General features: G+C 46.2%; 1 protein-coding gene and 3 long non-coding RNA genes across 7 annotated transcripts in view; 2 read left to right on the top strand and 2 right to left on the bottom strand.

Moving 5' to 3' along the window:
* The window catches only part of INPP5A (inositol polyphosphate-5-phosphatase A), a 911370-nt gene extending 899880 nt beyond the window's left edge, over positions 1–11490 (top strand). For 2 of the 4 annotated variants that reach the window (XM_063962166.1, XM_063962168.1), the window contains exons 14-16: positions 8071–8139; positions 9303–9339; positions 9523–11490. In XM_063962166.1, the coding sequence (XP_063818236.1) occupies positions 8071–8139; positions 9303–9339; positions 9523–9572 (156 nt within the window). In that variant the 3' untranslated portion in view covers positions 9573–11490. Of the gene's footprint in view, positions 1–8070; positions 8140–9302; positions 9391–9522 lie in introns of all 4 variants that reach the window. The other 2 variants (XM_063962167.1, XM_063962170.1) reach the window with 1 other exon arrangement.
* A 30796-nt stretch (positions 11491–42286) lies between these two features.
* LOC135058198 (uncharacterized) lies at positions 42287–42810 on the bottom strand. The gene is made up of 3 exons (XR_010244670.1): positions 42748–42810; positions 42601–42660; positions 42287–42389 (listed from the first exon to the last, which is right to left on the bottom strand). It is a non-coding gene; the product is annotated as an uncharacterized LOC135058198 (long non-coding RNA).
* A 5030-nt stretch (positions 42811–47840) lies between these two features.
* Positions 47841–48364, bottom strand: LOC135058197 (uncharacterized). Its single transcript, XR_010244669.1, has 3 exons — positions 48302–48364; positions 48155–48214; positions 47841–47943 (listed from the first exon to the last, which is right to left on the bottom strand). It is a non-coding gene; the product is annotated as an uncharacterized LOC135058197 (long non-coding RNA).
* A 2516-nt stretch (positions 48365–50880) lies between these two features.
* On the top strand, positions 50881–51404 carry LOC135058196 (uncharacterized). The gene is made up of 3 exons (XR_010244668.1): positions 50881–50943; positions 51031–51090; positions 51302–51404. It is a non-coding gene; the product is annotated as an uncharacterized LOC135058196 (long non-coding RNA).
* The last annotated feature ends 20685 nt before the right edge of the window (positions 51405–72089 follow it).

The following is a 72089-nucleotide window of genomic DNA, read 5'->3' as shown; positions in this document are numbered from 1 at the left end:
TACATAGTTATTGTTACAAAAATCGGGTTATTATTGTTGTGAGCCATCTTTTCAGAGGCTCCGCTGTTATCATGCTGTTAACTGGGTTCAGATCACAGGTTGTACAGTGTGATTGGTGTGGCTGGTATGAGTCTTACCCGGGATTCAAAATCCTTACTTATTGTGTACGCTCGTCCGGGCACAGTATCCTAACTGAGGCTTGGAGGAGGGTCATAGGGGGAGGAGCCAGTGCACACCACCTGATCCTAAAGCTTTTACTTTTGTGCCCTGTCTCCTGCGGAGCCGCTATTCCCCATGGTCCTGACGGAGTCCCCAGCATCCACTACGGACTACGAGAAATAGAATTATCGGTAAGTAAATTCTTATTATTTGTTTTGCATGCGTAATACACATTCCCACATTAGCTTCAATTTAACTTTTTTATTTTATTCTGTACGTAAAATAAACTATACGGCTTTCTGTGGTGAGATCCAGTCAGAATATTGACAGGTTCTGAGTGTCCACATGGACATAAGGCTGACAAGAAACATGTTGACATTCATGGTTAGTATGTTGACATAGAGTGTTGACGCTTAGTATGAAGACACCAGAATGTTGACAGTACTTTATTGTGTTATTTCTCTTACGTCCTAGAGGATGCTGGGGACTCCGTAAGGACCATGGGGTATAGACTGGCTCTGCAGGAGACATGGGCACTCTAAGACTTTAGATGGGTGTGAACTGGCTCCTCCCTCTGCCCCTCCTCCAGACCCCAGTTAGATCCTGTTCCCAGAGGAGACTGGATGCACTGCAGGGGAGCTCTAGTTTCTCTGAAAAGACTTTTGTTAGGTTTTTTATTTTCAGGGAGCACTGCTGGCAACAGGCTCCCTGCTTCGTGGGACTGAGGGGAGTGAAGCAGACCCATTTTCCTGGACTGATGGGCTCTGCTTCTTAGGCTACTGGACACCATTAGCTCCAGAGGGTCGGAACACAGGTGTCGTCCTTGCTGTTCGTCCCAGAGCCGCGCCGCCGTCCTCCTCACAGAGCCGGAAGATAGAAGCCGGGTAAGTATAGGAAGCAAGACTTCAAAGGCGGCAGAAGACTTCAGTTCTTCATGAGGTTCCGCGCAGCGGTCGCGTTGCACGCCATTGCTCCCACAACACACACAGGCACAGCAAGGGTGCAGGGGGGGCGCCCTGTGCAGCAATTTTTACCTCACATAAGCCTGGCACCAGTATATAGCTGCTGTGGAGGCAGTATATAATAAATCCCCGGCCAGTATAAAGAAAAATAGCGGGACCGAAGCCCGCCGTTGAGGGGGCGGAGCTTGATCCTCCAGCACTAACCAGCGCCATTTTCTCCACAGCAAGCTGCAGAGAAGCTGCTACTGGACTCTCCCCTGCTGAACAAGTAACAGGGGGCAAAAACGAGGGGGGGGGGGGGGGGGCACATTTATTTGGTGCTAATTGTGTATACAAAGCGCTGTACAGGCTGGGACTTTGTTTCAGTATCTAGTGGCGCTGAGTGTGTGCTGGCATACTCTCTCTCTGTCTCTCCAAAGGGCCTTATTGTGGGTCTGTCCCCATATTCTTATATCCCAGTGTGTGTGGGGGTGTCAGTACGTGTGTGTCGACATGTCTGAAGCGGAAGGCTCGTCTAGGGAGGATGCAGAGCAGATGGTGGTGGTGTCTCCGTCGGCACAGCAGACACCTGATTGGTTGGACATGTGGAATGTTTTAAATGCTAATGTAACTTTATTACATAAGAGATTGGACAAAGCAGAGTCCAAGGACAAAGCAGGGAGTCAATCCATGGCATTGACTGTGTCACAAGACCCTTCAGGGTCCCATAAACGTCCCTTTTCCCAGATAGCAGACACCGATACCGACACGGATTCCGACTCCAGTGTCGACTATGATGATGCAAGGTTGCACCCAAGAGTGGCCAAGAGTATTCAATTTATGATTATTGCAATAAAAGATGTTTTACATATCACGGAGGACCCTTCTGTCCATGACACGAGGGTCTGCATGTTTAAGGAAAAGAAACCTGAGGTAACGTTTCCCCCATCTCATGAGCTGAACGCTTTATTTGAAAAGGCTTGTGAAACTCCAGACAAGAGGCTGCAGGTTCCCAAGAGAATTATTATGCCGTATCCTTTCCCCTCAAAGGACAGGTTACGGTGGGAATCCTCGCCCACGGTGGACAAGGCCTTGACGCGCTTGTCCAAAAAGGTGGCACTACCGTCCCCGGACACGGCGGCCCTAAAGGATCCTGCGGATCGCAGGCAGGAAACTACCTTAAAATCAATTTATGCGACTACGGGAGCCCTGCTCAGACCTGCAGTAGCGTCGGCATGGGTGGGTAGCGCAATTGCAGCGTGGGCAGATAATTTGTCATCTGACATTGACACCCTAGATAAAGATAGTATTTTGTTGACCTTAGGTCACATCAAGGACACAGCGTTATATATGAGAGAAGCTGCGAGAGATATTGGGCTTTTGGGTTCAAGAGCCAATGCCATGGCAGTTTCTGCTAGAAGGTCAATGGACAGGTGATGCTGATTCAAAGAGACATATGGAGGCTTTGCCTTACAAAGGTGAAGTTTTATTTGGGGAGGGCCTCGCGGACCTGGTTTCCACAGCTACCGCGGGTAAGTCTTCTTTTTTGCCTTACGTTCCCCCACAGCAAAAGAAAACACCTCAATACCAGATGCAGTCCTTTCGGTCGCATAAGTTCAGAAAGGGTCGTGGCTCCTCCTTCCTCGCCAGAGGTAGAGGGAAAAGAACACCAGCTACGGCTAGTTCCCAGGAATAAAAATCCTCCCCGGCCTCTACAAAATCCACCGCATGACGCTGGGGCTCCGCTACGGGAGTCCGCACCGGTGGGGGCACGTCTTCGACTCTTCAGCCAAGTCTGGGTTCAGTCGGATTTGGATCCTTGGGTGGTCGAAATTGTATCCCAAGGCTACAAACTGGAATTCGAAGATGTGCCTCCACACCGATTTTTCAAATCGGCCTTTGCCAGCTTCTCCCCCAGAGAGGGAAATAGTTTCAGCTGCCATACAAAAGCTGTGTCAACAGCAGGTGATTTTCAAGGTTCCCCAACAGGGTAAAGGGTTTTATTCAACCCTGTTTGTGGTCCCGAAGCCGGATGGCTCGGTCAGACCAATTCTGAATCTAAAATCCCTAAACCTATACCTGTATTTGAAAAGGTTCAAATTCAAGATGGAATCTCTCCGGGCAGTGATCTCCAGCCTGGAAGGGGGGGATTTTATGGTGTCACTAGACATAAAGGATGCATACCTTCATGTCCCCATATATCCGCCTCATCAGGCGTACCTGAGATTCGCTGTATAGGATTGTCATTACCAGTTTCAGACGTTGCCGTTTGGGCTTTCCACGGCCCCGAGAATTTTCACCAAGGTAATGGCGGAAATGATGGTGCTCCCGCGCAAGCAGGGGGTCACAATTATCCCATACTTGGACGATCTTCTGATAAAGGCAAGATCAAGAGATCAGTTACTAAAAAGCGTGTCTCTCTCCCTGAGAGTACTACAACAACACGGCTGGATTCTAAATCTACCAAAGTCGCAGTTGGTTCCGACAACTCGGCTGTCATTTTTGGGCATGGTTCTGGACACGGAAAAAAGAGGGTTTTTCTCCCAATGGAAAAAGCCCAGGAACTCCAGAACATGGTCAAGGACCTGCTGAAACCAAAAAGAGTGTCAGTTCATCAATGCACTCGAGTATTGGAAAAGATGGTGGCGGCCTACGAGGCCATTCCGTTCGGCAGGTTCCAGAACTTTTCAGTGGGACCTTCTGGACAAGTGGTCAGGGTCTCATCTACAAATGCATCGGAAGATAAGCCTTTCCTCCAGGGCCAAGATCTCTCTCCTGGCGTGGCTCCAGAGTGCTCACCTTCTAGAGGGTCGCAGGTTTGGCATTCAAGATTGGGTTCTTGTGACCACGGACGCGAGCCTCCGAGGATGGGGAGCAGTCACACAAGGAAAAAAATTTCAGGGAATATGGTCAAGCCAGGAGGCTTGTCTACACATCAATGTGCTGGAATTAAGGGCCATATACAACGGCCTACAACAGGCGGAGAAGCTTCTTCTCCAGTCAGACAACGTCACAGCCGTGGCGCATGTAAACCGCCAGGGCGGGACAAACAGCAGAGCAGCAATGGCGGAAGCCACCAGGATTCTTCGCTGGGCGGAAAATCATGTAAGCGCTCTGTCAGCGGTCTTCATTCCGGGAGTAGACAACTGGGAAGCAGACTTCCTCAGCAGACACGATCTCCATCCAGGAGAGTGGGGACTTCATCAAGAGGTCTTTGCAGAGGTAACAAGTCGTTGGGGACTTCCTCAAATAGACATGAGGGTGTCACGCCTCAACAGAAAGCTTCGGACGTATTGTTCCAGGTCGAGGGACCCTCAGGCAGTGGCGGTGGACGCCCTGGTGACACCGTGGGTGTTTCAGTCGGTCTATGTGTCCCCTCCACTTCCACTTATCTCAAAAATATTGAGAATCATAAGACGAACAAGAGTGCAGACAGTACTCATTGTTCCAGATTGGCCTCGAAGGGCCTGGTATTCAGATCTTCAGGAAATGATCACAGAAGATCCGTGGCCTCTTCCTCCCAGGGAGGATCTGTTGCAACAGGGGCCCTGTGTGTTCCAAGACTTACCGCGGTTACGTTTGACGGCATGGCGGTTGAACACCAAATCCTAGCAAGGAAAGGTATTCCAGGGGAAGTCATCCCTACTCTAATCAAAGCTAGGAAGGAGGTAACGGCGAAGCATTATCGCCGTATCTGGAGGAAATATGTGTCTTGGTGTGAAGCCAAGAATGCTCCTACGGAAGATTTTCAGCTGGGTTGTTTTCTCCATTTTCTACAGACAGGAGTGGATATGGGCCTAAAGTTAGGCTCCATGAAGGTCTCTATATTCTTTCAGAAGGAATTGGATTCTCTCCCAGAAGTCCAGACTTTTGTAAAGGGAGTGCTGCACATCCAACCTCCTTTTGTGCCCCCAGTGGCGCCGTGGGACCTTAACGTGGTGTTACAGTTCCTTAAATCACACTGGTTTGAACCTCTTCAAACAGTTGAATTAAAATTTCTCACTTGGAAAGTGGTCATGTTGTTGGCCTTGGCATCTGCGAGGCTCGTGTCCGAATTGGCGGCTTTGTCTCACAAGAGCCCCTATCTGATTTTCCATGTGGATCGAGCAGAGTTGAGGACTCAATTTCTGCCTAAAGTGGTTTCGTCGTTTCATATGAACCAACCTATTGTGGTGCCTGTGGCTACGGGTGAATTGGAGGATTCCAAGTCCCTTGATGTAGTCAGGGCCTTAAAAATGTATGTAGCCAGGACGGCTCGGGTTAGGAAAACAGAGGCACTGTTTGTCCTGTATGCAGCCAACAAGGTTGGCGCTCCTGCTTCTAGCAGACTATTGCTCGCTGGATCTGTAACACGATTCAGCTGGCTCATTTTCTACGGCTGGATTGCCGTTACCAAATTCGGTAAAGGCCCATTCCACTAGGAAGGTGGGCTCTTCTTGGGCGGCTGCCCGAGGCGTCTCAGCATTACAGCTTTGCCGAGCAGCTACTTGGTTGGGTTCAAACACTTTTGCAAAATTCTACAAGTTTGATACCCTGGCTGATGAGGACCTCATGTTTGCTCAATCGGTGCTGCAGAGTCATCCGCACTCTCCTGCCCGGAATGGAGCTTTGGTATAATCCCCATGGTCCTTACGGAGTCCCCAGCATCCTCTAGGACGTAAGAGAAAATAAGATTTTAAACCTACCGGTAAATCTTTTTCTCCTAGTCCATAGAGGATGCTGGGCGCCCGTCCCAGTGCGGACAAATTCTGCAAGGCTTGTATATAGTTGTTGCTTACATAAGGGTTATGTTACAGTTGAGATCAGTCTCTGGCTGATGCTGTTTTGTTCATGCTGTTAACTGGTTTAGTATATACCATGTTGTACGGTGTGTATGGTGTGGGCTGGTATGTATCTCGCCCTTAGATTAACAAAAATCCTTTCCTCGTACTGTCCGTCTCCTCTGGGCACAGTTCTATAACTGAGGTCTGGAGGAGGGGCATAGAGGAAGGAGCCAGTTCACACCCATCTAAAGTCTTAGAGTGCCCATGTCTCCTGCGGAACCCGTCTATACCCCATGGTCCTTACGGAGTCCCCAGCATCCTCTACGGACTAGGAGAAAAAGATTTACCGGTAGGTTTAAAATCTTATTTTTGGGGTTAGGTTTAATGTTAGACTACAAGGTATCCGGATTTTAGGTCGACACTACCTAGGTCAACTGTCAATAGGTCCACCACTATTGGTCAACATTGACATGGTCGACATAGGAAAAATGTCAACACATTAAAATGGTCGACATGGCTTTTTAAAAATAAATATTTTTTACTTTTTCATACTTTACCATCCACGTGGACTACAACTGAGAATAGTAACCTTGCCTGCCGCATGGTGAGTGAAGTGAACCATGTAAGGGGATGCGGTGCACTAATTTTTGGCCCCAAAAAAATCCATGTCGACCATTTTCATGTGTCGACTATTTTCCCATGTTAAACACCAAACAAAAAAATTAGGATGGGACTTAACTGGCGCTTAAATAGATCACAATCGTCTCCCCTGTAGAAAAAACCTTTTCAGGATCGTGGAGTTGTGGTCCGCAAGTTTCACATGGGGACAAAATAATCACATATAGTGAAGTTCCATTTAATGAAATACAACTTAAAACATGAGCTGTGCAAGAGAATCTAAAACAATCTGTGCTCCACAAATAAAAGGCAGTGGTTCCTTCAGGTTTAAGCAAAGCAATTACCAGCTAGTCCAGAACTGCAAATACATTTCTAAAGGCGCAGTGTATCATAGAGTCCCGGACACTCCGACCACTCCTCCTGTAGCTGGTCCTGCCTAACGCCACCAATGGACTGTCCACCTGCCGCACCAACGCGTTTCAGTCTCGAGCTGAGATCTTTTTCAAGGTAGTGTCCACTGTATTTGCAGTTCTGGACCAGCTGGTAATTGCTTTGCTTAAACCTGAAGGAACCACTGCCTTTGATGTGTGGAGCACAGATTGTTTTAGATTCTCTTGCACAGCTCATGTTTTAAGTTGTATTTCATTAAATGGAACTTCACTATATGTGATTATTTTGTCCCCATTTATGTAAAACTGACGGAGCACAACTCCACGATCCTGAAAAGGATTCTTCTACAGGGGAGACGATTGTGATCTATATAAGCGCCAGTTAAGTCCCATCCTAATTTTTTTGTTTGGTGTTTCACATTGGTGAAGGGTTTGGGAAACCTTCTCAAAGGGAAGGGATTTACAGGCTGCTTAGTGCCCCCGATCGGGATTCACTTACTTCAAACGGTTTACTATTTTCCCATGTTGACCATATTAATGTCGCCCAATAGTGGTCAACCTAATGACTGTCAACCTTAACTAGCTCAATCCTTTGAACCATAACCGACTACAATATGCAAAAAACAAACCTGTATATCGACACTGATGTCGACATTATGAACATGTCCTTATTGACTTTATTGACTGCCGACATTCTGAATATCGTCTTTTCATATCACACGCTTCTCAGGCAGGTGTGTCTGTGTGCCAGTCTGTCTTCTCACAATTGCGCAAACACACACACCTTAATGTACCTAGGTTAGAATGCGCTGTCCCGCCTCTCCAGACGCATCATGTAAAGCTCCGTAAGTGCGTATGTGTGCACCCACGCTTCTGGTAATGTGCAGAGTCATCTTACATAGGCCATGTGGGTTGGCGTAGGTCTGACTCGCACCCTGTTCTGACATACTTCTCCGTAAAGCTTCTAAGCAATGATTCCAGGCACACAACTGCAGACGTTACCATGTCCACCCCCAGTAAGTGTTGGGCTGGTTCCATAATCGTTAGATCCATGAATAATAAATATTCTAGTTCACAGATTGATGAACGTGGGAAATCCATATTTTATTTCAAAATGTTGGCACAATTATCGCAGAGTAGATGAATATACACATCTATACGGTATTGTCTAGACTGAATTTATCTTCTTTTCTTCTCCAGTCAGAGAACGATGAAAGAATAGTGGTGTATGACAGCATTGGGCCAAATATCTGCATGGGGGACCACAAGGTAAGGCGGCCGCTTCTCCTATTGTGTTGTGCTCAGTCCCAAAGCTGTGTCATGCTTCCAACATACCTCCCTGATGTCCCAATTACGTTGGGACTGTCCCTTTTTGCCATCTCGTCAGCCAGGACCTTCTCCCGACTGCTGTGAATGTTAGACGGTGCACTCGGCAATACATGGGTCTTCGTACGCAATGGTGGGTGAGCGTTACCCTGAAATGCAGACGTTCCAGATACAAACCCACATGACATGGCCACGCCCACTGTTTTGCTCAAAGAGATTGTTGGGAGATATGTTGAAACATGCTTGATATATATGAACCCCCAAACCAGCCCGCTCACTTAAATAGCTTCCCAGAATGCACCTGGATGTGTTCCGCAAGTTATGCCTCCATAATTTTAGTTTTTAACATTCAGTACTTGTTTCATTCTTTTTGTGGTTTTCAGAATAATGGAAGCTTATGTTCTCATACCATACTGCAATATTTCCTTCTTATGTACTAAATATGTATTATGTAATAATATGTACATGTGTTTTAAGGGTAATTATCACCAGATGTCATAGGCCTAGAAATGAGCCCTCACTATTAGTAAATTGATCTGCTGCATTTTGATAACTATCGTTTAGGCTCACTGATTTATCAAGCAGTGAAAAGAGTGGAGAAGTGGACCTGTGGTTGAGTTGCTCATAGCAACCAAATCGCCTTCCACGTAACATTTATTAAGTACATTCTATTAAATGATAGGTGGTAACTTATTGGTCAGTGGTGGCTCCAGAGTTGGGGCTGCAGCACAGTCCAGAATTCAATAAAGGAGCCACACCAACTGCCAGTGAGCCCGGCCGGCGATGTTTGGCAGTGGTTGGGGTGGCAGTTGGTGTGGCTCCTCTATTTGAATTTTGGCACTGCAGCCGCACCTCTGGAGCCACCACTGGTTGCTATGGGCAAAATCACTCTTTTCACTGCATGACATATCAACCCCTCATTCTCGCAATGTTTGACTCTGCATCCTGTGAACTAGATATTTGTACAAAGTATATATTCAGCTGTGACTCAGGGGGGCTACTGATGGGCCAGCTGTGTAGTGTTCCTGGGACTTACCTGACCTGTAATTCTTTGTGCTGCATTCTTGGCAACATTGTTATCTGACCACGTTTTGTCCTTTCCACAGCCTGTCTTCCTGTCCTTCCGAATAGCCGCCGGGGCAGGTAAAGCTAATGCACATGTGCACAAGTGTTGTATCGTGCAGTGATGTGGTGGTAAATATCCTTTTCTCTCTTTATTTTCTTCAATTATTATGATTTACTGCTATTGTTTGTTGGATGTGCTTGCTTAGTAGACTGTTGGTTGTTGCTCTTGCAGTTTAATAAACACACTTGCCCGTTCCACAGGGAAAAGATGCCAACACAACGAAAAGATCTATCAAGAGACCACGCTGTGAGGACGGGCACCGGCAGTATACCAGACTGCTCCTTGTTAGAGCCGCAACGGTAACACCAGGTCCTCACAGCCACCTTTGTAAATTACGAATCATCTACTAGGCTTCATCTTCCCAACAAGTCTCACATACCTCACTTTCTTGTACGGTTCTAGAACATCCAGTAGGAACATGGATACATGTATATATATTTTTTTTTACATCACTGTTGTGTTGCCAAAATGATAGCAGACCATACATATCTGGTGAAGGTCCTACGTCGTTACTCTGCAAAGTCACGACCCAGTCCAGAAGCCAAGCACGCAGAGCTTTTCTTCACAGTCATCGTATGGAGATGTAATCAGCCCGTCTGGTCGGCAGCGACACCGGACAGTGCTGTGCTGGTGCCTCCACTATGGCAAAGGGAAGGACCTCTATGGCTGGACGGAACGGCGTCACATATGAGTCACTCCATTCACATGCTGACGGAATCCTGCCAGAGGGGCCTGTTATCACTAATCACCAATTTACCGCTTTCTTTTTATTAAAGACTGAAACGCTAATGAAGTCATTAAAGGTTTGAAGTTTGCCAGCAAATGACTGGAGCAACTTAGGGGAGATTTTCCTAATAGTAGCGAAGATATTAATGGTTTTAAAAATGTGTTTTCATTGTCGACTGAGGCCTCTATCTCTAATGTTAGGCCAGCTAGGGGTGTAGCCACTAAAGTGCAATAATCATTGACCTCTTGCAGTGACCATTCAGATCAATAGTCATTACTAAATATCAGCAACTAACGCACTCCAGGCCGGAAAACCCCACCCTCCGGCCCGCCCCTTATTTTAGTGTTTTAAGGATAAATGTGATTTCCATGTTATTTACTACACTGCCATATAACATGGCTTGTTTGTTTCTGAAGTCACATAGCAGCTGCTTTTCATTTTTTTATATATATATATATATAATATATAAATATGAAAAATATATATACTTTTTAAAATAATTTATAAATCCTACCAAATCCTATGCTAAGTATTCTTTCCAGTACTGGCGTGTGTGCCATATCAGTAAATAGCGTTCAGGAGTAGCAGTTTCAGATATATGTACATCAGCAACCAAAATTTATATATGTAACCTCTTTGTGTCGTCCTCCTTGATGCAGAAGCACCGTAGATTCTAATATATATATATATATATATATATATATATAATATTTTCACATTATATACAGTAGCAGTTTTCACTTTATTACTCTTGTAATAAATTATTTCTATGTACTATTAAGGACTGAACGTTACGTTTCTAGTTAGGCTTTGGGTGTCTCTTTTAAGGGTTTTGTAAACCTGTCTGTCTTTTTATTACTGTTCTATGGTGCCAATTACTCTCTATACACAGTGATGACACGGGAGACATGACCTATATAGATTCTATAGAATAGCCTATTTCAGGTAGAACCTAGTTTTAGAACTTTTGTGTTCAGAGTTTTTATTATTTTTTAGGAAAGCAAAAATGTTGTCGCTGTTGGCAGGTGACACCCCCCCTCCCCCCTAGAGTACCACCTGCAGAAAGGTAATTGGAGAGAGCCTGTTTATGAAACACAAATGTTTGTACTATTGATTTTATTTGGAACACTACAGAGCTCACGGACTGCGATTACATTAGATTGAGGCTTTGTGTTTTTGTTTTTTGGTATAAATCACTACATTTTGGAAATGGAGCTAGGTCCACTTACAGGATCTGTCTTTCTCAGCTACACCGCTGTCAGTGTGTACAAGGCGGATGCTGTGTTATGTTAGTGTGCCATATCTGTTGTAATCTTCTCACAAGACTGTGTTCATGCAAACGGAGATTCCACTTGATGGTTATATGTATGAATCGCCTTTAAACAACATGGGCTATCTAGTTCTCAACTTCAAGCAATAAACTGTTCATTGTGACAATCTAGTGGTGGTTTATGTGTCGTCTGTTTTTCTTTTCCCTTTTCTAGTTTCATTGGCTTTATTAACATTCACGGGCAGATGTATTAACCTGGAGAAGGCATAAGGAAGTGATAAAAACCAGTGATAAGTGCAAGGTGATAAGTGCACCAGCCAATCTGCTCCAATATGTAAATTAACAGGAGCTGATTGGCTGGTGCGTTTATCACCTTGCACATATCACTGCTTTATCACTTCCTTATGCCGTCTCCAGGTTAATACATCTGCCCCACAGTCCGATACACCCCCTAGGCTACATGTGGCATTCCAGTTGCTGTGGAACCACAAATCTCAGCATGCCCTTTCTACTGTGGCAGGACATGACGGGATGTGTGGATCCACAGCAGCTGCAGTGCCTGCTGGTCAACGGTGTAATTTATGGACAACCTCTTGTGATTTACCAAAAGTAATTCATTTTAGGTATATAATATGACTGGTTCAGTATGATTTACCAACAGACACAATACCGACGGTCATAATCCCGACAGCCATTGACCGACATTCATTACGGCGACATGTTCAAAATGCCGACATGTTTTGTTTTTTCAATGTCGATATGGACACCACTGAGAAGGTAAAGTATGAACAAGTCTGTTATTGGGCAAAAATTCATTAAAAATGCATGTCGGCATTTTTGACATGTCAGCATTTGAAATGACTGTATTCTGACTATGTCGGCATTTTGAACATGTCAGCATAATAAATGTCTGTACTGTATTTTGACCATGTCTGTATTTTGGCTGCCGGGATTATGACCGTCTGTAAATCAACTGCCCAATATGACTTGTCCCAGCAACATGTTGATGTGGTATTGATCAGGCAGGGCACAGGCAGTGTAAATACATGATGAATAACAGTACATATATACAGCTTGAAAACAAAAAAGGAAATAATTGCTCCTGTTGTGTATACACACACACAAACTTCCTACTACAGTCACTGGGGCAGATGTATCAAGCCTGGAGAAGTGATAAAGCAGTGATAAGTGTCAGGTGATAACGCACCAGCCAATCATTACAGTTTGAAAAATTACAGTTAGGTGCTGATTGGCTGGTGCGTTATCAGCTTCCACTTATCACTGCTTTATCACTTCTCCAGGCTTGATACATCTGCCCCAGTGTGAGGAGTGTTGCTACACAAATCGGTGAGGATGGGAGTGTCATCTATACAGAAATGATCATGTACTGGCTCTTACAGGCACTAATTAAGTTAATAATGAGTGAAATCCTAGACACAGGAGCCAAGGGTCCTTTTTAAATGTCCTTTACTGTAAGCCGTAGCATTCTGCATAAAATGGTCCCTACTGTACTTGTAGTTTGTTCATCTCTAAGGGGTCTGTTCATGAAGCAGTGAAAAGAGTGGAGAAGTGAGCCTGTGGAGAAGTTGCCCATGGCAACCAATCAGCTGCTCCGTACAATTGTATAGTATGCAAATTATAAATGTTACTTCAATGCTGACTGGTTGCCATGGGCAACTTCTCCAATGGCTCACTTCTCCACACTTTTCACTGCTTCATAAATAGTCCCCTTAATTACAAATATTTTGCCGTTTCATTACTCGGCAATAGCCTGATCAGCTGCTTATTACCTTCTTGTGAGTATTATTCTCATATTTGTGTTGATTCTTTTTCTATATACAGAGATTTAAATAACACTTTGGATGACTTGGAGTGTGGTTTATAATGTCTGCTGGCAGAGCTGTAATAGTCCATAGAGATAGAGATCTGCGTCTCTCATCCACATGTATTACCTGTTCCCACTCAAAATTACAGGACTTTACCCGGGCTTCACCCACTCTGTGGAATGCCCTCCCACGCACAATAAGACTCTCCTCTAGTCTCCAAACCTTTAAACATTCTCTGAAAACTCATCTCTTCAGACAAGCCTACCAAATTTCAGACCCACACACATAACCTTCACAGCTTCCCTATCAAGTTACATCCCCTCTGTACAGTCCACATAAACTCACATTTTGTCTTCCAACATTGCTGGGTGATCATATCATATACAACCCATTAAGAACCTAGCAACCTGGGGAACCATTATGTGACAGGTAGCATCTATCCTTGTGTATCAATGCCTATTTCCCTATAGATTGTAAGCTTGCGAGCAGGGCCTTCCTACCTCTGTCTGTCTGTCTGCTTTGCCCAGTTTTGTTCTATAATTGTTGTTCTAATTGTAAAGCGCAACGGAATATGCTGCGCTACATAAGAAACTGCTAATAAATAAATAAATAGGGCGAAGACGAGATGATGCATAACACATAGGGGAAAATTACAAATGTTTGAAGTCTCAGTTGGGTGTCTGTTTTTCCCTATCTAATAGACAGAAAAAAAACAGACTCCCAACTGACTTTTCAAACATTTGAATTCCCCCCACTGAGTTCAGTTCCTGCTATATACTGTATATTCTATACACTAAACCGAACATACTGTACATGTTTCTCTATATGTAATAGCTGTTTATGCTCTTAGACATTTATGTAAAATCTGCAGGTTTTTAATGGAACTACAGATAAGTCAGTTGAAGCTGTAAGTAATAGTGACTACTGAAATGAGCTCTGATACTGATAGCAGAAGACAAATGATAGCTGTGATCGCTAATGGGATGGTGTACCGTTTTTCACGGGTCTGTTATGCAAGCTCGACCGTCTACTAGGTCGACCACTATTGGGGGTATATTCAATTAATTTGTCGGAATGGATCAGACCTGGGCTATTCAATGGACATCTCAATTCGACTTTTAAAAAAGTCGAATTGAGACGGGGGAGAGCAGCGCTACAGCACTGGCTATATAGCCGCTGCTGTAGCGCTGCTCTCCCCCGTCTGCCCGCTGCTCTCCCCCCCCCCCCCCCCATCCCCCCTCTCTCACAGCCGCCGCTCCCTGTCTCCCCCTCTCTCACAGCCACCGCTCCCCGTCCCCCTCTCACAGCCACCGCTCCCCGTCAGCCGCTGCTCCCTGTTTCCCCACTCTCTCACAGCCGCCGCTCCCCGTTTCCCCACTCTCTCACAGCCGCCGTCTCCCTCTCTCTCACAGCCGCCGCTCTCCGTATCCCCCTCTCACAGCCGCCGCTCACGGCAGCGTCCACCCGGCTCCAGCAAGCGAGGTCTCGCTTGCTGGAGCCGGGTGGACGCTGCTGTGAGCGGTGGCTGTGACATCCTCCAGCGCTGCTCACCCCGTCCCCGCCTCGGCTCTCCCCGTCTCTCTCGACTTTTTTTAAAGTCGAACTGAGATGGTCGAAAAGGGGGCTAAAACCTGTCTGTTTTGGCCCCGTTTTCAACACAAGCACGCGGATCTGCAGCTATTCCGCCGATCCATGTGCTTTTCAACAAGTCGAATTCATCGGCTTGTTGAAAAATTTTGGTTATATTGAATAGGTCGAATCACGATTCGACCTTAAAAAGTCGAAAACTGCCGTCTTTTCTACAGACGGCAGCTTTCGACTTCAATTGAATATACCCCTTGGTCTACAGGGTTTCTAGGTCGACAGGTCAAAAGGTCGACATGAGTTTTTTATGGGGGGTTTGGTGTCGTTTTCTCCGTACAGTGACCAGGAGCCCCAGTTAGTGCACCGTGTCCCCTAGCATGGCTCGCTTCGCTCTGCACAGGTTACTATTCCCAATCGTAGTCAGTGTGGATCATTAAGTATGAAAAAAGTCAAAAAAAAGAAAAAAAAATTGTGAAAAACTTATGTCGACCTTTTGACCTGTTGACCTACTTACTGTCGACCAAAAGTGGTCGACCTAGTTACTGTCGACCTACAGACCGGATCCCGTTTTTCACATGCTAAGGTTTGGGAGCTTTCTGCATATATGATTGTGGATGTTACAATAGGGGAGTACATGCTGACTTAAAACTTTAGGTCACTGATTATGTATATTATGTGTGTGGTGACGGACAATATTTACTTGTGTTTGTCCACATATTTTATGATTGTCAGCCACCGGCACTGGTTTTGCCTATTACATTGACCATAAAGAATTTGATTTTGTCCTGGGCCACCAATCCAAGGCACCTCTGCAAGTATCCCAAGGCACCCCAGGGTGCCACGGCACACAGTTTGAGAACCACCGGCATAGGGCAAAAAGATTGCTCCCAACCAGACTACAATTCTACTCATATACGAAGATAAGAGCACTATATTTCACCACTCCACCTTGTAGGAGGCACTCGCCAGTTTAAATATAATAGAGGTGTGTTTGTGTGTGTCGTTTTAAACCTCGCTATAAACACAAATATATATGTAGAGAGAGATAGATATAGATATATATATATATAGAGAGAGAGAGAGAGATATATATAGATAGATAGATATATATATATATATGATATCTTTTAGAACATGATTTGTATAATAATACTAGCATGCAATTCCCATTGAGTGCTTGTACAGAAGCTATACTGTCTCCGTGAACAAGTCTGCTTTTTGCTTCCGGAATTCTGAGCACTTTGCATTTCTGCACTGCTCTGAAAGGGTTTGGGCTCCCTTGAGTAAGCAGGAACGAATGTAATAAATTGAGCCTATTTATTACATCATCAAATTCTAATTAGAGACGTTGCAGCTGTGTGCTTTTCATCTGCCTAAGATGATTAATGGAATGTGTTTTAATTAGGTTGCATGCTAATCTTTCAAATAAAAGTCAATTATATGTTGTCAGGGGGGAGGAAAACCATACTGCAAAACAAAGTTTAGTAAGTTGCTTCTATCTTGTCAGATGAATCGTTATAGGTGAATCTCTTCGTTTACTACAACTGGTTTTGCATACTGTAGTTTGAAGATTGGATGCGTATGATCAAGAGCAGGACCACGCATCGCCAGACCCCAAAACAAAGTAGAGGCCCGACAATGCCGCATTAGCCTGCCAGGCCCCTCCAATCTGTTCCTTTCTGAGCAGAGTGGGGGCCTCTTTGAGCACATGAACCAGTCGGAATAGGAATTAGGTCTTGTCTTGTGGGTGTCTGAGGCAAGGGTGGCAGCACCTCTGGGCCATAGCGGGCACACCCTTTACACCCACTGGAAGTCCCATCACTACATATCATGATCAACAGCCTTTGGTAGTTTTCAGATTCTCCATACCATACCCATTACAGTTCTTTGCTAAAGTATTCACAGTATCCGGACTCCAGGTCGACACACCTTAGGTTGGCACCTGACATGAACAAAATGTCGACGTGAAAAAGGTCGACATGAGTTTTTCACTTCTTTTTTTCCAATTTTTGAACTTTTTCATACTTTACGATCCACGTGGACTACAGTTGGGAACGATAACCTTGCCCCGAAGCATGGCGAGCGGACACAGTGCACTAATACCCCTTTTCCACTACAAGCACGGGTCGCAAGCGGTGTCGCCTGACACGGCTGCGACCCGTGCTACAGCCCCCTTTCAGACAGCGCTCACCAACCCGGCATATTGCCGGGTTGGTGACGCTGCTAGTGACGCGGCGCTGGGAGATCACATGATCTCCCAGCGCCGCCCTCGCATACACTGTGAACGGGAGCCGTGTCACCTCGACACGGCTCCCGTTCACACTAGACAGCTTACTGGGTTGAACACGTGTTCAACCCGGCTAGCTACCCGGGTAGGATTCCCGGATTACTTGATCCGGGAATTTACATGGGGACCCTTTTCCACTAGGGAAAAACACGGGTAAATGCGCGCCCCTGTGCATTTACCCGTGTTTTAAGGACCTAAAGGGGTATACTTGGGGTTCCCCGTCACTTTATGAAGAAAACAACACCAAGAAAACATAAAAACTCACGTCAACCTTTTTCCATGTCGACCTTGTTCACATTGACCTTTTGTCCATGTTGACCTATTTCAGGTGCCGACTTTTTTTGGTGTCGACCTGGAGTCCCAGACTCAGTATTCACCACCCTTGGCTTTTTACCTATTTTGTTACATTACAACCTGTAATTTTATTCATTTTTAATCTGAATTTTATGTGATGGATCTGCACAAAATATCCTAAGTTGGTGAAGTGAAATGAGAAAAATGTATATAAAAAAATATTTTTATAAATAAAAAATTGAAAATTAGCATGTGCATCTATATTCACCCCCTTTACTATGAAGCCCCTCAAAAGTTCTGGTGCAACCAATTACCATCAGAAGTCACATAATTAGTGAAATGAAGTCCACCTGTGTGCAATCTAAGTGTCACATGATCTGTCAGTATAAACACACCTTTTCTGAAAGGCCCCAGAGGATGCAACACCACTAAGCAAGAGGCATCACACCATGAAGATCAAGGAGCTCTACAAACAAGTCAGGGACAAAGTTGTTGAGAAGTACAAGTCAGGGTTGGGTTATCCAAATCTTTGATGATCCCCCGGAGCACCATTAATCCATCATCTTCAAATGGAAGTAACATGGTACCACAACAAACCTGCCAAAAGAGGGCTGGCGACACAAAACTCACAGACTGGGCAAGGAGGGCATTAATCAGAGAGGCAGCACAGAGACCAAAGGTAACCCTGAAGGAGCTGCAGATTTCCACAGCAGAGACTGGTGTATCTGCGCATATGACCACAAATAAGCCGTACACTCTATAGAGCTGGTGTTACACACACCAGTGCTAACAGGAGTATACCGGTGTATGAACAGAGAGGGAAGCGAAGCAAACGAACTCACAGACAGTATAACATAACATACACAGGAGGTGATGGAATAACTAATAAACATAAAGTGAACAGAGAAGCCCAAAGGCTCAGGAATTGGGTGTCTCCCTAGTGTCAGGAATGCTCAGATGGAATAGAGCGGACAATGAAGCGAGGTGTAGTGATTTAACATGTGGAGCACCTGAAATGATGTTGCTAAGAGCAACAGAAAAAATCCCAAAGGGTTACCAACGGGTGTGGGAATAAACTCCTTGGTCAGAGATAGAAATATAGACACAAGGAGAGTATCCACAATCCTAACCCCCACTTGCAGGGCACAGGTTCAGCTTACTGCCACTAAACTGACACCTGGACGCACTGCACAGTGAGGGAGGATTAAGCAAGCAGGTCTGAGAGTACAGCCGCAAACCTGCTGGGTTCACAGAATAGCAAAAGAACCCCAGCAGGTCAAACAACTGACTCCAGTCTTACTGCTAGGTCCGGATTGGCAGAATGAAGTACCGAATCCCAAGGCCTATTCGCAGTAAGCAACAAGTAAATACAAAGTCACACAGTACTAGCTAACTCTCTGGAACTGACTAACAAACAAAGATTCAGCAGCATTTGCCTAGCCTGAGAGGATGGTTTATATAGCAGGTGCTGTCCACGCCCCACTCAGACCTCACAGACTGTGAGCACAAAACCAGCGCCGGATTCCCTGCCGTGCACAGAGCCTGTAACCACTACACAGTAAAAACCCGGACCGGAGTATCAGCTGCGCTCAGGTTACTTCGCTAACACTTGCCTCCCGGTTGCCATGGCGACGTGGCAGCACAGAGCAGGAGATCCTAACAGTACCCCCCCTCTGACGAGGGGTCAAAGAACCCCTACCACCGGGTTTATCGGGGAACTGCGAGAAGAAAGAGCGTATCAGTCTGGGGGCATGAAGATCACAACTGCGCACCCACGACCGCTCCTCTGGGCCATACAACTTCCAGTGCACCAAAAATGACAGCCGACCCCGAACCATCTTGGAGTCAAGAACCCTTTCAACCACAAACTCCCTCTGACCCCGTATCAGAAGAGGAGAAGGTCTTCCACTGGAAGAAGGATTACTAACCGCCAGTTTTAAACGGGAACAATGAAATGTTTTATTGATACCCAATGAACGGGGCAGATCTAACTGAAATGCCACCGGATTGATAACCCTGGTGATCTTATAAGGGCCGATGAACCCGGGGACCTAACTTATGAGATGGCTGTCTCAACTTCAAATTCTTGGTGGACAACCAGACGAAGTCTCCTAATTTGAAGCTGCAGGGTCTTCTCCGCTTATCAAAAACCCTTTTGGTCACTAATGACACAGACACAAGGGCTTTCTTCACTTTCCTCCAAATACCCCTAAGGACCGAAACAACAGAGGAACCACCAGGCGTGGAATCCAGGGGGTCAAAAGAATTGGCCTTAGGATGATGCCCATACACACAAAGGAAGGGAGAGATCCCTGTAGCAGGGTGAGCCGCGTTGTTATAGGCAAACTCCGCCATGGACAGATGAGCAACCCAGTCAGTATGACACTTGGAGACATAACACCTGAGGAACTGCTCCAAGGACTGGTTCACCCTCTCAGTCTGCCCATTAGACTGTGGATGGTAGCCTGACAACAAGCTCACAGAAATCTGGAGATCAGAACAAAATGCCCTCCAGAATTTGGCCACAGACTGGGATCCACGGTCAGAGACCACATCAAGTGGCAACCCGTGGAGGCGCACAACATGCTGCATAAATAACTCAGACAGGCGTCTGGCCGATGGCAACCCAACCAGTGGAACGAAATGCGCCATCTTCGAAAACCTGTCAACGACAACCCAAATGGCTGTCATCCCCGAGGATTTGGGCAAGTCCACCACAAAATCCATGGAAATGTGGGTCCATGGCTTAGACGGAATAGAGAGTGGATGTAATGGGCCGACAGGAACCCCTCTAGGAGTTTTATTTCGGGCACAAACGTCACATGCCCGAACCCACTGATCCACATCCCTAGCCACCGAGGGCCACCACACCGCCCTAGACAGCAACTCCCGAGTTCTGGCAATACCCGGATGCCCTGCCGACCTCTTGGCATGGAATTCCAGGAACACTCGCTGTCTTAACCTAGGAGGCACAAACAAGAGACCTACCGGAAGGTCTGGAGGAGCCTGCTCCTGTGCTCTAAGGACTAATGACAAGAGGTCCTGGGTAATGCTCACTTTTAATACATGATGGGGACACAATGGGCAATGGCTCCTCGGTGGTCTCTTGAACTGGAGCAAAAACTCCGCGAGAGCGCATCAGCCTTGATGTTTTTTGACCCAGGGCGATATGTTATAAAAAAATTAAAGCGAGCAAAAAACAAAGCCCATCGTGCCTGCCTGGCATTGAGCCGCTTCGCTGACTCTAAATATGCCAGATTCTTATGGTCTGTGAGAATTGAGACCACAAACTTAGCCCCCTCAAGCCAGTGTCTCCACTCCCCGAGTGCCTCCTTTATAGCCAACAATTCCCGGTTACCCACATCATAATTCATCTCGGCAGACGAAAATTTACGGGAAAAGTAAGCACAGGGATGAAGGCGATTATCAGACACCCCCATCTGAGAGAGCACTGCCCCAATACCTATCTCAGAGGCATCCACTTCTACCACAAAAGGACGCTCTGGATCTGGGTGTCGCAGCACCTTGGCCGAGACAAATGCCCTTTTGAGATGGGCAAAGGCCGCTTTGGCCTCACAAGACCAGTGAGCAACATTCGCCCCTTTCTTAGTGAGTGCCACCAAGGGGGCCACTATAGACGAAAATCCAGCGATAAACCGTCTATAAAAATTCGCAAAGCCCAGAAAACGCTGAAGCGCCTTCAAACTAGTGGGCTGCACCCAATCCAGGACTGCCTGTACCTTAGAACCCTCCATTTGGAAACCTTCTGAGGAGATCATATACCCTAGAAATGCGATTTGCTGGACTTCAAACTCGCACTTCTCCAGCTTCGCCCCAAGCTGGTGGTCTCTGAGTTTCTGGAGGACTAAGCATACATGCTTCCGATGTTCCTCCAGGGAATGAGAGAAGATTAGGATGTCATCTAGATAAACAACTAAGAATCTATCCAAATATTCCCTGAGCACATCGTTCATGAATTCCTGGAAGACTGCCGGGGCATTAGAGAGCCCAAAAGGCATCACCAAATATTCATAATGCCCTGAGTGGGTATTAAAGGCAGTCTTCCATTCATCCCCCTCTCTTATTCGGATTAGATTGTAAGCACCGCGTAGGTCAATCTTAGAAAAAATGGTGACAGTACGAAGCTGGTCAAACAAAACCGAAATGAGAGGCAGTGGGTACGAGTTTTTAATCGTGATACGGTTCAATTCCCTGAAGTCGATGCAGGGTCGCAACGAACCGTCCTTTTTACCCACGAAGAAGAACCCCGACCCAACTGGGGACTGTGAGGGTCTGATAAATCCCATAGCCAAGTTCTCCTGAATGTACTCTGCCATAGCCTGAGTCTCAGGACGTGACAGGGAGTACAACCTGCTCTTAGGAAGCTTAGCATCCGGCAACAAATCAATGGCACAGTCATAGGGGCGATGGGGAGGTAGTACCTCCGCAACTTTTTTGGAGAACACATCCGCAAAATCTGCATAACATCCTGGCAATCCTGGCAAACTTAGCTGCGAGAGCCTGACTGGAAGGCTCAAGCAACTCCTGAAAAAAATCACTACACCAACTAAGAATCTCCCCAGAGACCCAGTCAAATTGAGGGTTATGGGCCCTTAACCAGGGTAACCCCAAAACCAATGGGGCAAAAGAACAGACAGTCACATAAAAAGACAATTTTTCAGAGTGTGTGGCTCCAATAAACAAAGGAATTTGGCTGGTGCAGGAGGTAATTTTACCCTGGGACAATGGTTCCCCGTTTAACCCAAAGATCTCAATCTCTGATGCCAAAGGTACTGAGGGAACAGAGTGTTCCAGGGCGAATTGACGGTCCATGAAAACCCCATCGGCCCCACTGTCAACAAAGGCCTCAGTCTTGACAGTTTGACCGAGGATCTCCAAAGTCACCGGAATGAGAAAAGTCTTTTTGGGAAATTCTGACTTCTGACCTGACAGGATATTTCCCATCACCCTCAGGCCCTGAAGTTTTCCGTTTTTTCTGGGCATGATACTACAACATGACCTTTATTCCCACAGTACAAACACAAACCCTGCTGTCTCCTCCGCGTCTTCTCACGCGAGGAGAGGCGGGTAGCCCCAATCTGCATAGGCTCCTCGGGAATGTTCCTCAGAGTCTGAGGTTCCCTTGGGAAAAAAGGAAACTGCGGTCTCCCTTTCAAGCCTACGCTCTCTCAGCCGTCTATCCACCCGGATGGATAACTGCATGAGCTGATCTAAGCTATCAGGCGAGGGATATTGTACCAGTTGGTCCTTTATCTGGTCAGAAAGGCCCCTTCGGTACTGGTTTCTCAGGGCTGGGTCTTTCCACTGGGTATCATGAGCCAACCTCCGAAACTCCGTACTATAAACCTCAGCTGGCCGTCGCCCTTGCTTAAGAACCGTAATCTGAGCCTCGGCTGAAGCCATCTTGTCAGGGTCATCATACAAAATGCCCAGTGCCGTAAAAAAAGCATCAACATTTTTAAGCGATGGACAGTCAGGCTGTAACCCATATGCCCAGACCTGTGGGTCTCCTTGTAGCAAGGAAATCACCATGCCCACCCGCTGAATCTCCGACCCAGAAGACTGGGGCCTAAGCCTGAAATATAGCTTACAGCTCTCCTTGAAACAAAAGAACTGCGAGCGATCTCCAGAAAAACGATCCGGGAGATTTACTTTCAGCTCCTTAACCCCTGAACTTGCCGCTGCTGCTGCGGGAGCTCCGCTAGCGGCCTGCGGGGTGTTCATTTTAATGGACATCTCATTAAATTGTCGAGTCAGGACCTGCACCTGATCGACCACCTGTTGCAAAGTATTTTGAGGGGTATGCTCCATATTCCCACAAAATTTCAACAGGAGTAGGGCTGCTGAATATGTTACACACACCAGTGCTAACAGGAGTATACCGGTGTATGAACAGAGAGGGAAGCGAAGCAAACGAACTCACAGACAGTATAACATAACATACACAGGAGGTGATGGAATAACTAATAAACACAAAGTGAACGGAGAAGCCCAAAGGCTCAGGAATTGGGTGTCTCCCTAGTGTCAGGAATGCTCAGATGGAATAGAGCGGACAATGAAGCGAGGTGTAGTGATTTAACATGTGGAGCACCTGAAATGATGTTGCTAAGAGCAACAGAAAAAACCCCAAAGGGTTACCAACGGGTGTGGGAATAAACTCTTTGGTCAGAGATAGAAATATAGACACAAGGAGAGTATCCACAATCCTAACCCCCACTTGCAGGGCACAGGTTCAGCTTACTGCCACTAAACTGACACCTGGACGCCCTGCACAGTGAGGGAGGATTAAGCAAGCAGGTCTGAGAGTACAGCCGCAAACCTGCTGGGTTCACAGAATAGCAAAAGAACCCCAGCAGGTCAAACAACTGACTCCAGTCTTACTGCTAGGTCCGGATTGGCAGAATGAAGTACCGAATCCCAAGGCCTATTCGCAGTAAGCAACAAGTAAATACAAAGTCACACAGTACTAGCTAACTCTCTGGAACTGACTAACAAACAAAGATTCAGCAGCATTTGCCTAGCCTGAGAGGATGGTTTATATAGCAGGTGCTGTCCACGCCCCACTCAGACCTCACAGACTGTGAGCACAAAACCAGCGCCGGATTCCCTGCCGTGCACAGAGCCTGTAACCACTACACAGTAAAAACCCGGACCGGAGTATCAGCTGCGCTCAGGTTACTTCGCTAACACTTGCCTCCCGGTTGCCATGGCGACGTGGCAGCACAGAGCAGGAGATCCTAACAGCTGTGCTTTATGGAAGAATGGCCAGAAAAAAGCCATTGCTTAGTGTTAAAATAGGATTTTAATACCTACCGGTAAATCCTTTTCTCTTAGTCCGTAGAGGATGCTGGGGTCACATCAAGAACCATGGGGTATAGACGGGATGCGCAGGAGACATGGGCACTTTAAGACTTTCAAAGGCTGGGAACTGGCTCCTCCCTCTATGCCCCTCCTCCAGACTCCAGTTATAGGAACTGTGCCCAGGGAGAGGGACATTTAGAGGAAAAGGATTTATTGTTAAACCAAGGTGAGATACATACCAGCTCACACCTCAAGCACGCCGTACAACATGTCATTCAACATAACGCAAGTCAACAGCATGAACAACGTCCGCAACAGGCTGACTAAAAAACGTAACACAACATGTGTTGAAACGTAACAAAAAACTGCAGATACAGTACGCACTGGGATGGGCGCCCAGCATCCTCTACGGACTAAGAAAAGGATTTACCGGTAGGTATTAAAATCCTATTTTCTCATACGTCCTAGAGGATGCTGAAGTCACATCAAGAACCATGGGGTTATACCAAAGCTCTAGAACGGGCGGGAGAGTGCGGATGACTCTGCAGCACCGATTGACCAAACATGAGGTCCTCATCAGCCAGGGTATCAAACTTGTAGAACTTCGCAAATGTGTTTGAACCCGACCAAGTAGCCGCTCGGCAAAGTTGTAATGCAGAGACCCCCCGGGCAGCCGCCCAGGACGAGCCCACCTTTCTGGTAGAATGGGTTTTCACCGATTTCGGTAATGGCAATCCAGCCGTAGAATGAGCATGCTGAATCGTATGACAGATCCAGCGCGCAATTGTCTGCTTGGAAGCAGGAGCCCCAATCTCGTTGTGAGCATACAGGACAAACAGAGCCTCCGTTTTCCTAAACTGAGTCGTTCTGGCGACATAAATTTTCAAAGCTCTGACTACATCGAGAAACTTCGATTCCACCAAGGCGTCAGTAGCCACTGGCACCACAATAGGTTGGTTCAAGTGGAACGACAAAACTACTTTCAGCAGAAATTGCTGACGAGTCCTCAACTCTGCTCTATCTTCATGGAAGATCAAATAAGGGCTCTTGTGAGACAAGGCCGCTAATTCAGACACCCGCCTTGCGGATGCCAAGGCCAACAGCATGACCACTTTCCAAGTGAGGAATTTCAACTCTACCTTCTGTAAAGGTTCAAACCAATGAGATTGAAGGTATTGCAACACCACGTTAAGATCCCACCGTGCCACTTAGGGCACAAAGGGAGGTTGGATGTGCAACACGCCTTTCACGAAAGTCTGAACTTCTGGAAGGGAGGCCAATTGTTTTTTGCAGAAAACCGATAAGGCTGAAATTTGTACTTTAATTGAGCCCAACTTTAGGCCCGCATCCACACCAGCTTGTAGAAAATGGAGAAAATGTCCTAACTGAAATTCTTCCGTAGGAGCCTTCCTGGATTCACACCAAGACACATATTTTCTCCAAATACGGTGGAAATTGTTTAGACGTTACTCCTTTTCTGGCCTGAATAAGAGTGGGGATGACTTCCTTGGGAATACCCTTTCGGGCTAGGATCCGGCGTTCAACCGCCAAGCCGTCAAACGAAGTCGCGGTAAGTCTTGGAACACGCACGGCCCCTGCTGTAACAGATATTCTCTCAGAGGAAGAGGCCAGGGATCTCCTATGAGTTATTCCTGAAGATCTGGATACCAAGCCCTCCTTGGCCAGTCTGGAACAATGAGGATCGCTTGAACCTTTGTTCAAGCGATCTTTATCACTTTTGGAACGAGTGGAAGCGGAAGAAACACATACACCGACTGAAACACCCACGGTGTCACTAAGGCGTCCACTGCTATTGCTTGAGGGTCTCTCGACCTGGAACAATATCTCTGAAGTTTCTTTTTGAGACGAGATGCCATCATGTCTATTTTGAGGAATTCCTCAAAGACTTGTCACTTCTGCAAAGACCTCTTGATGAAGACCCCACTCTCCTGGATGGAGATTGTGTCTGCTGAGGAAGTCTGGTTCCCAGTTGTCCACTCCTGGAATGAAGATCGCTGACAGAGCGCTTGTATGCCTTTCCGCCCAGCGGAGAACCTTTGTAGCCTCTGCCATTGCCGTTCTGCTTTTTGTTCCGCCCTGGTGGTTTATGTACGCTACTGCTGTTATGTTGTCCGACTGAATCAAGACGGCCCGATTGCGAAGAAGATGTTCCGCATGCAGAAGGCCGTTGTAAGTGGCCCTTAACTCCAGAACGTTTATGTGTAGACAAATTTCCTGGCTTGACCATCTTCCCTGGAAGCTTTCCCCCTATGTGACTGCTCCCCAGCCTCGGAGACTTGCATCCGTGGTCACTAGGATCCAGTCCTGGATCCCAAACCTGCGACCCTCTACGAGGTGAGAGCTGTGCAGCCACCACAGGAGTGAGATTCTGGTCTTGGAAGACCGGATTATCCTTCAGTGCATGTGCAGATGGGACCCGGACCACTTGTCCAACAGGTCCCACTGAAATAACTCTGGCATGGAATCTGCCAAACTGAATGGCCTCGTAGGCCGCCACCATCTTCCCCAGCAACCGAGTGCATTGATGGATCGATACTCTTGCTGGTTTCAGAATTTGTTTGACCAGGTTCTGAATTTCCAGAGCCTTTTCCACTGGAAAAAAAACTCTTTGTAATTCTGTGTCCAGAATCATTCCCAAAAACAACAACCGTCTCGTCGGAACAAACTGGCAAGTTTAGGAGCCAACCATGTTGCTGCAGAATTGTCAGGGAGAGCGTAATGTTCTGCAGTAATTTGTCCCTGGATCTCTCCTTTATCAGGAGATCGTCCAAGTACGGAATAATTGTGACTCCTTGTTTGCGCAGGAGAACCATCATTTCGGCCATTACTTTGGTGAAAACCCTCGGAGCCGTGGACAGACCAAACGGCAACGTCTGAAATTGGTAATGACAATCCTGAACTGCAAACCTCAGGTAAGCCTGATGTGGAGGATAAATGGGAACATGTAAGTAGGCATCGTTTATGTCTACCGACACCATAAAATCCCCCTCCTCCAGACTGGAGATCACTGCCCGGAGAGATTCCATCTTGAATTTGAATTTTCTCAGGTAGAAATTGAGGGATTTGAGGTTCAGGATTGGTCTGACTGAGCCGTCTGGCTTCGGGACCACGAACAGACTCGAATAAAAGCCTTCTCCCTGTTGCGACGGGGGAACCCTGACAATGACTTGATTGTGACACAATTTTTGTATTGCGGCGCGTACCACCTCCATGTCCAGAATAGAAGCTGGCAAGGCCGATTTGAAAAATCGGCGAGGGGGAACGTTTTGAAACTCCAGTTTGTATCCCTGGGACACTATTTCTAAAACCCATGGGTCCAGGGCCGAATGAGCCCAGCACTGACTGAAGAGTCTGAGACGTGTCCCCACCGGTGCGGACTCCCACAGAAGAGCCCCAGCGTCATGCGGTGGATTTGGCAGAAACCGGGGAGGACTTCTGCTCCTGGGAACCGGCCACGGCCGGTGATCGTTTACCTTTTCCCTTTCCTCTAGAAGCAAGGAAGGAAGACCCTCTGCCTTTTCTGTATTTATTGGGCCGAAAGGACTGCATCTGATAGTGGTGTGCTTTCTTTTGTGGTGCAGGCACATAAGGTAAAAATTATGACTTACCCGCGGTAGCCGTAGATACCAAGTCAGCGAGGCTGTCACCAAACAATACACCACCTTTATACGGTAGAGACTCCATAGCTTTCTTAGAGTCAGCATCAGCATTCCATTGATGAATCCACAATGCTCTCCTAGCTGAGACTGCCATGGCAATTGGCCCTTGATCCCAAGAGGCCAATATCCCTCGCAGCATCCTTTAGGTAGACTGCAGCGTCCCTGATATAACCTAGTGTCAAAAGAACGCTATCCCTATCCAGGGTATCTATTTCAGATGACAAGTTATCTGCCCATTTTTCGATAGCACTACTCACCCACGCAGATGCAATGGCTGGTCTGAGTAGCGTACCCGTGGTGACAAATGGATTTCAATGTATTTTCCTGCCTACGATCCACAGGATCCTTTAGGGCTGCTGTGTCAGGGGACGGAAGAGCCACCTTTTTGGACAGCCGTGATAGAGCTTTGTCCACAATGGGGGGTGACTCCCATTTTTCCCTATCCCCAGAGGGAAACGGATACGCCACTGGAGTCCTTTTGGGAATCTGAAACTTTTTGTCAGGATTTTCCCAAACCTTTTCACAAAGCGTGTTCAGTTCATGAGAGGGAGGAAACGTTACCTCAGGTTTCTTTCCTTTATACATACAGACCCTAGTATCAGGAACAGTAGGGTCCTCAGTGATATGTAATACGTCTTTTATTGCCACAATCATGTACTGAATGCTCTTTGCCAGTTTTGGCTCTAATCTGGCATCACTATAGTCGACACTTGAGTCAGTGTCGGTATCCGTGTCTGCCAGCTGGGCAAATGAACGTTTTTGTGACCCCGAGGGTCTGGACTTGTAACAACACATCCTCTACGGATTTCTTCCATGCCTTGTTCTGAGACTCAGATTTATCCAATCTCTTATTTATCAGAGCCACATTTGCATTCAATGCACTCAAAACATTCACCCAACCAGGTGTCGGCGGTGCCGACAGGGTCACTCCCACAGCCGTTTGTGTCCCTAACATAGTCTCCTCCTGGGAAGAGCACTCCGCCTCAGACATGCCGACATACGTGCACCCAACACACCCAGACACACTGGGCCTATCTATAGGGGACAGACCCACAGTAAAGCCTGTCAGAGGGACACAGAGGGAGTTATTGCCAGCTCACACCCCAGCGCTCAATCCCGGTCTGAAACACCACAGAAAATGCCCCATACCTGCAGCGCTTTTATAGTTAACATATAATGCACCAAAATAACTGTCCCCCCCCCCCCCCCCCCCCCCCGTTTTTCACCCTGATACTCATGCAGCAGTGTGAGGAAGGACCAGCGTCTCTGCAGCCTTGTGTAGAGAAAATGGCGCCGGGTTGTGTGCTGTGAGGGCTAAGCTCCACCCCCATAATGGCGCGCTTCAGACCCGCTCTTTTCAAATACATTTTTATACTGGCGGGGGTCCGGACAGTGCCCTGGCACTATGACCGCTCTTGCCAGTTACTTATAAAGGTCATATATGCTGCCCAGGGTGCCCCCCCCACGCCCTGCACCCCGTAGTGCCACTGTGCGTGGGAGCATGGCGCGCAGCGTGCGAGCGCTGCGGTACCTCAGAAGCCGTCACTGAAGTCTTCTTTTCTTCTTCTACTCACCTAAGTAGGAAGTAGGTCTGACTTCTCTCCCCTAAGTCTCATGAAGCAGGGAGACTGTTGCCAGCAGTCTCCCTGAAAATAAAAAACCTAACATAAGTCTTTTTTCAGAGAAACTCAGTAGAGCTCCTCAGAGTGCATCCAGTCTCACTGGGCACAGATTCTAAACTGGAGTCTGGAGGAGGGGCATAGAGGGAGGAGCTAGTTCACACCCTTTGAAAGTCTTAAAGTGCCCATGTCTCCTGCGGATCCCGTCTATACCCCATGGTTCTTGATGTGACCCCAGCATCCTATAGGATGTATGAGAAAAATAAGAAGGCACGTTTTGAGTTTTTCAAAAGAAATGTGGACGACTCCCCAAATGTATGGAGGAAGGTGCTCTGGTCAGATGAGACTAAAACTGAGCTTTTCGTCCACCAAGGAAAACTCTATGGGGTATATTCAATTGAAGTTGAAAGCTGCCGTCTGTCGAAAAGACGTCAGTTTTCTACTTTTTTCGGTCGGAAGGGCTTCCGACCCATTCAATCTAACTCCAAATTATTCGACAAGTCGAGAAATTCGACTTGTCGAAAAGCACGTGGATCGGTGGAATAGCTGCCGATCTGTGTGCTGGCGTCGATAATGGGGCCAAAACCGACAGGTTTTTGCCCCCTTTTCGACCATCTCAATTCGACTTTAAAAAAAGTCGAAGTGAGAGGCGGGAGCAGAGATGGGGTGTACCGTGGGCAGACGGGGGAGAGCAGCGCCGGTGGAAGTGTCACAGCAGCGTCCACCTGGCTCCAGCAAGCGAGACCTCGCTTGCTGGAGCTGGGTGGAACCTGCCGTGAGTGGTGACGGTGACTTCCTCCGGCTACGCTGCTGTGGCGCTGCTCTCCCCCGTCTGCCCACGGCTCTCCCCATTTCAGCTCCCGCATCTCAATTCGACTTTTTTTAAAGTCTAATTGAGATTGCATTGAATAGCCCAGGACGGATCCATTCCGACAAATGAATGTCGGAATGGATCCGACTTCAGCTGAATATCTTTGGCGCAAACCCAAAACATCCCATCACCCCAAGAACACCATCCCCACAGTGAAACATGGTGGTGGCAGCATCATGCTGTGCGGATGTTTTTCATCAGCAGGGACTGGGAAACTGTTTCGAGTAGAGGGAAAGATGGATGGTGCTAAATACAGGGATATTCTTGAGCAAAACCTGTTTCAGTCTGCCTGTGATTTGAGACTGGGACGGAGGTTCACCTTCCAGCAGGACAATGACCTGAAGCATACTGCTAAAGCAACACACGACTGGTTTAAGGGGAACATTTAAATGTGTTGGAATGGCCTAGTCAAAGCCCAGATCTCAATCCAATTGAGAATCTGTGGTCAGACTTGAAGATTGCTGTTCACAAGCGGAAACCATCCAACATGAAGGAGCTGGAGCAGTTTTGCCTTGAGGAATGGGCAAAAATCCCAGTGGCAAGATTTGGCAAGCTCATAGAGACTTAACCAAAGCGACTTGCAGCTGTAATTGCCGCAAAAGCTGGCTCTACAAAGTACTGACTTTAGGGGGGTGAATAGTTATAGCAAGGGCACTGTATGTCTCTCTAACAACTGCGGCCCTTGCAATATCACCTCCTCAACATTCCTTAACATAAGAGAATTTGGGATGATCTCAGTCTTTCAATGTGGTATATATTATTGAATAAATTATTATTTTGCTGCACTTTTACAGCTCTTCCCATTCTCCACAAATTGTATTTAAAATAGCTGTAAACTGCTCTTTATTCAATGCCTTCAGTTCCCATAGATATAATCCAGCCTCCCCATTTCATTTCAGCTGAAGCATCTGATTCCACAGTTAAGAGATGCTAAATAATCCCCAATTCATAGTGTGTTATTGTTACTGGTATCTTTCTTCATCCTCCTTATTCTCTGCAACACTAAGGTACACTCTTCTGGGGCGGGTTGTAATGTCGCCCGAGTTCGATGGCCGTGCCTTGTTAATAATTTCCCCTTTTAAAAAAAAGTCAGCGTTTGGCTGAGCATCCCGCACAGCTGCCGACATCGGGCGGCACTACATCCCGCTCCTGGTGTTTTTTCAGTTTACCACTAGGGCTTGGTATACACTTTACTACATGCTGAGTCTCCCATATCGTAAAACATGATATCCAAAATATTCCAAAATCTAAAATATTTTGATAGCGCTGAGATAGTGACACCTTTTTATTTTCTGATTGTTTAATGTACACAAACTTTGTTTCATGCACAACATGTTTAGAAATCTTGTTTAAAATGACCTTTATGCTATCTGTTTATTGAAACATAAAGGCATTTCGTGTTTAGACTTGGGTCACATCCCCAAAATATCTCATTATGGTATGCAAATATTCCAAAATACGGAAAAATCCAAAATACTGGTCCCAAGCATTTCAGGGAGACTCGACCTGTAGTGTTAAAAAGATCCTTTGGTAAACACAAAACAAATAAAAAATTAAGATTTGCTCTGAAAATTGGAACGCAGAAACATAGGGGCAGATTAATTAATCCTGGAGAAGTGATAAGTGCAAGGTGATAACGCACCAGCCAATTGGCTCCTGTCAATTTACATATTGGAGCTGTTTGGCTGGTACGTTATCACCTTGCACTTATCACTTCTCCAGAATGAATACATCTGCCCCATATTTTCAAAGCACCAACGAGTAGATGTCCCAAAGTCTTACAATTTTGTGGTGTTGCTGCAGTATTACAGAGACAAAAGGAAACTCAATTTTGTTGATATTTGGTACAAATTTTTATTTTTTAACGAGCACCTGCATAATCTCTAGTTGTGTTAGTGCATAAAACATGGACATTGATACAAATTGTATTTTACAGGGTGGAGCTGCTTGTAAACTTGTAAGGTGTAATCTAGAACACATGCAGATTTGGGCATTATTTGTTCATTGCTGACTTAACAAAACATATAATAATAATAATAATAATAATGATTTTATGCTTTGGGCTCCAATCATGATAAATCTATGTGGATGAATAGTCTTGTTCTCGAATGACCTTCTATTGAGGACACTGGCCTGCCAAAATAGAGGGGATGGCAGAGCAGCCACGATTGCGATTTTACCTGGAACCTGAAAAACCAAATCTGTGTATTTATGAATAGTCTGTTTTTATGTAATAGAATGTTTTAAGAAAAGAAGAAAAATTCAGGCACAATATAGGATATGGGTGCACCTGCCTCATACATTATAAAAATTTGGTATCCAGACTCTAGGTCGACACCCATTTGTCGACAGTTGATAGGTCGACACAGCCATTAGGTTGACATGAGTTTTTCACTTTTTTGGGGGGGACTTTTTCATACTTTACGATCCACATGGACTACGATTGGGAATGGTAACCTGTGCAGAGTGAGGCACCTTGCCCACAGCATGGCGAGCGAAGCGAACCATGCAAGGGGACGCGGGGCACTAATTGGGGTTCCCCGTCACTTGACGGCAAAAACGACCCCCAAAAAAATCTCATGTCGACCGTGTTCTTGTCGACCTAATGGCCGTGTCGACCTATTTCTAGTGTCTACCTACCCACTGTCGACCTAATGGGTGTCGACCCTGAGTCCCATACCCAAAAATTCAGCTAAGTTTACAGTGCAGTATACATTTTAATGATAAATATATATTTCATCATGCCAACAATGTGCGTATGTAAATAATCTAATTAACAAGAAAAAAACGATTATATTCTAATTCAGACCAAAAAGACACACGACCTACGGGGAAACTAATATATAATATTAGGGGGAATCCAAGATTTGAGGGTAACAATCAGATAAAAGGCAGAACTCGTAAACTCCCTCTATATCATTTGAGGCAATTTGGTACCGTGCGAAACATCATCTGAAGAGCCAGACAAAGGCATTTTACGTTACATTTCTTTGTACATTTAATTAAATTTCCCCCAATGTGTCATATTTTGTTTTATTGTGATGAACAGTGGATCTTCAGTAAAGTGAATAAAAATTGTGCTGTGTAGTGTAAAAAGAAGAAAAAAATGGGGGGCGTGGCCTGGCTGCTGATGGAGGCAGTCACATACTGAAAGAGCTCCTGCGACCCGATGCTCCTTTCTCTCTATAAACCCCATCTCCGGGCTCCCTTAGTACCCTCAGCAGCCCCCCTGTCCCTCCTGTTCCCCCTGCAGTGCACCTGTTAGTGCCGCGGAATCGGGGAGTGGTTTTTACCGCTCCTGCGGATTGCGGCCTACAGGGCTCCCACAAGCCGGGGCCTCGATTTCTTCCCTGGACTGGCGGCAGCTCCAGCGTCTTCCGGATCGGGCCGCGGACCTCTCCCAGACCTCCGTTCCTCATACTGCCGCCAGCCGCGGCTAGGAGACGCTGCCCCAGGACTCGCTGCGTGAGACGGGCCGAAAGACGCCCGTCGGCCATCTTTGCTGCACGCCTGCTCCCTGCTGTCTCTCTCCTGCTGGGCCCCAGAAGTGAGTACGATCCTCAGATTTGCAGTCTGTGGGGCTCCAGCGGGGAGGAGAGGGGGTGATCATAGGGCTGTGCTCTGTTAGAGGTGGTGACCTCACTGCCGCCCGCATACTGCTTGCAGCCCTGGTGCGTTCCCCGCTTGATTCAGCTAGCTCCCTGCTCTTACCGGAGCTATAACAGAATTATTGCCTGCTGCTGCCATTCATAACCAGCTTAACCTCTCTGGCCAGGGAGGGCCACGGAACCTGGGGAGCGGTGTTACAGCCGCATACTTTCTGGCGCACGGTGTCCCTTATCTACACCCAGACTGGACCGAGCCCTGATGCTATGTCGCTATGATTAGCCGTATAGTTCCCTAGCTATGTGGCTGCCTGCCTGATGTCGCCCTAAGGTTACGTGGGGGCTTTTGCACAGCGACGATCCACATGTTTTTATATTGCCATGGTCATGTGAAAGTATAACACTGCATTGCCTTATTTGAAGACCGATCTCATGGTGAGAGGCATAAAGAAAAAAAAGGCCAAGACCAAGCCGGACGCTATCCCGTCCCCTGTGGCCCGACATTCGTCGGATCTACGTCCGTTCTTAACTACACCGACCTCAAACCCTGGTGCTTCCTCTACTGACCCGACCTCCCCGATTCTACACGGTTTGGTAGACAACATGTCGTCCCCCGGGAACCCGCAGCCTCCATAGGCCTCCTCTTTGTCTGCAGAGATTAGCGAGATCCTATCTGATGTTAAATCACTTCCCACGAAACAAGATTTTTCGGCCTTGGAGACTTGCTTGCTTTCCACCATCACTCAGGAAGTGGCAGCGATTCGACAAGACATGTCTCAAATTGCGGCCCGTGTAGATATATTGGAACGACATGAGTCGTCTAGCATTGATACCCTAACTAAATTTCGGGAGGTGCTTTCTCATCAGAGGGGTGATATCTCCTTTCTCAAATCACGTATTGAAGATATGGATAATCGCGGCCGGCGAAATAATATCAGGGTCAGGGGTCTGCCCGAGAGCGTCCAACAGGCTGACCTGACGAATGCTTTAACTACAATATTTGGAGAACTTATTGACCTGGACCCAAACAAGGACATTATATTTGATAGAGCACACCGCGCCCTCCGTCCTCGCGGCTTGTCGTCTGACAGGCCACGCGATGTGATTTGCAGGCTCCACTATTATGTCCAAAAAGGGGAAATAATTAGGTCAGCCCGTCAGCTGGATAGTATTGACTTTCAAGGAGACAAGATTCAGTTATTTCCTGATCTCGCCTGGTCGACCTTGCAGCAGCGTCGAGCCTTGAAGCCCCTCACTGATTCCCTTAGGAAACTTGAACTGAAATACAGATGGGGCTTACCTTTTTCCCTTCAGGTTTCTCATAGTGGCAAAATGCCAGTCTCTCCAGACCTTCGGACTTACAGGCCTTCTTCACAACCTTGGGAATACCTCCGGTGCCGCTACCTGACTGGGAAGCTTTTCACCACCTGCCGGATTTGCCTGTTGTGATTCCTCCAGACGACGTGTGGCATCAAGTGCGCTCCCCGCGGACGTGGGGGAATACTCCTGCTAGTTCACGTTCCTCTGAGCCTCCATGAAGGGGAGGTTTCATCCTGTGCTTCCTGTGAATTCTCCTGTTACTCTTGTCGTACACTTGCTTCTTTTTCTTAAATGTTGCTACGTGTTGCTCACACGTGAGATCGGTTTTTATAATGTTGTAATGGTTTCATAGATAAGTGATGGGGTATCGTTGGTATGTTATTTTCATTTTGTTTAAACTGCGTTTTTTATTCCCGTGACGATACTCATTTACATAATTGCTCAGCTTTGATGAAAATTTGCTAAAAGGTTTATAGATTATATTTTTTCTATACGTTTCACACTGTGCCTATGCGCACTCCTTGGCAATACTTCATATTTGATTAGCTTCTATATCGTGGGTGGTCGCTGTCCTTGGCCCCCCGTAGGACCCCCATTATGCTGCATCCCTTGTTTCTTTGGGTTGGGAGTCGGCAGGATTCCGCTCCTGTCCTTTTTGCATCTGTCCTTTTTCTAATATTGCTATCAACTTTGTTAAATATCATGGTACTTTGCGGAGTGGCTTTCCACACTGTATCTTCTTGATTTCCTTCTCTTTCTATTTCCTACCCTTGCTGTTCTTCCTTTCCCCCCTCAAGTATCTGTTGTAGGGATGACCATTGCGAATCTCTTAGGTCTGCTGTAATAATGGGGTTGGATGATTTACATGTCACTACCCTTAATGTTAAATGGTTGAATGTTCCTGAGAAAAGGTCTAAACTCTTCAAATGGCTTAGAGACGAGAGAGTTGACGTTGCTTTTATTCAGGAAACGCATTTTAAGATGGGACATGTGCCGTCTCTGAAATGTCACTACTATCCTCATGTTTTCCTGTCTAATGGGGGTCATTCCGAGTTGTTCGCTCGTTATTTTTTTCTCGCAACGGAGCGATTAGTCGCTAATGCGCATGCGCAATGTCCGCAGTGCGACTGCGCCAAGTAAATTTGCTATGCAGTTAGGAATTTTACTCACGGCATTACAAGGTTTTTTCTTCGTTCTGGTGATCGTAATGTGATTGACAGGAAGTGGGTGTTTCTGGGCGGAAACTGGCCGTTTTATGGGTGTGTGTGAAAAAACGCTACCGTTTCTAGGAAAAACGCGGGAGTGGCTGGAGAAACGGAGGAGTGTCTGGGCGAACGCTGGGTGTGTTTGTGACGTCAAACCAGGAACGACAAGCACTGAACTGATCGCACTGGCAGAGTAAGTCTCGAGCTACTCAGAAACTGCACAGAGAAGTCTTTTCGCAATATTGCGAATCTTTCGTTCGCAATTTTGAGAAGCTAAAATTCACTCCCAGTAGGCGGCGGCTTAGCGTGTGCAAAGCTGCTAAAAGCAGCTTGCGAGCGAACAACTCGGAATGACCCCCAATAATCCTTCCGGTAAGACATTAGGTGTGGCTGTTTTATTGGCTCGCCACCTGCCTATCCTTAATGTTACTTCCCATAGACTAGCTGAAGGTAGGGGGTTGCTGGTAAAATGCGATATACACGGCCAACGCTTTTCTTTATTGAACGTATATGCTCCCAATGCTAAACAGCCTTCCTTTTTGTCCTCGGTTTTGAAAATTGCTGAGTCTCCTAGAGGGGGTGGTAGTGATGGGAGGCGACTTAAATTGGACTCTTGATCCCCTTCATGACAACTCTAAGAAGATTTCTTGTAGGCCAGAGAAGGAGTATAGGGGGGTGAGACGCACCTTGCTCGACCACCAGCTGATTGACACATCCTGCCGAGGTAGATTATTCCTTTTTTTCACACCCACATCAGACATACTCCAGAATTGATTACTTGTTTTTGAGCCACCGACACCTGCATCTTCTTTCTGACGCCTCTATAGGACAAATTGTGTGGTCAGACCATGCCCCTGTTAACCTCACTTTTTTACAGGACGCGGAGTGTCGGTCTCGAATTGACACCGCCTTAGACTCCTATATCTGTACTAATGACCTAGATGATATTTCTAAGGTTTCGGTCTGGGAAGCACATAAATGTGTCATTAGAGGGGTTTGTGTCCAGATAGGCTCTTTCCGTAAAAGGCAGAGGGAGAAACTCAGAGGTGACTTATTATCTTGGATAAAATCTCTCGAGCTTTTACATAAGAAATCCCAAACCCCACAACATTATGCTGATCTTGAGGCTGCCAGGGCCGATCTGAATAAACTACTCTCTGATAGTGTCAAATTTTCATATCGGAAGTACCGTAGCAGATATTATCAATGGGGTAACAAACCCGGGAAATTGCTGGCCAAAGCCCTTAGAGAACAACGTGCACTCACTTTTATTCATACAATTAAAAATGGTCAAGGTCAGCCCCAACATGAGACACCACATATTGCTAGGGCCTTTCAGGCATATTATTCCACCTTATACAACCTTTCTGGTCCGACTGGAAGAGCTGATAAGTTGTCCCACCGAACAGCCATAGCTGACTACTTACAGGCCTTAGACTTCCCTACACTGTCCACAAAAGAGGTAGAGGATCTGGACGCCCCTTTCTCTACTGAGGAGGTTATGAAAGTCATTGACTCTTCTCCCAACGGCAAAAGTCCAGGCCCTGATGGGTATACCATTGCATATTATAAAGCTTTCAAGGAGAAATTGGTCCCTCTCCTCATGAGAGCCTTTAACACTGTATCAGAAAACTCGCACTTTTCCCCGCAATCTCTCGAAGCCCATATTGCAGTTTTACCTAAGGAGGGCAAAGATCCCAGTCTTTGCTCTAGCTATCGGCCAATTTCGCTATTGAACATAGACATAAAACTTTGTGCCAAACTGATTGCAAACCGCCTTAAACTATTATTGCCCGATTTGATTCATGGAGATCAGGCTGGATTTGTTTTAGGCCGTGAAGCCAGAGATAACACCTCTAAAGTGCTCAATATGATTCACTATGCTGGCCAGATTAAGTATCCCTCAATCATGTTGTCGACCGATGCTGAAAAAGCGTTTGACAGGGTGGACTGGGACTTTTTGTCTGGCATCCTGAAACATCTAGGGCTCGGCAATACCTGTCTCCATAGAATCCTATCTCTTTATACTTCCCTGTCCGCCAAAATTAGGATTAATGGCTCCCTTTCTGATTCCTTTTCTATTACCAACGGCACACGACAAGGTTGCCCACTATCCCCATTGCTTTTTGTCCTTTGCATAGAAGCATTAGCTCGAAGCATCAGGGCCAATCCAAATATTTCTGGTTTGCTGACAAGGGGGACTGAATACAAATTAGTTTTATATGCCGACGACTTACTCGCTATAACTTCAAAACCGGTCACCTCATTACCGAACCTGATGGTAGAATTTGAGAAGTTCGGAGCCTTCTCTAATTTTAAGATAAATTATTCCAAATCTATAGCTATGAACTTAACTACTTCTCCTGATGTAGTAGAGGGTTTGAAACGCTCCTTCCCTTTTACTTGGCACGGCCACAAATTAAAATATTTTGGGGTACTACTATCCAACGACTTATCCAAATTATTCTCCCTGAATTTTAGCCCCCTGTTGGCGAAGCTTCGCCTAGACTTCCAGAAGTGGAGGAAATTGCGATTATCGTGGTTTGGCAGGATCAATGTTGTCAAAATGAATGCCCTCCCTAGGATATTATTCTTTCTCCAAACCCTCCCTATACACATCCCCCTACTTTGGTTCCGAGACGTCCAGACTCTTATTCGTGCATTTGTTTGGGGATGCAACACACCTAGATTTTAGCACAACATTTTATTTAGGAGAAAACATCAAGGCGGGCAACAACTCCCACATATTTCTAGCTACTATCATGCAGTACATTTGAATAGGATTCTGGAATGGTCACGGGCTAAAGATCGCAAACAATGGGTTCTCTTAGAGGAAGGTTGTCTCCCACATTATATCGAAATTGTACCTTGGCTTCCTATCCTTTCGAAGATTACCCACCCCATGGTCTCCCCCACGCTTAAACTATGGGCCACGCTGGGGTCTAAGAGCCATATATCCTCCAAATGGTCCCCTTTAACTTCTTTTCTCCATAATCCCGAATTTGTTCCAGGTCTCCATGGGACAGCCTTTGCTCCATGGGCGGAAGCCGGGATTTTCAGGGTCGGTCAGCTGGTGAGCTCGGGTAGGGTGCGCTCATTTTCAGATATTCAGTCTCATTGGAATATACATAGTTCTGATTTTTGAAAGTTCCTACAGGTTTATCATTTCATAACATCTTCTAAGAACCTTTCTGAAATAACTAGGGCTCTCACCGCATTTGAAAAAATGTGCGTCTCTCCTAGTTCTCCTACACATACTATCTCCCAAATGTATGCGCTTATCATGGAAGACTTGTTTCCGCAACCTCCTACCGTTATGGCTTCCTGGGAGAGGGAACTGCCAGGGCTACCTACACAGATCAATTAGGATTCCGTATTTAGTAAAGCCCAGGCGAGCTCTTTATGTTTATCAACATTAGAGACTCTCCATAACAGTGGTTCTCAAACTCGGTCCTCAGGACCCCACACAGTGCCTGTTTTGCAGGTAACCCAGCAAGTGCACAGGTGCATTAATTACTCACTGAAAAATTTTAAAAGGTCCACAGGTGGAGCTAATTATTTCACTTGTGATTCTGTGAGGAGACCTGCAAAACATGCACTGTGTGGGGTCCTGAGGACCGAGTTTGAGAACCTGTGCTCTATAAACTCATATATAGGTGGTATAGGACTCCTCTTGTTCTTAATAAAATGTTTCCCTCTCTCTCTAATCTTTGCTGGAGATGTAGAAACGCCCCAGGGAGCTTTGTGCACATATGGTGGGACTGCCCTCTTATAACTCCATTTTGGACAGAGGTATTTAAATGTTCCGAACTGATAGTGGGGGATGTAGTCCCAAAAGACCCGGGATTTTGGCTCCTCAATCACACCTCCGTAGGGCACGCATTCCTACAAATGCTCCCTATTGAGACATCTTAGCAATGCTGCAAAAGCGGTTATCCCAACTCTTTGGAGATCCACCTCACCGCCCTCGATTAAATTATGGTTTAAAAAGATTGATTACTTTTTGGATATGGAAGACCTTATCTCCTTCTCATCAGGGAAAACCATTAACTTCACAGCCATCTGGTTTCTTTGGTATGACTTCAAGGAGTCACCTATGTATCGGTCTTATATAACTACTTAGTTCTTCTCCCATTACGTATACTGTGTCTTTCTAGCATGTTTCAGATCTCTAATTGAATAGGTCCTCCCGCTTATCTCCCAAAGGACTCATCCTTTCTATGCAGATACTCTCACCTACCTCTACATTTCACAACTTTCCCTTTTTCTTTCTTCCTCTTCTTCCCTCTCTTTCTATCCTTTCCTATATTTTTCTAAGTTGTTTTATTAGAATGTTCCCCTTTTACATGTTTTGATGTTGAAAAATAAGCAGACAACTCTTTTCCATGCTTTGGGTGCTTCAAATGTTTTATATTGACATATATGATATGCGATGATCTTGTCCCCTTCTTTTGGAAATGTACTGTTGTGATGATTTGTCTGCTGCCTTAATAAAAAACAGTTTAAATAAAAAAGAAGAAAAAAATGAATATTTTTATGGGGAAATTATATACATGTATCTGACCACTGCCCTTATAATTACTTATACAGAAAATATGAACTTGCTAATAATACATTTGATCTTTATAATTTGAGCCTTTGTATTACAAGATTATTTTAAGTATTACATTTATTTCTATATTCCATCTATTTAATGCGGCTCCCTTTATTAATCTTTTTTGTGATCACATTTTCTTATACACCTCAGTGTTGGTGGAAGGTTTACCGTTAAAAGCCTGTGAGCCAGTGAGCTTCAACCCGGAAAGCACATCTTCTGTTTTACACTGACGTGATGATAATTGCCTTTGTTCTTATTCTGAGTGATATGCTGGCCACACATTAGGAAGACCAGCATCCGATGCGAGTTGTCTCACGATTTCCATTGAACTCCCCGGGAGCTCCTGGACACACGATTTGGGGTTTTGTGAACACGCGATGTGCATACGATCTTACGACCCATCGTGCGCCCCTTTATGACGGATCGTCTAACGTCTCACAAAAAGCATACACTCAAATGACACATCCGTATGTGCATAAAACATGGTGCGATGTGCATACGATTATGACAGATAATATGGGCTGCACGTATGATCTGAGGATGCGATGTTCAACCCGCGGGGCCTCGCATCATAATCGTACACAAAACATGCACAATGTGCACACAATGCAACGTATGAGGTGTCGAAATTGTGTATTCGTACACAATATCGACCTAGCAGTAGAGTCGGAACTGACCAGATGGGGAGGACTTTTAAGAGCAGTTGGTCAGCTTAACAAATGTGGCAACATCTGAAACTAACATTCCCTGATTGTAAAGTATAGAGGGATACCTAGCTTGGAGTGTCTATAATATATATGCGAGTGCATAGCTTCTGTGATTTTATATTTTTATATATATATATATATATATATAGTAGATTGGTAAAGAAGGCGGCACTCAGGCAGACATAAAATGCAGTAAAATTGTGGTCAGTTTAATCCGACATGTTTCGGGGTAATCACCCCATCCTCAGGGTCATCATAGATGTCTGCCTGAGTGCCGCCTTCTTTACCAATCCATATCCAGAGGTCTTCGCCTCCAGGAGAGCACCGCAGCACCTACCATTCTACAAGAGTGAGTGCCGAGCAAACAGCATCAAAAGTTTTATATATATATATATATATATATATATATATCCTTGGAAAGTCCTGCACTCTCATCAATATATGGTAACGACGGCGGGTGCTCCTAATGACCAAAGAGGCCACCAATATACCGCAACTACCACCTGGGTGGAAGGTGCACTCACGCCCAGAAATCAGTCTCTGAATTCACTTGTAAATTCAATATAATTTTATTCAGGTTCACTGTTGATGCCGTTTTTCATCGACGTTTCGGTCCATGTGAGGACCTTTATCAAGATTGGCACTTAAAACACCTATACAATCAGAAACAATTAAAATTAATATGTATAAGAACCCAGATTATTCAACACCAGCACCACCAGTGCCTCCCAGGCCCTATGGACTGTCACCAAACAGCAAAATCGTGCTTTAAAAAGTATCTCAATCCATGTGTGATTTAGAGACGCCTCCACCCTTAGATATCACCTTACACTGAGTAAATATTCTTTCTCAACAAGTAGTTACCTGGACAACATACCAGATCACACTGATGTACTAGATAGCTTTTTCAACATAGTGAAGATGCTGCAAGAAATGATAACCTATTAGATAAATTACAAATAACTAAATGGTGTAAGGCAAACACCTAAGGCCACCCATTGAAAATCATACCTAGTCATTTATAGGAACAGCACATGGCAGCTGAAGGCTCAAAGCATATTTCAAACACTAAATCTGTAATTAAAAGGCAAAAAAGAAATGATCACCAACCATAGTCCTATGTCAGAGAGTAGCTGCAGGAGAACCATACTCACTGTTCAAGTGTCCAGAGCCAAATGAGAGCTGCATGTAGTTCAGCCTCAGCTGACAGCTATTTAAGGATCAACCACAGGAAGTGCCAATTAGAAAAATTAACATAGACTAAACCACGCTTCAAAAGATTGCTGCTCAGAGATCACAACCAGACCCACTGAGTAAATGCTACAAAGCCTACAAGACAGGCTAATGATGTATCGCTAGGATAAGCGACTTAAATATGGGAAAATTTTGTAGTTTAACGTGGCAAAAGCCGGAGACGCGTCTTTTGCGTTCCACCGGCAGGAAGTCCCTGCGTTCCACTCAGCGGAAGTACCGCTACTCTGCGTTCCACCGGCGGGAAGTCCCTGCGTTCCACTCGAAGGAGAAGCCGTTGCTCGGCTCACCAATGGACTACATACTCATAGAAAAAATGTGTAACTAGATGAGGGGTGCTCACAAATGGCGAACATCCACCCGGGTTAGAAGTTCAATAATCCAGTCCGCACATAACTTGAGAGAACGTGGGGATCACAACTACTATCCGCTTAGCCGGAAGTGACATCATACACTATACTGGGCTAGCCCATGTGGAGGCTGTCAATCACCAGAAACGTCACGTATATGTCAATAAGAAAATAGGATAATAAGAGGGCCCCAGATCCAATGACCACACTCACCCAATACATCTAAACCGACATACATCTAGTCAATAGAACATATTGAATACTACATTAGTATAATATTATAGCAAAAAAGTTTTAGTGATAATAGGTGGTCAAGGGTACAGGGGGTGGTGCGATCATTGGATTCAATGAGCCCTCATGACATGTCAAGGACCTGGGATGGCTCCGGGAAACATAAAAAACATATAAAACATAAGCAAAGACACATAAATAGATGCCCTTACTTTCTTAATCACTATACATAGAAAAAACATACATAAAAAACATAAAACATAAAACATAAAAACACAAGTTCAGACCCACTCCTTATATGATAATCATATCAGAATGCCCTTCGTCCTCAAAACACAAGACATCTTCAATAGAATCCAACATCCGAAAAGGAATTGGACTCTAAAGAAAAATGTTAAGGGGGTTGGCCTCATTGAGGCCCCTTGGAGACACCGTGTTGAGTTTGTGTATCCAAAAACTTTCCTTCTGTTTGAGCAATAGGGTACGATCACCTCCACTTGTGGGTGGAGGTACCCAATCGATAAGCTGGCACTTCAGGGCAGATACTTGGTGTCTAACTGACACGAAATGTCGTGCTACGGGTTTATCAGAAGAACCCACATTAAGGGCCGTATGTATAGATGACCGATGGTTGGCCATCCGGTCGCGAAAAGGACGCGTCGTCAATCCGACATAACATAACCCACATGGGCATTTTAGAAGATAAATAACGTGGTCCAATCGACAGTGTAGATGATACCTGATAAATATTTTTTTCCCTGTGTGGGGATGATACAAAAAGGAACCAGTGATCATAGATCTGCACGTAGTGCAGCCCCCGCAGGAAAAGCTGCCAGGTTTGGCCTGCATAAGCTGGATGTGGGACTTGTTCTGTTCGGGGAATGTCGTGGGTCTCATTAACAATTGTTTTAGGTTAGCCCCTCGTTTATATGCAACCATGGGAGCTGGTGTTTTTAGGAACGGCAAATTGCTGTCAGTGGCTATTATTGGCCAATGTTTCCGTAGGGCTTTTCTAGTGGCATTTGTAGAACTATCAAACTGAGTGGAACAGATCATACGATTATTGTGAGTAGCATTTCTAACCTGTTGTCCGTTAAAAATGCTATTCGCTTTATTGAGGCAACGTGTAAGAATACCTCTAGAGTACCCTCGCTCAAGAAAGCGAGAAGTAATTTCAGTACATTGCTGGTCTTTGAGTGTTGGGTTGGAATTGATCCTAATAGCTCTGAGATACTGGGATATGGGCAATCCCTCTTTAAGAGCTGGGGGATGGTGGCTATTTGCGTGCAGCGTCAGATTGCGATCCGTAGGTTTACGGTACATGGAGGTGTCCAGTCGATCACCAGTTCTGGTGATGCTGACATCCAGGAAATTGACATTAGTGGCAGATACAGAGTATGTGAACTTGATGGGACTATCTAATGCATTCAATTGGTTCACCATGTCAAGAAATTCAGACTCTGTGCCTTCCCAAAGCAAAAAGACGTCATCGATGAACCGTTTAAAGAAAGCAATCTTGTGCCCATATATAGGCAGCAAATGAGTATTTTCATAATGCGCCATGAACAAATTTGCGTAAGCGGGGGCCAAATTAGACCCCATCGCAGTTCCGGCAATTTGGAGAAAATAATCATTTTTATACATAAAGTGGTTGCACGTCAGAACCAGTGAGGTCAATTCCAACACAAACTCGGTGGGGTAATCTTTGCAGGGAGAGCTGGAAAGGAATTTGCGTATAACTTCCATACCTTGATGGTGTGGTATGACGGTATAGAGGGAACCTACATCCATTGTAGCCAAAAGAGTATGTTCACTAAGTTTGGTAAACTTACGTAGATGTGTGAGGAAATCCCCAGTGTCCTTTAAGTAACTGTCAGTTTTTAGTACCAAAGGCTGTAAGATACTGTCAACAAAGATAGCAATCGGCTGTAACAAAGAGCCTTCCGCGGCAATAATGGGTCTGCCGGGAGGATGAACTAATGTTTTATGAATCTTAGGCAGTGTATATAGGATAGGACACCTTGGTGAATTAGTAGTCAGATAATTTAATAGGTCCTCACTAATATACCCCTGCTCAAAACCTAACTTCAGAAATTGGTCGATCCTAGATTTAATTTTGGGAACCGGATTGGTGGTTAATTTCTGGTAGGTCATATCATCTGATAATTGTCGGTTGATCTCAATGTCATAGTCTGTCCAATCTTGGACGACTATTGCTCCTCCCTTATCCGCGGGACGGATGACTATATTAGGAGAATCTCTTAGTGTTTTAAGTTCTTTCCTCTCAGCTGTGGAAAGATTATCAAACATTTTTTTAGGAGGCGAGATCTCGGAGTCTCTTTGGACTAACCGTAAATAGGTTTTGATGCTAGGGTTAGAGGATGGAGGATCGAATGTCGATTTAGGCCTGAATTCTGATTTCTCTTTATTAGTGGGTTTATTAGCAAAGAACTCCCGCAAACGGAGGGAACGGCCAAATTTATACTGATCTATTGTTTTTTGAAATGAATTAATTCTGCACGTAGGAACGAAAGATAAACCTCGTGCAAGGAGTTTAGTTTCAGCTGGACTCAATTCTACACTAGATAGGTTAAAGACATTGGCCCTCATTCCGAGTTGTTCGCTCGTTCTTTTTCATCGCATCGCAGTGAAAATCCACTTAGTACGCATGCGCAAAGTTCGCACTGCGACTGCGCCAAGTAACTTTACTATGAAGAAAGTATTTTTACTCACGGCTTTTTCTTCGCTCCGGCGATCGTAATGTGATTGACAGGAAATGGGTGTTACTGGGCGGAAACACGGCGTTTCAGGGGCGTGTGGCTGAAAACGCTACCGTTTCCGGAAAAAACGCAGGAGTGGCCGGGGAAACGGTGGAGTGTCTGGGCGAACGCTGGGTGTGTTTGTGACGTCAACCAGGAACGACAAGCACTGAACTGATCGCACAGGCAGAGTAAGTCTGGAGCTACTCTGAAACTGCTAAGTAGTTAGTAATCGCAATATTGCGAATACATCGGTCGCAATTTTAAGAAGCTAAGATTCACTCCCAGTAGGCGGCGGCTTAGCGTGTGTAACTCTGCTAAATTCGCCTTGCGACCGATCAACTCGGAATGAGGGCCATTGTTACTTATTGTCTCCTCCTCCCTCTTCTCTTGGTACCCCCCTCTCCTCGGGTGCGGTCTGTGCCGCTTCTTAGTACCCTGGAGCGGGTGGAGGAAGCCTCTCCTCCTCGATCTAAAAAACGAGTAGAGTCATTATTTCCTTCGTAATAATCAGTATCTGAGGTAGAGGCGGAGGAAGCAAAATCATGGGCGAATGGTTGGGCCCTTCGTCTAGTGTATTGTCTATTCTGACGTTCACTAGTATTATTTCCAAGTAACCAGCGATATACTGTATGAGTTTGGTAATCGTTGGTTACAGTGGACAATTTCTTCCGTTTGAAAGAAATTAGATCACGCTTATAGTTGTCCACCTGTGTCTGTAGGCGTTCGATCCAATTCTGGGTCTTGTCATTCTGCAGCACGGCGGTGTGGGACTTGATGGTGATATCTACTTCAGTTGACAATTTCTTTAACTCAATGCCAACTTCCTCCACTACCAAGGTCATGAGGTCAAGCGAACATTTGTTCAATACTCCACACCACCGGCTGCAGAAGACAGGGTTGTTTCTTCCCAATGTTGGAACATTTGAGATACGGAAACCTCGGGGGATTTGCTTTCTCCTGAGGTATTCCGACAAAAATTGACCATGTAAAGTCAAATCAACCTCTCTTTGTTTGTGTTTAAGCACTTTGTAAAATAAATCCACAGGAGTTTCAGCTGGTAAGGCCTCAAACTCTAATTTATCGAATAATAGTTTTTCAGTGTCCTCGTCCGTAAACGAAACTATACCAGTCTCGGCTTGGGCCAGTAGGCCATCGTCCAACAAATATACCCCACTTTGAGTCATAACACTAATTGACTGAAAATTTGAACAAGGGTTATGGTTAAGCTAATGACATACTAAACATGAAACGACAAACAGAACATATAAGATTCCCGGATGTAGTGGTGGTGATCGGTGAAGAAGTCCAATCCGGTGTGCTGGATGGGTGTCAGGAAGTAAGAACTGCAAATAGTAGTTCAAACAAACATATCCTTGGAAAGTCCTGCACTCTCATCAATATATGGTAACGACGGCGGGTGCTCCTAATGACCAAAGAGGCCACCAATATACCGCAACTACCACCTGGGTGGAAGGTGCACTCACGCCCAGAAATCAGTCTCTGAATTCACTTGTAAATTCAATATAATTTTATTCAGGTTCACTGTTGATGCCGTTTTTCATCGACGTTTCGGTCCATGTGAGGACCTTTATCAAGATTGGCACTTAAAACACCTATACAATCAGAAACAATTAAAATTAATATGTATAAGAACCCAGATTATTCAACACCAGCACCACCAGTGCCTCCCAGGCCCTATGGACTGTCACCAAACAGCAAAATCGTGCTTTAAAAAATATCTCAATCCATGTGTGATTTAGAGACGCCTCCACCCTTAGATATCACCTTACACTGAGTAAATATTCTTTCTCAACAAGTAGTTACCTGGACAACATACCAGATCACACTGATGTACTAGATAGCTTTTTCAACATAGTGAAGATGCTGCAAGAAATGATAACCTATTAGATAAATTACAAATAACTAAATGGTGTAAGGCAAACACCTAAGGCCACCCATTGAAAATCATACCTAGTCATTTATAGGAACAGCACATGGCAGCTGAAGGCTCAAAGCATATTTCAAACACTAAATCTGTAATTAAAAGGCAAAAAAGAAATGATCACCAACCATAGTCCTATGTCAGAGAGTAGCTGCAGGAGAACCATACTCACTGTTCAAGTGTCCAGAGCCAAATGAGAGCTGCATGTAGTTCAGCCTCAGCTGACAGCTATTTAAGGATCAACCACAGGAAGTGCCAATTAGAAAAATTAACATAGACTAAACCACGCTTCAAAAGATTGCTGCTCAGAGATCACAACCAGACCCACTGAGTAAATGCTACAAAGCCTACAAGACAGGCTAATGATGTATCGCTAGGATAAGCGACTTAAATATGGGAAAATTTTGTAGTTTAACGTGGCAAAAGCCGGAGACGCGTCTTTTGCGTTCCACCGGCAGGAAGTCCCTGCGTTCCACTCAGCGGAAGTACCGCTACTCTGCGTTCCACCGGCGGGAAGTCCCTGCGTTCCACTCGAAGGAGAAGCCGTTGCTCGGCTCACCAACGGACTACATACTCATAGAAAAAACGTGTAACTAGATGAGGGGTGCTCACAAATGGCGAACATCCACCCGGGTTAGAAGTTCAATAATCCAGTCCGCACATAACTTGAGAGAACGTGGGGATCACAACTACTATCCGCTTAGCCGGAAGTGACATCATACACTATACTGGGCTAGCCCATGTGGAGGCTGTCAATCACCAGAAACGTCGCGTATATGTCAATAAGAAAATAGGATAATAAGAGGGCCCCAGATCCAATGACCACACTCACCCAATACATCTAAACCGACATACATCTAGTCAATAGAACATATTGAATACTACATTAGTATAATATTATAGCAAAAAAGTTTTAGTGATAATAGGTGGTCAAGGGTACAGGGGGTGGTGCGATCATTGGATTCAATGAGCCCTCATGACATGTCAAGGACCTGGGATGGCTCCGGGAAACATAAAAAACATATAAAACATAAGCAAAGATACGTGCAGATCTATGATCACTGGTTCCTTTTTGTATCATCCCCACACAGGGAAAAAAATATTTATCAGGTATCATCTACACTGTCGATTGGACCACGTTATTTATCTTCTAAAATGCCCATGTGGGTTATGTTATGTCGGATTGACGACGCGTCCTTTTCGCGACCGGATGGCCAACCATCGGTCATCTATACATACGGCCCTTAATGTGGGTTCTTCTGATAAACCCGTAGCATGACATTTCGTGTCAGTTAGACACCAAGTATCTGCCCTGAAGTGCCAGCTTATCGATTGGGTACCTCCACCCACAAGTGGAGGTGATCGTACCCTATTGCTCAAACAGAAGGAAAGTTTTTGGATACACAAACTCAACACGGTGTCTCCAAGGGGCCTCAATGAGGCCAACCCCCTTAACATTTTTCTTTAGAGTCCAATTCCTTTTCGGATGTTGGATTCTATTGAAGATGTCTTGTGTTTTGAGGACGAAGGGCATTCTGATATGATTATCATATAAGGAGTGGGTCTGAACTTGTGTTTTTTATGTTTTATGTTTTATGTTTTTTATGTATGTTTTTTCTATGTATAGTGATTAAGAAAGTAAGGGCATCTATTTATGTGTCTTTGCTTATGTTTTATATGTTTTTTATGTTTCCCGGAGCCATCCCAGGTCCTTGACATGTCATGAGGGCTCATTGAATCCAATGATCGCACCACCCCCTGTACCCTTGACCACCTATTATCACTAAAACTTTTTTGCTATAATATTATACTAATGTAGTATTCAATATGTTCTATTGACTAGATGTATGTCGGTTTAGATGTATTGGGTGAGTGTGGTCATTGGATCTGGGGCCCTCTTATTATCCTATTTTCTTATTGACATATACGTGACGTTTCTGGTGATTGACAGCCTCCACATGGGCTAGCCCAGTATAGTGTATGATGTCACTTCCGGCTAAGCGGATAGTAGTTGTGATCCCCACGTTTTCTCAAGTTATGTGCGGACTGGATTATTGAACTTCTAACCCGGGTGGATGTTCGCCATTTGTGAGCACCCCTCATCTAGTTACACATTTTTTCTATGAGTATGTAGTCCGTTGGTGAGCCGAGCAACGGCTTCTCCTTCGAGTGGAACGCAGGGACTTCCCGCCGGTGGAACGCAGAGTAGCGGTACTTCCACTGAGTGGAACGCAGGGACTTCCTGCCGGTGGAACGCAAAAGACGCGTCTCCGGCTTTTGCCACGTTAAACTACAAAATTTTCCCATATTTAAGTCGCTTATCCTAGCGATACATCATTAGCCTGTCTTGTAGGCTTTGTAGCATTTACTCAGTGGGTCTGGTTGTGATCTCTGAGCAGCAATCTTTTGAAGCGTGGTTTAGTCTATGTTAATTTTTCTAATTGGCACTTCCTGTGGTTGATCCTTAAATAGCTGTCAGCTGAGGCTGAACTACATGCAGCTCTCATTTGGCTCTGGACACTTGAACAGTGAGTATGGTTCTCCTGCAGCTACTCTCTGACATAGGACTATGGTTGGTGATCATTTCTTTTTTGCCTTTTAATTACAGATTTAGTGTTTGAAATATGCTTTGAGCCTTCAGCTGCCATGTGCTGTTCCTATAAATGACTAGGTATGATTTTCAATGGGTGGCCTTAGGTGTTTGCCTTACACCATTTAGTTATTTGTAATTTATCTAATAGGTTATCATTTCTTGCAGCATCTTCACTATGTTGAAAAAGCTATCTAGTACATCAGTGTGATCTGGTATGTTGTCCAGGTAACTACTTGTTGAGAAAGAATATTTACTCAGTGTAAGGTGATATCTAAGGGTGGAGGCGTCTCTAAATCACACATGGATTGAGATATTTTTTAAAGCACGATTTTGCTGTTTGGTGACAGTCCATAGGGCCTGGGAGGCACTGGTGGTGCTGGTGTTGAATAATCTGGGTTCTTATACATATTAATTTTAATTGTTTCTGATTGTATAGGTGTTTTAAGTGCCAATCTTGATAAAGGTCCTCACATGGACCGAAACGTCGATGAAAAACGGCATCAACAGTGAACCTGAATAAAATTATATTGAATTTACAAGTGAATTCAGAGACTGATTTCTGGGCGTGAGTGCACCTTCCACCCAGGTGGTAGTTGCGGTATATATATATATATATATTTCTCATACGTGCTAGAGGATGCTGGGGACTCCAAAAGGACCATGGGGTATAGACGAATCTGCAGGCGCTTGGGCACACTATAAAGACTTAAACTGGGTTTGAACTTGCTCCTCCCTCTATGCCCCTCCTCCAGACCTCAGTTAGACTTTGTGCCAAGGAGTGATGGGTCACACACTAGGGGAGCTCTCCTGAGTTTCTCTGAAAGACTTTTGTTAGGTTTGTTATTTTCAGGGAGACCTGCTGGCTACAGGCTCCCTGCAGCGTGGGAGTGAGGGGAGAGAAGCAGACCTACTTCTGTGAGTTTCAAGGCTCTGCTTCTCGGCTACTGGACACCATTAGCTCCAGAGGGTTCGATCACTTGGTGCGCCTAGCTGCTTGTTCCCGGAGCCACGCCGTCACCCCCTCACAGAAGCCAGAAGAAAGAAGCCGGGTGAGTATTAGAAGAACAGAAGACTTCAGTAACGGAGGTACAGCGGTCGCGCTGCGCTCCATGCTCCCACACAACAGCACTCACGGTGTAGGGGGGGAGCGCCCTGGGCGGCAGGTTACTGTTGTTTTTCATTAGTCTAGCTTAAAAGCGTGTTCGGTGCTGGGGTACCGTGTCTCATTCCCCCGCCAGCTTGGTAGTGCGCGCTACGCGCCATTGACTCCCCCGTTGCCGGCATCCACGGGTGCAGGGCGCTGGGGGGGGGAGCGCCCTAAGCAGCAAATTTCCTTACAAGGGGTTTGGTTGGCGCTGCCGGGGGCTCGGTGTCCCGGACCCCCGTCAGCGCGTGTTAGCGCACTGTGTGCTTCTCTCCCCCGCCGCTGGCTCCCGCGGGTGCAGGGCGCCGGGGAGGGAGTGTCCTGAGCGGCACATTAAACATGAGAGGCGCTGCCGGGGGCTCCGTGTCCCGGACCCCCGCCAGCGCATGTTAGTGCTCGACACGCCTTCTCTTCCCCGCCGCTTGTCCCCGCGGCTGCGGGGCGTGGGGGGGGGGAGAACACTGACATTTATTGCGGGCAATAAGGCAGTAAGGTTGGCACGGCCGGGGGTTCCGTGACCCGGACCCCCGTCAGCGCGCATTAGTGCACTGCGTGCACTTTTCTCCCCGCCGCCTATACCGCCAGTCATAGCGGCGGTCCCGGCGCCGATGCTCCCACACACCATACCTGGGTGCAGGGCGCAAAGGCGCCCTGAAAGACACTTTTCTATAAGTATATAGTGTTCTACACTATATACGTAGCCAGCTTATATTGTTGTTAAGGGGCTGGGGAGCACCGGGATGGGGCGGAGCTTAGTCTCCTCAAGGGAGTCGGCGCCATTTTCTTAAAAATCCCCGCCAGGACTTGCAGTGCAGTAAAATGGAGGGGGGACAAGGTGTCATATAACATTAAGTTTGAGAATGGTCGCATATTCCTTGTAGTAAGACATGATTTCCCTGTTTCCCTGCTCATTTACCCGCTATCGCTTGGTCGACATATGTCGGCAGATGTGGGGGCTTTGTCGAACTGCTGTGGGGTAAACTGTCGGCTTCGCCGGTGCATGGCGATGCTTGATTGGGGAGATTAAGTTTTAACAGAGTGGTGTTTGTATGCCTGAAACAGTAAACACGATAAGGAAGATACTGTCGTGGGTGGATGCCCTGTCGGCATCAACGATATTTGCAGGATGAAAAAAATTATCTGGCTGTTATTGCCTGGTACCTGTAGGTATATGTATATTTATAGGTATATGTAGGGGGAGTGGTATCAAAATGGTTTAGTATGTTTCCCTCAGACCCCACGGGGTTCCAAGAGTATTCTTATTAAGTATGCCCGCTTATATTCCTGCGGTCGACATTTACTAGGTTTCGGTCGACCTTAACGTTCCTGCTAGATCCACATCTGGGGCATGTCGGTACATGGTCATACACGTTAACAACACATTACTCTCACTAGGAACCTGATAGGTCTGGGCAATCCACTTGCGTATAGGTTATGTCTATATGTGTGTATATGTAGCTATATTTTATATACGCATGGGTACGAGGTATGTGTTTTATTGTGTAGTACATGATGTATATCCATGAATCCTGAAATAATGGTATTCTTATCATGTGCTGATCGCTCTGTTGATTAAGCTCTAGATTGGCCGTGACGAGTTGGTTTTCGATCCTCTCGAGGAGTCCGAATATTAATCTCTTCGCAACGCAGAGAGAAAATTATGACAGTCAACTCCTGGTCGACGCAGAGCCCGGTTACAAAAGAGCATACACAGGCAGCTAAGTGAAATTTTTATTTCTATATTTTAACCTTATTTGCTCTGTTTGCACTTGAGAAAGTGTTGTTTTAGGGTAAGCAGCCGATGGTATTACCCTACTCAGAGTGGGTAGCCTTGCCTATGTTTGTTCTACCTTGTACCAATACAGTAGGCTACCTCGTGACAGCGGGAGGTGTGACCGGAAACATGCGGAGGAGGTACCAGGGAAAAGCTGGAGGGAGGTGTGCAACTGTGGGTGTGCCCTCTGTTCAGTCAATCTCGGCGGATTCCTCTGGTAAGTATAATTTCGTGAGTTAGCCTCCTTCACGATGGTTGGTGATGCATTCGTTTGTGGGATGCAGTCGTTTTTTCTGGTTCGATACCGTTCTTTTTTCCTTTTTCTGTGCAGACAGTGGAAGGTGAAAAGGTTAGTGTTCTGCAGCCTTGTTTGGTTCGCAGAAGTGGATGTCGTTTTCTGTTTCCACTAAATCCACCACTTGTCGCTGAGTCTATCTGGCTGGTCCCCACTCCGGTGACCACTGGTCTACTAATTTTCAGTTAGTCCAGGAATAGACTAGGACCTGGGCATTATTTATAGAATCAAAAGGGGGACATTCTGGGTTACGGTTGTTTCCCCTTACTGTTTTTTCTAATAGATCTTGCCGTTCCCCTCTGGAAGGGGAGGTCGTACGCGACGCCATACGGAGGTGTGTCAGGTTCAGGACATTGTATGGTTGTCCTTGTATAAAGGTGCAAATCGTTGTTTCTCTCTGACTGTTCTTCGACACAGGGTTTGGCTGTTGTTCCCAACGACGCAAATGTCGAAAGTGGTTTTCAGAGTAGATGCTGACCGGTTAAGGTTCAGTGTGTCTGAGGATCCAGAGTTGGATCGGCTTTGCTGTGTCACCTCATCATTAGGTTCCGTTAATAAAACAGATGGGTGCGATCTAAGAGGTCTTTTTCGGTGAGCAGGTCTTATACCAGAGTGGTTTTCAAGGGACCAGTGGGAAATGTGGTCCAGGTCTCACCTACGCATGCACCGGAATATAATCCTAACGGCCAGGACATCGCTCCTGTGGTGTCTACTCTGTTTTCTCCTTCTAGAGGAATGAAGGTTCGGGATCCAGGTTTAGATCCTGGTGTCCGTGCATACAGATCTCCGAAGCCGGGGAGCGGTCCTTTGCAGGGGACGTATTTCCAGAGGATGAGGTCAAGTTGGGAAACTTGTCTGCTATAAATTTTCTTGAATTAAGAGCTATTTTAGACGAACGTATTCTTCGTGTTCTGCCCGGGTTAATTCTGCCAGACGACTTGTCAGCAATGGCGTAAGTAAGCCGCTAGGGCGGAACAAGGACAAAGCGGCAATGGCAGAAGATGCACAGTTTGCAGTCGAGTGGGAAGTCTGGTAAACGCTATTTTAGCAGTCTTCGTTCCGGAGGTAAACGACGGAGAAATAGATTTCCTCTGCGGACACGATATCCAGCCGGGGAAAATTCTGTCATCATCAAGACGCTTTCTCAGGCGTGACAAGTCTTTGATGAGTGTCGCAATTGTACATGTTGGCGTCTCGCCTCAACGAGAGACCTCGAGGAGATTGTTCCAGGTCAAGGGACACTCAAGATATAGCAGTGGACATCCGTGTGACACCGTGGGTGTTTTTAGTCGGTCTAGGTGGCCTCTCCGCTTTCACTTTTCTGACAGTGGTAAGCGTAAGATAATCGAAGGTTCCGATGATCCTCTTAAATCCGGTCTAGCCAGCGAGGGTTGGCTATCCAGTTTTTCATGGTTTATTCATAGGAAATTACTGCCATCTTCCTTTACGTGTGGTAATGTTACAACAGGATCAGGGCGTGTATCAAGACTTACCGCGGCTGCGTCTGACGGCGGGGCGGTTGAATGTCATATCCTAAGCAGAACGGGAGTTCCCAGTGAAGTCGTTTCTTCAATTCTTCAGGCTAGGAAAGAACTAACGGCACAGCATTACCACCGTTGTTGGAGAAATGATGTGTCTCGGTGTGTATCCGGGAAGGCTCCTATGGAGGACTTTCAGCTAGGTCGTGCTTACCCATACTTTACAATCCGATGTAGAGGCAAGCCTGATAAGTTTCTTTACGAAATTTCTCTCTTGAAAAGTGGTCAGGCTATTGACTTTGACGTCCGCAAGGCGGGTGTCGGAAGTGGTGGTTTTGTCTCACAAGAGCCTTGTTTGATCTTTCAGGTGGATAGAGAGGAATTGAGAACTAGGTTGGTAGTTCTACCAAGAGTGGTTTCTGGGTTTCGCAGAAATCAACCTATTTTGATGCCGGGGGTTACTTAGGCATTAGCTGGTTCAAATTCCCTTGATCTAGCCAGGGATTTGAGTATGTAGGTCATCAATTTGGCTCAGTTTGGAGAAACAGAGGCCCTGTTTGTCTGGTATGTTCCCAGCTTAGATTGGGAGACTGCGTTATGCAGTCTGTTACATGCTGAATCTGTGATGCGGTTGGGCATGTTGTTTTACGGCTGATTTGCCGTCACCGAAGTCGGTGGAGGTTCCTTCTTTTGGGAAGATGGGTTTTTCTTGGGCGGATGCCTGAGGAGTCTCAGCGGTTCAACTTGGCTGAGCGGATTCTTGGTCGGGGTAAAACGCTTTTGATATGCTCTACAAGTTTGATGCCCTGATTTTTGGGGATCTTATGTTGCTCATTCGGTGCTGCAGAGTCGTCCGCACTCTCCCGCCCGTTTTGGAGCTTTGGTATAAACCCCATGGTCCTTGTGGAGTCCCCAGCATCCTCTAGGACGTATGAGAAAATAGGATTTTAGTACCTACCGGTAAATCCTTTTCTCTTAGTCCGTAGAGGATGCTGGGCGCCCGTCCCAGTGCGTACGGTGTCTGCAGTTATTGCTTTTGGTTACACCCTGGTGGTGTGTTTTCTCTGTCTGGCGGTTGCTACCGTTGTTCATGACATGGCATGCGGGGTCTTATTTTGCTTCTGTGGACACACGGGTTGTGTTACATATTCTCTCAGCATGTGGCTGTGTTTTGTTCATACCGTTGGCTGGTATTCTACTGAATGCCACGTTCTACGGTGTGTTTGAGGTGTGAGCTGGTTTGACACTCACTGTGTGTATAACAATAAATTCTTTCCTCAAAATTGTCCATCTCTCCTGGGCACAGTTTTCTAACTGAGGTCTGGTGCAGGAGGGGCATAGAGGGAGGAGCCAGTTCCCACCCAGTTTAAGTCTGTATAGTGTGCCCAAGCTCCTGCGGATCCGTCTATACCCCATGGTCCTTTTGGAGTCCCCAGCATCCTCTACGGACTAAGAGAAAAGGATTTACCGGTAGGTACTAAAATCCTATTTTATATATATATATATATATATATATATATAGACAGGCAAAGGTACGGCACTCGTGGCTCAGGATAAGCAAATGAAATAGGCGACCACCATGTCAGCAAACAACGTTTCAATCTATTCAGATTTTCATCAGGTTACAATACAAACAGTGAATGTTCTTACCTTTTAAAGCATCCCAGCACCAAGTGAACGCCGCTCGGCGCGGGTCTTCGTCCAGTGGGCGGCGCCATCCGATGACGTCAGCACGTCCCGTTCACCAATGTGCCCGATGAACTCCTCCCTTCACCTGGCACCGGGCGGCCACTGTGCTGGCGCATCGTGAAGGCGCCCTCACTCCTGGATTCCCCCCGGCGGCGACGCAGTCTGATGACGTCATCACGCTTCCGCGTGATGCACGTCCACCCACAATGTCTCCATGACAACCTGGAGACATTACTGTGTAAACCGAAGAAGGAAAACAAAACAAACAGATACATAACCATCTACCATGACACATGATCACTATAGAATAATGAGTGAGGCCATACTCTCTGATAATAGCATATTGATGGGAGCGACCTAGTTATAATTTAATGCACCATGTCCATCAACCAAGAATCTACGGGGATAATTTCAAATGATGGAAGGTGTGTCCAAAATGGGACGGTCGGTTATAACCTCCCAAACAAACAAAGGAACATTAAAAAAGAAAAAAAGAGAGAGAATTTTAGGCCACAATCATTATTCATCAATAACCTTATATAACTGTAAATTCATAATAATGCCCCAAACGACAGTTTATCGTTAAGACCCCGGGGTGCCATTGCTCCCAATCGAATAATCCATTCCGCTTCCTTTTTCAGTAGGAGTGTCCCTCTGTCGCCCCCTCTCCTAGATAGTGGAACATGGTCTATCATGCGATATCTTAAGCTAGCTAATGTATGTCTAGCGACCAAAAAGTGTTTGGCGACCGGTTGATCACTCTCTCCGCTTTCTAGCGCCAATTTAATGGAGGATCGATGTACCGCCATGCGTTCTTTGAACTTCCATTGTGTTTTTCCCACATACGTGAGTCCACAGGGGCAAATAATCTGATAAACCACAAAACTGCTCTCGCACGTTAAATGATCTTTTATGGCATATTTCTTGCCACTATGTGGATGACGAAAAGTGTCTCCCACTAAAAGATATTTGCAGGTGGTACATGCACACCGCGTGCATCCTCTTATCGTCCTGGAAAAAACATCTTTGACCATAGGTCTAGGTGTCGAAATATCATTTTTGACAAGAATATCTTTTAAATTCTTTGATCTAGTATAACATGGCATGAGGCTCGTATCAGTTAATGTAAGTTCTTTATCAGATTGTACCATTTTCCACAAATTTTTGGAGATCCTGTTGATATTGGGCGAGTGTACATTAAAATTGTTAACCCACGGTATTCTCTTTTCAGTACTCTTTCTATTGGATTTCAGTAAGAGAGTGTCCCGATCTAATGCTAGCACCTGCTGCTTGGTAGACTGAAGATTATCATTATTATAGCCCCGAACCAGAAACTTGTCAATCAGTTGATCCAATTGAAGAATGGCCGTCTCTTTATTACTGTTGATCCTCCAAATTCTCAACATTTGGGAATACGGAAGTCCCAATTTCAAACTTCTTGAGTGGCAACTATTGTAATGTAATAGAGTGTTTCTATCCGTCGGTTTAGTATATACCGACGTGCTCAGGTTTCCCTCCTGTAACGTAATCAACACATCTAGAAATGGTAACGAAGTTTGACTCGTGTTGAAAGTGAATTTTACAACTGATCCTGAGGAATTGTGCTTATTAATGATCCCCACCAATTCTTCCTCACTCCCCGTCCAGATCATAAACAGATCGTCGATAAAACGGGTGTAAAATATAATTTTGGAAGCAATTTCAGACTTTGTGAAAAACACCTGTTCCTCACATTTGAACATATACAGATTAGCTAGTGCTGGGGCCACAGATGACCCCATTGCACACCCGCTTATCTGTAAGTAAAATTTATTGTCAAATAAGAAATAATTCAATTCCAATATTAATCGTAATAATTTGCATAGCACATTCCTTTGTTCATTGTCAAACTTACTCTCAGTACTTAAAAACCCATCTACAATCCTGATACCCTCCTCATGCGGAATTATGGTATATAGACTGGTAACATCCAAGGATACCAGCCAAGATTATATATATAATTTTATTTTATTATTTTTATTTTTTATTTTTTTTACTGAAAGTGACACATTCTCTTTAAAGTGATTGTGTTAACCATTCATATGTGTGAAAGTGATAAATGGATATGTTATATTCCAGTCTTGCAACCTCTGCCCGGTGTGACTGGCACCTGTAATGAAGTCTAGGTTACATATTGTATACTGCAACCACAGAAATGGGTCTAATGTCAGTATTTCGCTCTCATTGTATGTTTTTGTAAAACGGATAGTAAACAGAAATAATGAGAATTGTTATATTACTAATAGGTTTGTATATTCAATGATTGAACGCAGTAACTAACTGGAATAGATTTTCACAGAAATATGTCAGCACTCGGGAACATACAGTGAGCAACCTTTAAGTTTTCTGATTATCCTAAGCTGTTGCAACATTCCAGGAAATTCAGCACTGTATATTTTACCCTCTGCTACAGTTTATAGGTTTTTTTTCTGCTTTAACTTCAATATTCTTGCCCTGCCTTAACTCCCTTCTTATAATTTAATTATGTGCAAAGTATCCCTTTTCTATGCACTATAATAACTTTATTACATAAGTTGATCTTCAGCACCATTTTACCCCCAGCTGCTGAGAGTACACTATGTTGGTTATAGTAGTATCAGCAGAATGTAGGTACTACTGTATGTGTGGGCATTCTGGGTATGTAACAATATGTAAAGTACATGGGTACACTGGTATGAGAATTGCCGAAACTTCATCACAGCGTGGCTTTCATATAGAGCTGAATGGAGATAAACAGTAAGTGCTTTGCTAATGATTGTTTATAGCATATTGTAACAGAATAGGGGGTTATATGTAATATATGTCCTTCTGGTCTATGAAATGAGCTGTCCTTAAAGTCATGAGAGAAGCTCAAACATTTTAGAGACTTTGATGCTGAAATACTTTACATTTAAATCATCTACAATGAATGTAAGGTGTTAAATAAAAAAAAAAGACATTGCAGATCTGGCACTTAATGGGTAACGGTGGCACCAGAGTCCACCCTTCGGGATGTAGTTAAAATGCCGCAAGACGGGATCCCAGCAGTCAAAATACGCCGGAATCCCAAACCACTGCATATGGCTGCCACAGTGGTGGGGGAGGGGGGACTAGGCATTAGAAGGTGGGGGTTAGGGTGCAGAGACGGGAAGGTTATGGTTAGGTACCGGTGAGGGGGGATTGGGGTTAAGCACCCACAAGGGAGGGTTATGGTACTTTTGGTGGGGCTGGATTCTGACCGCCAGCATACTGTCCATCGCGATATTATACTGAATCCCACCCTTCTGCCAGAATTTTGTTACTTAGAATTGAACATCATTCTATTCTGGTGTTTGATTGAGAACCTTTGACTGCTGTATTAAATTCCCCCATAACTGTTAACCCGTGGTCTTTTCTCTTGGGTCTCCCAAGACCTTGGACAGATATGATGATAAATTTGCGACCCAAATCGTCGGTGCTCGTAGCCTCCCACTGGAAAAATCCTGCTTCTCCCACTCTCACCGCTGTTTTTGCTAGAACGTTTCTCTTGGTGGCAATTGAGAAAATCACAGCTTACCTTAACTCCCTAGTCATCACAGTTTCTTTGGGTTTGGTGCCCTTGGCATACTTATCATTCTCCCACCACCGATCTGTGCATGCATGACCTGTCGGACCTTTTGTTTTGACCCCTCCCACTATTCCTCTTTCTTTCATTGTTTCTAGTGTTCTTTTTTCGGGCTACTCCGTTTCCCTGCCTCCCATCCCCCCATACAGTAGGTTAACTTATTATGCAATTCCTGCTTCAATTTGCATCTTGCAATTGTCCTTTTTTTTTTTTTTTTACAGTGGTGCTTGAAAGTTTGTGAACCCTTCAGAATTATCTATATTTCTGCTAAAATTTGGCCTAAAAATGCCTCAGATTTTCACACAAGCCCTAAAAGTAGCTAAAGGGTAATTCCATGAATATGTCAACCAGAACATCTTTTCCTGAAAGTGGCCACAATTAATATTGTAGTGAAAATGTATATTCTCTGAAGATAAAATTTAGTAAAACCAAAGATGATTAACACCTTTTTTTCATAAATCATAAGTTGGCAGCATTGTTTATTCAAGATGGCAGTCTGTGGAAAGCTGTGGTGCTTTTGTGCCTTATTTGACAACTGTTTACAGGTATGTAATTGTCCTTATATGAACATAATGTTGGAGATAACTAATAATATAAGTCTTATAGATTTAGATGATAATAGGCTTAAACTGTATTTTCAAGATGTTAGCTTTGATAATGATGTAGTTTAATTGACAGATTTAAATGGTTTTTGCAAGTATTTTGGAACATGTCGTGTCTGGCACAATTCCTATGTCATGTCTGTCACAGGAATAATGTTTAATAAAATAGTTACAAATACTAAATTTCTTATCTTCTTTACCCAACCAAGCCAACAACTCTATCATTCTCAGTGTTAAGTCATGGAACTGTAGGTTTCATATTTTGGAAGGAAGTTATACTCATCCTGAATTTGTGTTCTCGTTCAGTGTCGTGTCCGCCACATAATATTTGTACCTGTATAATTCTGATAATTACAGAATTAAACTTCCCTGTTACTTTAACAGTTAACTGAATGATTATAGTTTATAACTAACGTAGTTTGCAGAACTTCTGATATTTTATTAATGAAAAAAATAATCATCATTTTTCTTGCAGTGAATCATTTGTCGTGTCTGTCACAAATGGAATTGCCTTAAAGAGAACCAAATCAAACAAATGAGATAAAAATTATATATGTGCAGATATACATATCTGTGAGTTTCAAAAGTATGTGAACCTTTGCTTTAAGTATCTGGTATGACCCCTTTTGCAGCAATAACTGCATGGAAACGTTTCCGGTAATTGATTAGTCCTGAACATCGGCTTCAGTGGCGCACACAGGGGGGGTTTCTGAGTACCCAGAAACCCCCCTGACAGACCAATTTTGATTCCCCACACAATAGAGCCGCCTGTCGCGGCCCGCGATTAAGCTCCGCCCCCAAGCATTGGCTCCGCCCCCTATTCAAACACCCGCGAATCGCGGGTGTGCACTGTGCAGAGCGTCTCACCTTGATGTGTGTCCACGCTGCTGCTGTGATCTCTCATCGCTCACCCTTCTCCAGGGGGAGTCAATGCTGCTGCTGTGTGCTCATGCTCCCACTTCCCAGAGGTACTGTACTGTAATTAATTCCTCCTTGAGTAGTTTCAATCTTTAATATGTATATATACATCTCCTATATATTTGCCCAAGTCTGTGACTCTGTGCCCGTAACGCTGGGTGGAGTCACAGGCACAGATCTGGCCAGGAACAGTCCCCTCCCTCTCTCCGCCCAGTCCCCTCCCCATCTCCGCCCAGTCCCCTGTCTCCCCGTACACTCTCTCTGGTGACACCGCAGCCGCTGACTGTGAGCGGAACTCACACTACCCGCCTCACAGACTAGCGGCTGCTGCAGAGTTCAGGGGGACATGCTGAGCACTGGCAGCTGCTCTCGCTCCCTCTCCCACCCGCGGCATCCACCCGTCACTTACCCGCGGTCGCGGGTGAAAAGGGGGCGTGGCTTTGCAGAAGGGGCGTGGCTTCGCGTCCCGACCCCCGTTTTCGGCACAACTCGCCCCCCTCCCACCCGCAGCAACCACCCGCATCTGCCCCCCACTCGCGGCATCCACCCGTCACTTACCCGCGGTCGCGGGTGAAAAGGGGGGCGTGGCTTCGCCAAGGGAGCGTGACTTCGCGTCCCGACCCCCGTTTTCGGCACAACTCGCCCCCCCTCCCACCCGCGGCAACCACCCGCATCTGCCTCCCACCCGCGGCATCCACCCGTCACTTACCCGCGGTCGCGGGTGAAAAGGGGGCGTGGCTTCGCGGAAGGGGGCGTGGCTTCGCGTCCCGACCCCCCGTTTTCGGCACATTGTGGGTCGGGGCATACGGCCTTCACCCGGACACTGCTGAATCTGCAGTGCTGGCTTTTGCACTGTGACAGGAGCCGGCACTTTGGTGTCACCCCTCAGAGGGTAACACCCGGGTGCGGCCCGCACCCACGTTGTGGCGCCACTGCTCCCGCCCCCACCCGTAGCACAAACACCCGCCGCATCCACCCACCACCCGCGGCACTCCCGTCCCCTCCCCCCACCCAGAGCACAAACACCCGCGCCACCCACCCGCGGAACTCCCGCCCCCTCCCCCACCGGTAGCACCAACACCCGAGGCAAACCAACCGCATTTGCCCCCCACCCGCGGCACTCCCACCCGCAGCACCAACACCCGCGACACCCACCGCATCCACCCACCACCCGTGGCACTCCACCCCCTCACCCACCCACAGCACCAACACCCGCTGGCCCCCCCTGCGGCACCCAACGCATCCCCCACATCCGCTCCCACCCGCGGCACTCACGCCCCCACCCGTAGCTCCCACACCTGCAGCACCCCCCGCCCCTCCACCACCCGCTGCAACCCTGCCCCTCCCCCATACTTACCTCTCCCCCCTGCTGCACCCTTCACCCAACCCGCACCACCACCGCAACTGCCCGATCCTGCACCCACCCCTCCTGCACCCACCCCTCCCCCACCCGCACCACCTCCCCAACCCTCGGAACCCCAGCAGCTGCCTCCCACCACCCAACTGCACCACCACTGCTCCAGCCCCTGCCCCCCCTCCGCACCTGTCCCCCACCCACAGCACCTCCCCCACCCCCATCATCTACAGACACCTCCCCCACCCCCAGCACTTCTACAAACCATCACCCAACCTCCCCCTCTGCAACCCCAACTTCCCCTACATCGCCCCTCCCCCACACACAGCACCTCCAGACCCCCTCCTTCATCCACAGCCTCCTGCACCTGCCCCTCCACCACCAGCATCTACAGACCCCATCCACACCCCCTCCTGCCCCCCCCCAACCCACCCGCAGCATCCTCACACCCGCCCCTTCCCCACCGCCGCACCCCCTCCCCTGCCCCTCCCCTACCCGCCGCAGCTGCACCAACCGCCCTACCCCAACTGCGGTATCCCTGCACCGGCACCCTCCCCCACCCACTGCAGCAGCACACCTGGCCCACTACAACCGCCGTAACCCCACACCCACCACTCACTCATCCACAGCGCCCACGGACCCCCTCCCCCATCCGTGCCATCCCCGCACCCGCTCCTCCCCTAGCTACCGCACATCCACATCACCTACCCTATCCAGATCACGTACCCCACCCGCAACACCCCCGCCACTCCCACAACCACAGCACTTACCCGCCCGCATTATCTACAGGCACCCTCCACATCTGCGGACCTCTTACACCTGCCCCTCCCCCACCCGCAACACCTCTGGACCACCACCCGAACCACCTCCGGACTCCCTCCCCCATCCACAGCTCCCCCGCATCCACCCCTCCCCCATCCACAACATCTACATCCCCCATTCGTGCCATCCCACACCTCCCCCACCCACAGCACTTCTGAAACCCATCACCTAAGCTCACCCCCCCTGCACCTCCAAACGCACACCCCTACATCGCCCCTCCCACACACACATCACCTCCATACCCCCTCCTTCATCCACAGTCCCCCTCCCCCACCCCTCCCCCACCAACAGCAACTACACTACCCATCCGCGCCCCCTCTACACCTCCCCCTCCCCCACCCACAGGACCTCTGCACCCTTTACGCCATCCATGCCCCTGCACCCACCCCTCCGCCACCCACAACACCTCTGGACCCCCTCCCACACCCAACCCTCCACCACACGTAGCACCTCGAATCACCATCCACAGCCGCTACAAGTGATTCCCACGGATAGGAACCTCACTGAACCCACCCCCTTTCCAAACCCCCCAAAATTTTGTGAGTATAGTTGCTACCAATGGACATTGGATTAATTAGAAACACTAATACTGTGGCCATTATGTGTATAAGCAACACTGCTACCTGTGCCCATTGTGTATAAGTGGCGCTGCTACCTGTGCACACTGTGTGTATAAGCGGCTCTGCTACCTGTGGTCACTGTGTGTATAAGCGGCTTTGCTACCTGTGGGTATTGTGTGTATACGCCGCTCTGCTACCTGTGGGTATTGTGTGTACACGTGGCTCTGCTACCTGTGCCCATTGTGTGTATAAGCACCTCTGCTACCTGTGGGCACTGTGTATAAGCGCCTCTGCTACCTGGGGGTATTGTGTGTATAAGCGGCTCAGCTAGCTGTGGGCACTGTGTGTATAAGCGGCTCAGCTAGCTGTGGGCACTGTGTGTATAAGCGGCTCTGCCCCCTGTGGGTATTGTGTGTATAAGCGGTTCTGCTACCTGTGGGTAATGTGTGTACATGTGGCTCTGCTACCTGTGCCCATTGTGTGTATAAGCCCCTCTGCTACCTGTGGTCACTGTGTGTATAAGCGCCTCTGCCCCTGTGGGTATTGTGTGTATAAGCGGTTCTGCTACCTGTGGGTAATGTGTGTATAAGTGGCTCTGCTACCTGTGGGTATTGTGTGTATAAGCGGTTCTGCTACCTGTGGGTATTGTGTGTATAAGCGGCTCTGCTACCTGTGGGCATTGTGTGTATAAGCGGCTCTGCTACCTGTGGCCACTGTGTGTATAAGCGCCTCTGCTACCTGTGGGTATTGTGTGTATAAGCGGCTCTGCTACCTGTGGCCATTGTGTGTATAAGCGGCTCTGCTACCTGTGGGTATTGTGTGTATAAGCGCCTCTGCTACCTGTGGGCACTGTGTGTATAAGCCCCTCTGCTACCTGTGGGCACTGTGTGTATAAGCGCCTCTGCCCCCTGTGGGTATTGTGTGTGTATAAGCGGCTCTGCTCCCTGTGGGTATTGTGTGTATAAGCGGTTCTGCTACCTGTGGGTATTGTGTGTCTAAGCGGTTCTGCTACCTGTGGGTATTGTGTGTATAAGCGGCTCTGCTACCTGTGGGCACTGTGTGTATAAGCGCCTCTGCCCCCTGTGGGTATTGTGTGTATAAGCGGTTCTGCTACCTGTGGGTATTGTGTGTATAAGCGGTTCTGCTACCTGTGAGTATTGTGTGTATAAGCGGCTCTGCTATCTGTGGGCACTGTGTGTATAAGCGCCTCTGCCCCCTGTGGGTATTGTGTGTATAAGCGGCTCTGCTACCTGTGGCCACTGTGTGTATAAGCGGCTCTGCTACCTGTGGCCATTGTGTGTATAAGCGGTTCTGCTACCTGTGGGTATTGAGTGTATAAGCGGCTCTGCTACCTGTGGCCATTGTGTGTATAAGCGGCTCTGCTACCTGTGGCCACAGCACCTTCGTATCTTATCTACAGTGCATTGCTGTTACTCATCTGGTACTTCATAATGCAGACACTAGCAATATATACTACACTCTACACTATGTTATTCATTGTGCCCTGCGGCCACTCTGCACGCCCTCACAAAGGCCTACGCCCCCTTGACAATCGCACGCCCTCCCCCCTTACAATATTTACCCACTGCCATAAAAAAAAAAACAGGTAATACTCCATATAATAACAATTATAGCACAGCTGAAGCCCGTGCAGGGGATAATGAATCGTAGCCCCTTGCAACGGTATTTTCTGTCTAACACCTTCCCTCTCTTTATCCTCTCCCTACCACCCTGCCTCTCCTGTCAAAGTCAGAAAAATATCTCTATGCACACTACCATATTTGCACCTCACACAGGTCCGTGCTGCGCATGCGTACGCTCTCCCGTACGTGCGCATACTCACAGTCGCGGGCACCCGCAGGCGCATGGTATGCGTATTTACGGTAGAGTTTATGTGGTTGTAGCGTGCGACTCAATCATTACATATTTTCACTAATAATGTATTTTGTAGATCATGGTCCCTTTGATAGATTCTGAAAGTTTGGTTAATATAGAATGTTTATGAACAGAGGAATCCCTCTTTGTTTGATACGAAGGGTCAGATAGGAGTAATACAGTGGTGTTTAGTATCCATCGGAAGAATATTTAATTAGAAATATTCCGGTGTTGGTTTGAAGCAGATCAATCGCTCGTGCGAATAGTTATGGACATAAGAAGTTTATGAACATTTACTTTATTTGCACTTTATTACACATGCGGCGGGAAACCCAGTTTCCCTCCCACCTGAGCAGTTGGAAATAGTCACAGCCCACCTGTATGAATCAACCTATGACCTTTTGTTATAATGCGAAGCCGAATTCCTGTGTCCAATGAACAATGAGATTGTAGGGACCATTGAATTGTATTGTGTGTGGGGCATAAATAGCAGGCCGACCATATCCAACTTCACTCTCTTCAACGGTTCTCATTGCTGATAATCGGGAGCTGGATATCGAGGCGCATGCGATCGTTCCCCTTTGTGCGTAAGTTCTCTCCGTAATCATATTGTCTTACTGTGAGCCATTTCTCTCTCTCCCTCTCTTCTCTTTCTCTCGTATTTTCCCTTGATTAGAATTGAATTGTATTGTATTGTATTTCCTGTGTAGTTATCTGGTTAGTTGGTTTATGTTATATTGTAGTGTATGCTTTGTACTGTGATTCCTTTTGCAAGTATAATAGTCATAATACACATAATAGGTTTCGGACCCTAAGCCCAGGTATCTGTGTATTCTTTATAGTGTTAAGTATTCCCTGAGCGTCGGTGACGCTCAAGCAGCTTTGTAGTTAATCAGGTTACACAAGGTTGCACTTACACTTTGTCTCTACACTAAGGTTTGCTGTGTATTTCATTGCCAAAGGTATAGATATAAAGGTTTAACGTTGTGAGCGTCTGCATCGCTGGTGATCTCCTCGTGGTCCCGAGCGCTGCAACGCTATAGCGAATCATTACGATAAGTCAACAGCCAATAGTCTGCCTGCCTGCGATCACTTGGCCGTGAGTGAACGTGACGCCTGAGCGTCTCGATCACGGCTAAGCGATCGATACGCAACTTGCGTACCCTTACGGTACTTCTTACGTAGATAGCGTACGTTGTTCTTAGACCTCATAAAGGGTTATATACACGATAAATATTTAGCTTTATCAATTGGCGGCTCGTCCTGTCCTTCACATATCTGCACTAGGTAGATCAGCAGACATTATCCCTCAGCAAAGGGCGGGAGGTTGTCTCGTAGTGCTGACGGGATAAGCGTCTGCTTCGCTTAGATAAAAGAGTGCTGAAGGAATCCGGGAACCGGAGGTAAGAACAAAACGCTAGTGTCTTTTAAAACTGTTTATTTTTCTGTCTTGCGTACACACGCACGCACACATATATATCTGCATTTCTTTTTCTTTTTCATTTTCGTATATCACTCTCCTGTCTGCCAGTTTTATAGTCGATAGAAGTGCTAAAAAAAGATTTGCCGTTATTTCATAGTTTAAGAGTAAAGGTAATATAGTTAAAAGATAGACAAACACACAGTTTTGCCTGGGAGATAAGGCGAAGTCAGTGTGTTGTGTGGTAGATGACCAGGGATCATCTACATTGATAAAAATATAAATTGTGTTACGGTGGATCTTTGCTTTGCGTACACGTGTCCCTAACAAAAGACTTGTGTACGCAATCCAAAGGCAGACGCACGCAGCGTACATTACGCAACGGAGCGTCCGGTTACGCCCACGTAGCTCAAGTCACGATAAGTTGATTTTTAACGCAACGCGGTAAGTAACGCAAAGCGGTAAATAGCGCCACAGGCGATAAATAACGCAAGTCTATTTTTGGAAATCCAAAATTTAAATTAACAGATCCTGCTCCTAATTGGTAACACAGCTGGGCTAAAGAAAAAATTTCTGCGCAGAAATAGAAATAGAAACAAAAGTGTACATGTGATGAGTGAGTGTTTTTACAATTTTTAAAGGTTGAACCACAAGAAAAGTCGAGTACTCGTGAGGTACATGCGTGTAAGTGACGTGCACGGTGGCTAGGGAGGCATCTCTGGTTAAATATACAATTTTGAGCATTAGAGTATAGCAGACCAGGAGGTCATACTGTAACAAGACCAGGAGGTCATACTGTAACAAGACCAGGAGGTCATAACAGACCAGGAGGTCCAGGTACAGCCGACAAGGAAGTCCGCTATACAGTTCACAGGCACAACACCGAAAAGGGTTGGTGCAACACCCATATAGGCCATATAAGCTCTGGCTGAAGGAATTCGCAGTCGTAAGTTTCGATTCCATTGGTCTTTCCGTACATAAGCTTAGTTGTTTGTGTACTGAACGACTGGACCGCACGTAAGTGTGTGCAGTAGTTAGTAATCTGACCTAATACCATTAGAGTAAAGGGGTCACAAACGCTATCTGTACACTCTAACGTGATTTGTGTAATTTTTTTTATTTTAAGGGAAGTTCGCTGCTCACTCAGGAACTATCCAACAACCAATAGTTACTGGAAAGAGTAAGTGTTCTTCGGATAACCCTCGCAGGTTCCAGTAAATAGAGGTTCAGGTCGCAGGGGCCCTAGGTCGAGTACGCCAGCACCATATCGGTGTGATCAGGTCGTATTGGTCGGCGTGGGCGAGTGAGTGGGGTACTCGGTAAACCGCCACCGTCAGCCTATTGTTGGCATTTGGTTTTGCGTAAAGGGTTGGCTAAATAAAGCAACACTTTCGAACTATGGGGGCCACTTGTTCAGGTAGGGGACGATCAACCTCGGTTCGGGTTGATTCAGTGGTCCGACCAATTGGGTCGGCCAGGTATATAATGTGTGAGAAATATGGAAGTCACACAGAAACTTTATGTGATGAATGGGAGAGAATGACTGTACATGACGGGGAGAAATTCCCAAGAATAGGGAGCTTCAGCTCAGAAGTGTTACAAAATTTAAGGAGGAGGATATGTCTCATAAAATCAACAAAGAGACGAATCCAGCATTATGATTATTTACAGTTGTGGCAACAGGAAGGTGAGATACAGAGAGGTTTGGCTCAGGCGGCGGGATCTGGCTCTAGCAGAAAACTGATTGCCACGGCCCCGCCGCCACCATATATATCAGGAGAGAAGTTGATTACGGAGAAAGACGGACTAAGGTGTAACACAAAATCACTTAGTAACTGTGTAAATGTTAATGATAATGTTAACCCATTAACCCATGCAAGTATTAACCCGTGCAAGTTGTACCCTGTTTTGAACTTTCCTCAGGAGTGTGATCAAGAGGACGAAGCGACAACGATTTCAGCGCTCTCTCTAGCAGCCACCATAGCAGAGACCACAGTAGGCACAGCAACACCCACGAGATTAGTAAAGGCCCCTAGCGGAGGGATAGGTGAGGTCGTATCAACTGGTAAGTACGGCACCATGCATTATGCTGAGACTATTTCACCACAAGCTGTAGAATCTACACAGAATGAGGTTGTTAGAATTACTCCTGTTAGGGTAATAGCAGTTCCCAATGGGAAAACAGATGTATCAGGAGCCACTCCCATAAGGAACATTGCCATGTACACTCCATTTTCCCGAATGGAATTAAGGACCATAGTGTCTGAATTTCCTGACCCTAGAAAAGACTTAGTTGCCAGTCAAAAATACATCAGAGACTTAGGTAACACTGTAGAGCCCAACAATAAAGACTGGCAGATATTGCTGAGAGCATGTTTACCCTCAAATGTCGATGCAACTCAATTTTTAGCTGATTGCGGACTAGGTCATGATGTACCTCTTACAGATGTGTACAACCAAGATAATGTGAAAAGAATAAACTTGCAGCTAAAAGAGTATTTCCCAGCAGTAGCTAAATGGAATAAGATATTCTCCATTAAACAGAAGGAGTCAGAGACAGCTGCAGAGTATTTTCACAGAGCATTATTAGAAATGGCAAAATACACAGGTATAGAGGACATTAAAACAGACACAAACCATCGGGAAGTAGCAGTATCGGTACTGATGGATGGTTTCAAAGAGTCATTGAAGACTAGGGTACAGACCACGCAACCATGTTGGCGAGGTCTGTCTGTGGCTACTTTGAGAGAGGCTGCTATTGATCACGACAGAAACATCACCAGACATAGGGAACAACAAGGTGACAAATTAATGTCAGTAAGTATACAGGCTCTGACCACAAGGCAGCCTTTGTTTGTATCACCAAATCCTGTGGGTAAGTCAAGTATGGTTACTTGTTATTCTTGTCACAAACAGGGACACATGGCACGAGATTGTAGAGTAAAGAATCCACGAAACTTATACCAAACCCCTAGACAACGACACGACACACGACATTGGGAGCAAGGTCCGCAGAAACGGAGTTATGAGCCACATACAGGGGAAACAAAAAGATATCCCCCAAACAGAGACTGGCATGCCTCTGGTAGTTCCCAACTATCTCCCTCACAAGTAGTTGCTGCCAGCGGGATTCAGGGAGGTCACCATACCCAATAGGGGTGTGGCCATACCTGTAATCTGCAGCCAGTAAAATTAATTGCCAATCTTGCAAGTGAACCCGAGATCGCAATTAATGTAGCTGGTAAAACTTTAAACTTTCTTGTAGACACAGGGGCGGCCAAGTCAGTGATAAATTCGACAGTGGGCATGAGAACCACTGGTAGGACAATTCCAGCCATGGGAGTAACAGGAGTAGTCCAGCACTACCCTGTTAGCAAACCAGCCGAGATTACAATAGGGCCTTTGCATACCAAGCATTCCTTTTTGCTGGCTACATCGGCACCAACCAATCTCCTGGGAAGAGACTTACTGTGTAAAATGGGGTGCGTCATTTATTGTACTCCTGAAGGTGTATTCTTGGACATACCTGAGAAACACGCTCAGGAAGTGCGAGACATGTTAGACTCCCCATCAAAATTAATGTCACATACCATTATGACAAATAGGAATCCATCCCAAGTAGAAGAGATGACATCTCAGATACCAGAGTCACTTTGGACAAAAGACGGACA

Source organism: Pseudophryne corroboree, chromosome 3 (assembly GCF_028390025.1).
Source record: "Pseudophryne corroboree isolate aPseCor3 chromosome 3, aPseCor3.hap2, whole genome shotgun sequence".
NCBI lineage: Eukaryota > Metazoa > Chordata > Amphibia > Anura > Myobatrachidae > Pseudophryne > Pseudophryne corroboree.
This window is presented reverse-complemented; position numbering and strand designations above follow the sequence as displayed.